The 71272-nt window shown below is 48.8% G+C and overlaps 1 protein-coding gene across 1 annotated transcript; it reads right to left on the reverse strand.

Annotated features, from left to right (window-relative positions):
- Positions 1 to 8708: 8708 nt before the first annotated feature.
- PLPP3 (phospholipid phosphatase 3) lies at positions 8709 to 57561 on the reverse strand. The gene is made up of 6 exons (XM_082484185.1): positions 57273 to 57561; positions 31036 to 31193; positions 25858 to 26141; positions 25031 to 25088; positions 15928 to 16104; positions 8709 to 10588 (listed from the first exon to the last, which is right to left on the reverse strand). Exons 1-6 carry the CDS (start codon positions 57409 to 57411, stop codon positions 10463 to 10465), a joined length of 942 nt encoding a protein of 313 aa, XP_082340311.1. The 5' UTR covers positions 57412 to 57561; the 3' UTR covers positions 8709 to 10462.
- Between the last annotated feature and the right edge of the window lie 13711 nt (positions 57562 to 71272).

Consider the following 71272-nt stretch of genomic DNA (forward strand, 5'->3'; position numbering starts at 1 on the left):
ACGCTCTCTCTGCTGCCACTTATTTTGACTCTGGCCTGAGTTATTTACAGAAGGTGAAGGACGTTTTGCTTGACTTTTATCTAATTATGATGGGCTTATGCAGATTAAGCATTATATGACTTACACTATTTATGGCCGGCATGGCGTGTCGGGAGCAGAGCGTGGGTGCAGCACGCAGGGCTAAGGCTCAGGACGTGGGGCCCTTACATAAAAGCTTATTCAGACCCCTTGCTCCCAGTTAGCACCAGCTCCTGTTAAAATCTGCAGGAGCAGAGCACCGAAATGACCTCGTAGAGCACCAGTGAGATTCACAGAGACCTTCAGGTGCTTGGCAGGTGCCGCACAGCAAACCGCGTGGGAAACCAGAGCTGGGCAACTTGTACCACCGGAGTCGTTTTAATTCCCATCACTTCATTATCATTGCCATCTTAACTCCCAGCATCGCTTTAGGGAGAGGAAACGGGTCGTTACAACAAATATCACCTTCCCTGGAGGTTTTGGCGCAAGGGTGGCTGCATCCTTTCTAGCGTCCGCTAAGCCCTTAGGAGCGATTAAGCTCAGGGTGCCTGTACAGCTCCGGGGGAAGGAGAGAGGTAACCTCTGCCAACGAACCCGACAGCTACGCCAGGAGGACTGAGTTTTACCGAGCTCAGGAGCAAGGCTCCAGGCAACATCTCACAGGCTGGTAGGCAAATGCGCTTGCACAGACGCTGCCTCGGTGAACACGAGCTTGGCTCGCCTCACTTCTCCTTCAACCCCGGCCGGTGGGGTGGCCAGGAGCAAGCCATGCCACTAGGCTGACTTAAAAATAATGAATCTTCTTTTGCTGCTGGTACCATGTCTTGAAGTACTAAAGAGAAGAAAAATATACTTTGAGATCGTAAGTGATGTTGGAGTCAAGGATGCTTCTTTTGTGCTTAATGTCTGCAGCTATGTGGGGCTGCACTGTAGATGGGCAAATAGCCTTGTACAAAAATGTTTAACGTTTCCTAATGGGGATTCTTTGGAATTTCCCATTCCATGAGGAAAAAAAAAAAAAAAGTTAATGTTTTGATTTTCTGTCCTAATTCAGAAGGAAAATACAAGGTAAAATATTGGAATTCCTCAAGGGAAACCCCAAACTCAAAGCTGCTTTAATAAAGTGAGGGATGGCTAGCAGAAACCCCAAACCTTTTTGGTAACTAGAAATACCAGCAGATCGGCTTCCTCTGTATAAGGTTACCTACCTTGGCTGGTCGTGCGGACAGGGGGAAATACCATACAGATGCCCCTTCAGGATACACTTCCCTCCTGCATCCTGACACCCACCCCAGTTTCCTGGAGTACCCAAACCCAACCATGAAAGGTTTGCCATGGCCAGAGAAGGGCGACTGCTTTAGAGCCAAACCCATCTCCGTGCCCCGACCTCACCCCGCTTCTACCCACCTTGGCACCCTACAACTAGTTTTGCCCCTCTGTGTTCTTAAGCTCATTTTCTGTTTAATAAAACCCTTGATTGTCTTGGTTTGTTTTTTTTTTTTTTTCTGCAAATATGTATATATTTTCCCTATAACAAAAACTAAAGCGCAGCAACTGCTGTGACGTGAAGCACCCCAAAAGTTCTCCCCTTCCCCGTTGCAGAGGTGGGTGCAGGGGCAAGCGGAGCTCAATCCATGCAACTTTTTCCCTTCTGTACTTAAGCAAAAATAACTGCTCGTAAATATAACCAAATTGGGAGAGAACGTCCTGAGGCAAACTGGAAGCTCGTTACATGTCCCGTGCTGGAAATGTTTGTGTTAGGTTTCCATTAAAGCACAATGTGTGTTTTGGGAGGTTGGCTACGGGCGGCCTGTTCTCTCCTCAACCCTCTGGCTGCTCGCGGAGGTGCCAGCCTGTCGAAGGCCGGACCGCTATGTACTAATATCTTCTCCCAGAGAGGTCTGGCGGGTGGTTCATTAGCTTAAGCCCTAATCCGCGCTGCCTCGTACTCATTTGTATGGAGACCTGCTCTGCGAGAAAGCTACTTTCCATGCTCTGTCCTCTGAACAGTTAATCCACCTGCTCGGCGCCCAGCCCGGCCCACTTCCGCGGGGAACTGCTCCCTTCATTGCAGGATAAGACACGCACGGCTTAATGCCTCCAGTAAGCTTGCCTTCTTTATTCCAATCTTCCCGCAAGAGCTTAGAAAGGCAATTGCCTTCCCGTCTTCCGTGCCGGTTCAGACAAGGAGCAGGCACGGGGTTATTTGAATATTTCGTCCTTAATAAATAAGACTGAAGATGTAACCCTCTGCGTATCATCCCTCCCCTTACCCCTCCGGCCTATTAGCATAGGGTGGGTGGAAAGTCTTCTGCAGCCTTTTGTTCAGCTCACGCTCGCCGGTGTCTGCGCAGTTATCCCTTATCAACCCGGTGTGCTGCTCTTTGCTTTCAGCAAGGTCAAATCGGCATTCGGCTTTGCTCTGGTTCTACCCGTATGTCAGCTGCAGCGCAAGAATTTAGCATAGAGGTAACTTCCAGTTCCTTTGTCGCTCCTTTGGAAAGCTGAAATGATTATAAATAGTTGTGCTGTGTGAATTTTAAGGTAGGCTATTGGCATGGATTGGCATGGACACGGACATGGATTGTCAATCCATGACAAAACCATCTTTCCAAGACTTCTTAACCCTCCGGCTTCACATCACCCCAAGGAGTCATCTCCAAGACTCTAAGGCTTTTGCCATATGTGCCTTGGCCCATGGTGGCCCAGTTCCCATGCCTAACAGCACCACTCCTGATTTATACCAAGTATAAAGGGAATAAGAAGTGACTTACCCTCCAAGCTCAGAAATGCTGCCCCCCCCCATCACCGCTGCTTGAAGAAACGCGTCTTACACATTGGCACAGAAGTCATTAACGTTCATTTTGAGAAAAGGCCTCTTCTGCAGCTACAGACAACCCCGCGAGAGAGGGTTATCTGTCTTTCAGAAGTACCCTGAGGTCTAGCAGATAAGATGCCTGACTGAAGAAGGCATGAAGGAGGGCCAATGCTATCAAGCCGCCGTTCTCCCGGGGCCTGGAAGGTGAAGGGGTTAAGACCTGATAAGGAATCTCTCCTCTGGGATTAAATCTGACCTACAAGCAGAAGGTGCTCCTATCTGATGGCTTGTACAAAGCAAAATTGGTCCCCAGCTAGTCCCTTCCCCGCTGATTTTGTGTTAACTTGCAGCCTTCCGTCCTTGCAGGGGAAGAAAAAACGTGAGCAAAAAGCGAGCAAGTTTTAAATTTAGAAGCGTTATTTTACGAGCAAATCCCATGAAAAGTTAACCAGGGGATCCAACTACGGGCAAATGGCGTGATTTAACAACAGCGACCTTTTTTTTTTTTTGATAATAAAAGCAAAGGGATAAGGGGCATGGGAACGCAGAAGCAGTTAGTAATGAAAAACAAGGGAAGTATTAACAACACGCTTTTAACAGCCAGACCAACGAGCCAGCGGGATGGCTGGCCAAGGGATGTGGTATATCCCATACAATTTGGCACCTTTACATCGAGCCTGGCTGTCTTTCTAAAGGACACGTGGTACCTCAGTGGTGGGCTACAAGGTTAAACGCGAGAGCTGCTGGATGATTTCTAAGCAAGGGATGGAGCGCCCTGCCGGCCTCGGTGTTGATTCGTCTGTTTACGGTCGGCGCTGGTGACTCTTGGACATGGGTGAGTCGAAAGCGCCATGTCTAAGCGGCCCAGCCTCGCACCGCGTCCATTCGAGGGGACGCTCGGGCTAGCTCTGCCAAAAAGAATTACCTCTCTTGAATTAAGTAGTGTTTTTTCAGCTGCAGTCGTCTCATCGTTTAGAAGCAAAACTTTCATAGGCTTTTTCTAGTTTTTATTATTTTCCCATGGAGAGAAATACTTTGTAAAGAAAAAAATCAAAGCAAACCCCAATTTTTGTTTAAAAAAAAAAAAAATCTTCAATGGGCTTTTTTCCCCCCTCTTTAAGCCTTGGTAGCTATTTCTCCTTTAATTTAAGCAAGGCTTATATCAGTTGAAGTTATACTTGTGCTTACTTGACTTGAGGTAAACAGGACTAATCCTGCTTAAAACTGAACTAAGAATATCTACACAGTTTAATGAAATGGATTAAAATTTTACCTCATATTAAACATTAAGAACTTCTCTTGTTCAGACAAGCCCTGGGAAGCTGGAGCAATGTTATTCATTTGCCTTCAACATCACTAAAATTTCTTTGAAAATAAGCAAATTACGCACTTGTGCAGAAGGCAGGTCCCTTTGAAATAATGGTGCTCACGGGAGAACTGGCTCCTGTCTTCCTTTGGATAAAAAGAGGGTTTCTTTCTGGTTTAGAATTGATTTGATTTTGTTTTGTTTTGTTTTATTTTATTTTATTTTATTGTATGTTATTGTATGTTATTTTATTTTTTATATTTTATTTTATTTCCGAGTTCCTTATTAAAACAGCACAGTTCTTCCTGTTCCATTCACGATGTTTCTTCAGGGGAAAGATCAGCCCAGCGTGAATTAAATGCTCCTTCGTTTAATTTATATCTCAGGCTGACCTCAGCTAACACGCGCTCACACCACACACCTGGAAATGGAGATGTCAAAGTGCGGCTGGAAAGCCAAGCTTCTCACACCCGTTCCTGTACAAACCAAGTGATGGCTTTGTTTCTTTTCATTCATTTTTCAAGTGGGAAAGAGAAGTCACATTATTTGAAGTTTTGGTATAATTTTAATCACTTCAAAGAGCTCAGGAGCAGGCTGAATTCCCCTCAGTTCCCATTTCTCCCACCCGTAGATGTGTGTGTACACATGTTTTGGTGGTTCTCTTTCTCCACTTTCTGCTGACACGTGGAAACGCTAAAAGGTGTTTTTCTTAAATAATGGCCCATTGTTCCTGCTGGTTATGAACCCTTCGCATCAGGCGAGATCAAACCCTGCAGAGTTCATGCCTTTAAACCCCGCAGATGCTGATGCCTTTGCCACCAGCGGTGAATTAGCTGGCAACCTCGCGCTTCACGTGTCCCGAAACAGCGCTGGGAGTCACCTGATGAGAGACGAGATTGGAAAAAAACAAAACAAAACAAAACAAAAAGCCAAGAAGATGGTTATTTTCTGGGTTAAAGACAAAAATTAAATGCTACATGAGGTTGCGCCACTATATATTAAAACAGCGTTGCCTGCGAGCTACCGCCGCGGTGGCAGTCGGCGGCTCTGGAGCAGGGCAGGAACTCGCAGAACGAGACTTTCTAAGGAAACCGGGAGATTTTCCCGGTGACTTCGCTCCCTTCTAGCTACAGATAGGATGGGGCGGGGATTCATCACAACCAGTCCGGTGACTATGACCCAAACACATACATAGGTGTAGTCTGTGCCCCGAGGAAATTAGAACTCAAGACAAGCTAACGCAGGCACTCCCGCGCCGGCTGGTGCCAGTGGGGGTGGCGTGCAAAGGCGATAATTGAAAGTTGTTGGGTTTTGGGGTTTGTTTGTGTGTTGTTTCCCCTCCGCTGAGTCAACAGGAGGTTGTTTTCTACCTCCTGCTTCCTTCGGCGAAGGTGACAGCTTCTGTTCAACCTCGGTGTCGCTTGGTAAGAGAAGCAGTTGGCCGTCGGGGTTGTGTCGGGACCGTCATCCAGCAGCCGGGGGACAAGGGTGGGAAATTCTGGAGGAGACGGGCAGTGGCCCCTGTCTGTGGGCAGTCTGCGGACCGTGTTTACAGAAGCCAGTGATTCACTTCATTCATAAAATCTGAACCTCTGATCTGGTCTCCAGCGGTAAAGGTAAACACGAGGTAGGAATCGCCCGCCTTTTGGGAGGAGAGCAGTGGGTGAAGGTGTGTCAAGAGAAAGGGGAGATGGTGGGGGGCAGAAATGCAGGTGATGTGGGGTGCTGGCTCCAGAAATGGCCGTGCTGCACCCCAACCGTGGACGTGGGCTTGACATCAGCCCTCCAGCGCTGCAGGACCTCAGCCCAAGATGTCCTCCGGCTCCCCGGCTGAATGCTAGTTTCATCTTCACAAACAGCTGGATGAAAACTTCGGACAACCAAAACAAGGCAGGCTCGGAGCACGAGAAGAACAGGTCTCTGCTTGCGGGATGAATCTCCTCCCTCCCCCTCCCTCGATTGAGAACTTCATATCTGAAAATCATTGAGCAGAAGTACAACAGCTTCAGCCTCTGAAGGCTGCCAAGCATTCTTGCTGAGTGAAGCTGTTTTAGGTGCACCGAAACACGGCCGAACCTGGGGCTTGCGTAAACCTTTCTTACCCGGGAACAAAAGACCTGCTCCCATGGCCGTCAGGTGCACGCACGAATCCCTGCCTGTGAAAACACGCTGAACCGGTCTCTGCCCCGGAAAAAAAAAAAAAAAAAAAAAAAAAAAAAAAAGACAGGTTTGACCAGAACGGCCCCTTGTGCAGAAAGGATCTGCCAGCCAGGCCCCAGCATCAAAGGCAGATGCTGCACTGGGTGCTCCGCAGCCTCCGATTAGCATCGGCAGGAGCAGAGCCCAGGTTCTGCAGCACTAAAGGCCACAACTGGCAGCCAGCCTCGGGCTCCAGCAACGCGCCACGTTTGCACGGATGCATCTGAGTTTCTTCGTCCGTCTCCCTTGCTGGGACGGCTGCCGAGAGCCGCAGCGTGCCGGAGCAGCATGCCAACCGGCAGCCTCGAAAGTCTCCCGGCTGCCCAGCATCCCTGCCGGTGCGCGCTTGCGTTGGAGGACCGACATCACAGGGGCGCGAGGCGTAAGCTCCAGCTGCGCACGCGGACGCTGCTCGGGGGCTGCCAGCAGAAGCGGTTGCCTCGGGATCTTGGCTCTCGTACGGGTTTGGGTTTGGGTTTTTTTGTTTTTTTTTTTCTATTTCACCCATTTCTCTTTCACTTCCTTCCCGCCCCGCAGGAAGCGATGGCAACAGCTATGCCCCGTCACCGTTACCGACGGCTTGCGGTACCTACACCTCCGCTCCTTTGGCTTTCACTTCTCTATGGGCTTTCATTGAAACGCTCATTTAATGTCAGTGCTCATTCCTCCTAAACATTTACTCCACGCTCTGCTAACCTGGGAAGGTCTCTGCGCCCCGTGCCACCACGTATCGCCTTCTCCCATCCACGCCACCAGCGATTATCACTCCCTTTTAATTTATTTCCCAAGCAGTCGGCAGGGGTGACCCCGGCAAAGCCGCAGCCCCGTGGGCACAGGCTGCTGTGGGAAGCCGCCCTCAACCCTCCCAACCCGGGGATGGGGATGGGACCGGCCAGCACCGGGAAGGCGGACAGGAAGCGGAGGAGGAAACAACAGCACTAAAACCATCGCTCAGCCAGAAATAGGACTTGGCGCTGCTGATGCTCAACCCCGCACCATAACGTTCAAGCCTGTTGCCTTTCCACAAATTTATCCGTGGCCTTTTCCCCCTCTTCCCCCGCCTGACCCACACATCCTGAGCGAGGTCCCGCGACTCGCCGGCCCCACAGCCGCCAGCTCTGCCCCGGCTCTTATCGCCTCTTGTGCCTTTTCCACTCTTGACGCCTCTCCCAGCCCTCCTCTTTCACCCAGACATCTGTATTCCTGTTTTCTTCCCAGTAGCTGAGCTGGGGGTTAAGATGCAAAGCAAACACTTTTCTCAGCCCCGCACGTGAAGGAGTCTCCAGGTCCAAGCTCCTGCCAGGAACAGGCAGACACGGGTTACTTAGACCCAGGTGGCATTTTTAGGAGGGAAACGGAGGATTCCGAGCCTGTCCTCAGGGCCATTGCCCTGAAGCTGAAGTCTCGCCTCTACAGCACACTCGAACCCCCAAACGCTTTCAAATCACGTGCGGCACCATGAAAACTCCCTTTGCATTCAGGGCAGGTGCGGGTTTACAAAGTTTTTCCACGCGTAATAAAATATTACTACTAATTAGGATAATAATAGCAAGTGCTAGCTGACTTCTGCCTGCTTAATTTCCACCTGCTATTTATTTGCAGTTTGATGTGGTATTCGCTTCCTGTCATGCATTCTTGCAAATTATTTCTGCGCTGCGTTATCTTGCCGATGCGGTTCACCCAAGGAGTGGCCGAAACGCAGCTCTGACCGTGTGTCACCGGCGAGAAGTTCATTTTCTTCTGTAGGAGGAGGAAAAAAATAAGTATAATAATAAAGAAAAAAAAAATAATAAATCAAGGCTGCCTTGTAACCGTGTGCTCTGCACTTGTGCGTACCTGAGCACGTGTTGTTGTGGGCTTTTTTTTTTTTTTTTTCCCCTCTATTCTTTTCCCCTTCCACCCACATCTTCGCAACCCAGCGAGCTGCGAGATTTTGGTTCGGCTGCAAAGTGTCTGTTTTTCATGGGAAAGGTGTTGGTGCAGAGCGCCGTTGTGAGCGCTCCAAGGAAGGGGCTGTCCAGGACACGCGGTGGCCGGGCTGTAACTTTTCACACCATTTTATTTCAGTAATATTTCTTTAAAGCTCATAATATCGCTAAAGAAAAAGGGATGCCCTCGAGAAAAAGGGATTTGCTCAAAGACTGGGCATAGCCAAGAGCAGTTCAGTGCAAACCCACCAGTGTCCCCATCACACCCTCCCCAGCCAGAAGCTGGTGGGACCTTCTCCCACGCCCATCAAAAGTGGCATCGGGTCCCTTTTTACCCAGATGCCCTCACGTATCGTCAAATCCCAAAGGGATTTCCTTCCGGCAGAGGAAGGTCAACCCAAAGGCAGAAGGCAACTCGCAGAGGGATTTTTAGTTGTGTTATGAGCTTTTATTTAAAAAGCACATTTATACAGCAATAATTTCGCAGATACAAACTTCAATTTTGTATTCTACAAAAGTCTTTGAATATTCTTCTCTTTACAAAATGGAACATTACAAAAATACAGACAATTTAATATGATTTTTTTTATACAAATGTCTCTAATTGTAGTTATTTTCATTAAAATATTACTACCACAGAACTACAATATTTTAGTCGACTATAAAAAAATTAATTCAATGCTTTTTTAAGCAGCAAAATGTAAATAACACAGGTCAGGACACAGTTTATAGTCATAGTGGATATATCTAAAATTGTTTCAGAAATAATATTTTACATAGTTAATTTTTAAGGTTTTATACATTATTTATATAATATTTATATATAAAAAAAATCATAGCTTGCTATAGTTGAAATGATAGGACGGATTCTGTAAGAAGGATGTGCAAATGGCCGTTCTGCATGCTTTGCGGGATCCCTTTGCAAACGCGCTCTGTGAAAGGGCTGCAAACCAAGAACCTGTGGTTTCCGGGCAAAAAAAAAAAAAAAAAAAAAAAGTAAAAATAAAAAAAAATAAAAGATAATCACACTCAATATAGGCACGACTGATTTACCACCGGTGTCACCGAGCGGAGCACAGGACCTGGTACCTGCCGTGGCGTGCACCGGGGTGCCCGAGGGGAGGAGGAGGAGGAGGAGGAGGATGGGGATGCACAAACCGACTGACACCCAGGCTGGGACGTGCCGCCCAGCAGCCCGTCCCAAAACTGCAGAATAAAAGTTTCCCCGGGACTCAGCCCCGAGGTCATAGTGCGAACGTGTCTTCGGCAGAGCCGCCGCTACCCACGTGCGAACCGCCAGCTCCTGTGGGCGCACAGAAAATCTGCTGGGATATTTTTTGGGGGGGAGGGTAGGGGAGGGTAAAATGGCCGGGAAGCGGAGGATGCTCTTTTCATGAAGGACCATTTGTGGGGGCTGCGCGGCCCTGGGGGCTCAGGTAGGACGAACCCTCGCCAGGGAGCGAGCGGAGAGGAAGAAGTGTGGCTTCTCTGCGCGGAGGATGGAGTTATTCAGCCTCACCGCGCGTCTCAGGACTGCTCATTAAAGGCGTGTAGTTCGAACAGAGACCCTTCGGAGATCTTTGACTGGGCAAGCTGCTTCTAAACTAAGTCACAGTATGGAATAGAGGAGGCAAAAATAAACTAGTATCAAAAAGAGAAAAAAAAGCAACTCTTACAAACCAATCCCAGATCTTGACACAGTGCTGTTTCTCGTATGTAGTGCTATACAATTTAGTCGTGAGTTGTTTGGTTTTTTTCTCGCAGGCATTGGAAATCTTCATAGTAAAAACCCCTAAGACGCCCAGCTTTCCAAAAATCCCTTAGTGTTCATTAGGCTATGAACAATTTGGCGTTCACTACAACATGAACACTCAAACCAATTGCACATCCAGAACTCCGGCACCTCTCTTTGTTTGTTCGGCTTCTGCATTTTGTTTGTTTGTTTGTTTTTTCCTTTCTCATTGTCGCTTTTGACTTAGTTGACCACCACCCCTTTCATCCAAATGTCGCAAGTTGAAAAGACCACAGAGTAAGACTTTACTGGTCGGGCAAGAAAGTCTCTCCCTACATTCTACTGTCTGATGAGATTTGAGAGCAGCAGGTAGTTGCTGTCAGCAGTCATTTTTTGCAAAAAAAAAAAATTAAAAAAAAAAATTAAAATAAAATACAACACCCATCCAATTTCTCAAAGGTCTACACCATGTTGTGATGGTTATTCCGCTCAATGATGTCCACAGGTGAAAGGATCTCCTTCCGGATGGGTGGTGGAGGCAGGCAAGTCTTTGTCTTGGGCTTGAAGAGATCTGAGACGTAAAACACCTGTAGGAATAAGTGGAAAAGGCAAACTTAGCCACGCTGGGTGATGCTTTGTTCAAAAATTTGATTTACAGAATATATACATAACTTTAATTTGAAAAGATAGCACTTTGGGGACTATTTAATGCCCACCCCTAACACTGATAACTGTGCAATCCCAAGCGCCTGCTACCACCTGTCTGTACAATACAGAAAAAAGGCTCAGACCGCACAAAACACAGCGTAAAAACATTACAGAACAATTTCATCTCTCACTGCGTAATCACCGAGTGCAATACCCAAACCTCTGCTGATCGGGTTGAAAAGTCAGGAAACAGATACGTGGCCCACGCTCCGATAAAATAACAAAGGTCTCCAAAGGGCCGGCCTGACTCATGCTGAGTGGTTTTAGGGATGGAGTTAGCAAGAAGCAATTCATTCGGCCAAACATCAGGTAGGCAATTAAAAGCTTTCAAATCAAAGCTGTGTTAAAAGCTATCAGCAATGAGTCAACGGTGAGTGATGCTCTCCTCTTGCCCCACCAAGGCACCAGTACGGAGCCAGGGTCTGGTCCTGAAGCCAAAGCCTAAGGAGAGGAGGAGCTATTCCTGACTACTTCTTCCTAAATATCCCGTGATGTAACCCCTCTCCCGGATGTGAAAAAGCCAACGCTTGGCAATTTCGGGAGGTAGCAACACAATAAGAAACAAAGCGCTGGGAGGAAACTTCCACATCCTCCCTTGGCAGCCGCTGCACAAAGCTTATCGGTCCTCCAGGACCGGGGCACTTTCTCCCCTGCCAAACCTCAGCCCCGCGCCAGAAGGGAAGAGAGTGAGACAGCACGGATCCTCTGGACGGGGCAAAAAAGGGGTGAGAATTCATCATTTCGTTAGCCGGCACCAAAGCCTCAAACTTTGGTCCTGCTGCCCACTTGCCTCTGCCAGCCCAAAATTTATCGGGTCATCTCAGACATCCTTAAGCGCCAATAATTCGGACCGAGCTGTGGGTTTGCTGAGGCGAAGCCTCAGGAGGAGCCACACGCGGCTGTAGGAATTAGCAGCACGTTTGCATTTTCTCCCACAGTACTCAGACGCAACATTTAAGCAACAAGATAAACCAGGAGGGGGGAGAAAAGAAAAAAAAAAAAAAAAAAAAGAAAGTCCAAGGTGCTCAAAGGAATAATATGAGGTTAGTACCTCCGGGCTGGGTAACACAGGGAGGGAGCAAAGGTTTTCCCCATCTGCATCTCCACATTTTCCAGCTCCCCAGAGCCCTGCGCAGCAGGTCTAGTTGTCCTTGGAAACAACTTTTGCAAGTCCCTACCGGCACAGGCAGATAAGGAGCTGAGCTGAACAGACAGTGAACCTGTTGTAAGCGGCAATTTACTCCTACAATTACAAAGGGGGGTGCAGGAAGCTGAGCTGTTGTTGCTCGGCTTTTATTGCTTCGTGGAAAAGCGGGGAAGGAGCTGACATATAAACCAGCTCTTCCCCCCCCCTCCCTCCCAGCGTACACGTTGGTGTCCGGCTGTCGAGTTGTATAACGGAGCTGATAAAGTTGTTTACAGGGCATCCAAGTGGCAGCGTTTGTGCCTTTGGTTAAATAACAGGATCCAGCTGGACCCGCCGAGGACCGCAAGCCGGAGTCTACGCCTCTTGCTGCAGCATCGCAGTGTAAAAACACCTTGAACTGCTCCGGCAATGGATTTTCTTTTGGGTCGTTAATAGCTGTAAAACTCCCATTCAGCTGTCTCGGTGCGCTTCTGATGCCATCTCGCTCGTTTGCCCGCCTCGGAGAGCTGGATTCAATCAAAGAGATGTCCGATTTCTGCACCAAGATAGCCGTGACAAATCAATTTATGGGAGGAGATTGCCCAGTGCAAGAAGCATATGGGGATTACGCCGAGTCTGGTCCTTATTTTGGAGAGGAATGAGTTATGGTGGAGTGTCATCCTGGGTATTTTAGCTTTTACTGTGCTGCTCGCTGCTTTTCAGGGTTTAATTCAGAGACTGGGTAAGAGGTTTCAGTGCTCTTGAAACTGTATTTCACTTTAACGTGGCTGGAGGTTATATAAACACTTATAGGAATCATGAAACGTGATCTTCGGGGGTTAAAACAGTGTGTTAAATCCTCCTAATGCTTGAACTGTTTAACACAAAAAAGGACTAATAAATGTGCAAAGTTTTTCACTTGGATTAGCTCCATTTCCTGTAGAAGGTGCTCTCCACCCATAAAGAAAACTTGACAGCAGAAGACTGAGCGCGTATTATACAAAGTAAGCCAGTATCTTGTGTTGCCGCTTCACAATTCCTATTCCTTGTCATTGTATTGAAGGAATCCTTGATCACACAGAGGTTCAAACAACTTATCTGAGCCAACCAGAGCCACACCAGGAGCACGTCCTTCCACCGCTTCCCCTTTTCTCTCTCTGTCGGATGAGACATAACCTACACGACGCGTAGCAGGCTGCCTACAAACGCGCATAAAAACTACTGCTATTTAAGAAAACCTCATCGTATTTCATCCTGGATCCAAGTCCGAATGTTTCGTCAGCTGGAAGCGCTTGACACTAATGTCTTCTGCTTGTTATTTCAGGCACTGAAGGACAAATGTGTCTGCTGCAACACAACCTGGATTTAAGCTCTGGCAGCCCTTGGAGATGAAACCCACAGTTGGTTTCGAGTGAAAATTACAGCCTGATAACTATGGTGTTTTAACGGGCTTTGACTACCATCAGAGCGGGCTCTTGAAGGCTTTGCTGGGGGAAGGGTTGCCCCGGGAGCACCCAGAGCAGGTTGGAGGTGATGGGTCTCCAGGTCCCTCCCTCTGCTTCGGAGCATCCCATGCTGGATCCCAGAGCTGGGCAAGGACATAGAATCATAGAATTGCCTAGGTTGGAGGGGACCTTTAAGATCATCGAGTCCACCCATCAACCTAACACTGCCAAAACCACCACGAAACCATGTCTAAAACCATCAGAGAAATTAGTAAAAACTCAGCACTACACCCAGGCCATTTGAGTCTGAGGGACCTAATCAAGAGAGATCCCCAGCACATCCAACTAATGGAACTTTTTAATCTATGACTGGTCTTCAGCGTCATACTGGACAAGGGCAAGTCCTGCCTGACCAACCTAGTAGTTACATGCCAGCAATTGCTCTGATATACCAGTAATTTTAGCAAAAAGGTGCTTAACTCCGCCTTTAATGCAACCTCCAGGGAGTCTCAGGGCAACTCTTCCCCTTGTCCCTTGCTGCCACCTCCCAAAAGGGAGGAAAGTGTGCCAGTCCCTCTTTGGCAACGGCTCACGCCAGCAAAGCCAGGTTTGGGAGAACAAGAACACATTGCTGGTTCTTCTCAAGCTGATGAAACGGGACGAGGATTGCGTTTAAACCCTGACCGAGGCCTAAGCTCGTGCCCAAGATGTCCCCAGCCACCAAGCCATGCCTGCAAAGGGTTTGGAGGTCCCTCCACGAGCCGTCTGGGAAGAGCAGCGCAGGTTGCCCTGGGCTCGCAGGCAAACCCGCGCCCACCCGTGAAACTCCAGGCAGCTGCTTCCTATGTCGGTTTACCTCGACACAGGAAAACCAGCCCGGCACCGCCGCAGCCTCCCCTTCCCAGGACAGCTTCCAGCTGCCGGAGGGGACGGCCAGCCCTGCCGCTCATCCCGGCCGGGAAGCATCCGGACGCCCATCCCGAGCATCCGGAGAGCTATTGTCTTTCTGAAACCGCTGCTGGGATCCAGGGATGGATCGCTTGGTCCCTACTGCCCCTACATATTGCTGTTATCCCACCTCTCAAGCAGATGGAGAGGTAAATACCCCCTTGTAGAACTTCCTGGCGATGTGCACTTGGTGTTCCGGCAAACCCACACGGTACAAATTCGGGCCCCTGGACTGAGACAAGATCCTCCATTGCTCCCAGTATTACCCAGGGCCTTTTCTCCCCAGGTTTCCAGCACTGCCATTCCGGCGCTACAGCTGGCTGCTGGGATAGGAGAAGATTTCCAGGATTTGGAGAAACACCCTTACCATATTTGTAGGAAGGACACCGGACCTGTATCGCTGTTGCTGCGAGCAGGCGTTACAGCACACACACTTCTCTAGTTTCCCCTCCCTAAATCTGCCGGCCCCGCGTGGGACATTGGCATCAGGCAACAGCAAAACCCAACAGCTACTGCTCAGAGAGTTAATAATACTTCAGAAAGACTTCCCGACAATGACATTTTTGTCTTGGCTTTGGAATATTATCAATGAGTGGAAAGTACATAAATAACCTATTTTCCCTCCTTGCAAAATACAACGTTAGCGAACTTAATTCCTTGCCTCCAGGGCTGCTTTGCTTTTAGATCAGAGAAAAAAAAAAAAAAAAAGCTAAAAAACAACCATCCCAAGAAAGTGGTAAACTGTTAAAATCTCGCTTTCAGGAGTTCGGACAGCCACAGGAACGACTATAGCCCCCGGCCCCTTTGTTTCCGCGCGAGGCAGCCGCCCGACCCGACCCGGTGCCCCCCCATCCCGCCTGCTTTAAACATTTACATCTGTCACTTCTAGTTAAAAGGCTGCGCAATCAGGTCACTCTTTGGAAAGCAAAGCTGCATGAGAACAAGCCCAGCAGCCGCAAGAGGAGCGGCCAACGGCTTTTGTTCCCCGTTTTCTCACGCGCCCTTTCGCTACGTTAGAAACCCACCAGCGAAGGAAGGAGTCTGTCTCCCCTCGCCGGGCAGACACCCGCTCCCGCTCCCAGAAGACAGCTTTGGGCTGGATTGTGCGGGGAAAAGCCATGATCCCAACTACCCCAGACTCCCCACTCGGGTCCTGGCGGAAAGCCTTGCTAATGAGCTGGTGCTCGTTACCGAGAGCGGCTGGAGAAGGGAGAGGGGAATACTCTCCCCTCGTTTGAACATCTTTTCAGCGCCCCGAGCTGGCAAAGGGACCCTTTGCTCAGGACCCTCCTGGAGCTCAAAGTGATGGGGTAAAATGTTGTATTTTTTGCTAAATATGCTGTTTTTTCAGTGGAGGACGAGAAGAATTGCTTCACCCCTCCAGCACAGCAGTGCTGCTGCTCGCAGGGAGGGGAGAGTGCCAGTGGGTGCCCCCTCCTTTGCCGGGTACCCATCGTAGTACCCATCATTGGGCTGGTAGGGTGCTCCGCTCCCAAACCGTGGTCCAGCTGCAAATGATGCTGTGACATAGGGGTAGGTGACACCGGTCTGAGCCAGAGCACGCTGCCTCCTGCCACCTCCCCAGCTCTAACGGGGGGGTTACGTGAGCTCGCAGCAGCATGGGTGCCCGCTATTTCCCCCGAGACCCTCCCCACCAGCATCCCTCGCTGCCCTTCCTTGCGCGGTTTGCCATACTCACCACGCAGTAAGCCACCAGGGCTCCCTGTGCAAAGCCTGCCAGCACATCGGTGGGGTGATGCTTGTGGTCCGACACACGGGACAGGCCGGTGTAAAACGCCATCATGATGAGGGTGAACTGGAGGAGGGGACGGAGCAGGCGGGCTCCCTTCCACGTGAATCTGGCCTGCAGATAAAACTGCGGGGATAAGAGAAAAAAAGAAAAACAAAAAAAAAGTTGTGTTAATTTGAGGGAAGCAAAGGAGAAGATGTGCTCAAACTGTGCACACACAGCAGCAACCGCTCTGTTGGGGTGGCTGTGGGGTACCCGCACCTCCATGGCTCAAGGAGGGGGGGGAGTTGTCAAAGAGGAATCATAGAATCATAGAATGGTTTAGGTTGAAAAGGGCCTTGAAGATCATTGAGTTCCAACCCCCCTGCCCTGGGCAGGGACACCTTCCACTAGACCAGGTTGCCCAAAAAACCCTGCCTGTTTTTTTGCTTCGCTTTCCAAGCAGCTGGTGGTGGCTTCGCTAAGAGCAGAAGGGCTGTGTGTGTAGCTGGGGAAAGGCGGGCAGCCCAGGACAGCTAAAACGAGAATCGTAGAATCATAGAATGGTTTAGATTGGAAGGGACCTTAAAGATCATCGAGTTCCAACCCCCCCTGCCCTGGGCAGGGACACCTCCCACCAGCCCAGGTTGCCCAAGGCCACATCCAGCCTGGCCTTGAACACCTCCAGGGATGGGGCCTCAACAACCTCTCTGGGCAACCTGTTCCAGTGCCTCGCCACCCTCACAGTGAAAAACTTCTTCCTAATATTCAATCTGAACCTGCCCTCTTCCAGTTTAAAGCCATTCCCCCTCGTCCTATCGCTACCTGCCCCAGTAAAAAGTCCTTCCCCAGCTCTCCTGTAGGCCCCCTTTAGGTACTGGAAGGCCGCAATAAGATCTTCCCAGAGCCTTCTCTTCTCCAGGCTGAACAGCCCCAACTCTTTCAGACTCTCCTCTTTCGGGAAAGATGCTCTTTGCAAAATTGTGGCCTCCGTCATGCGGAGGGGAGTGGAGCTGGAGGGATTTTTAACCTGTGGAGGGGATGCGAGCAGAAGTGGATGGGTACAGCCCTTCCTCAGTGAGCCAGGGTCAAGAGCTTGGGACACACTACATCCCGGCTCACTCTCCATCCCTGCTTCAGCCGCCAAGTCCATCAAGGTCACACACAACGTCCCATCGCATCGCGTAAGGAAATTCCTCCCTACTGCTATTTAATGCGTACCAGAAGCAAGGTCCCAAACCCGGGGCACACAGAACCCGCGGCATCTCCCAGAGGAAAACCAGGAATCGGCGGCGCATGCCGCACCTTGGGAGCCAGCCCCGAGGATTTCCAGACACGGCCGCAACCGCTGCTGATCTGGATGCAAAATGTGACCCTCTAACATTGCTACCACATTTCCCAGCCCGAGCCCCGGGGTTTGCCCCACGGCATGGCACTGGAAGTCGCTCCTACCCAACGAGGGAAAAGCAAGGTCCTGGTTCAACCCGAAAAGACGAAGCTGACGTGACGTCAAATGGACATTGTCCCTTCTTTGTGACTATCTCGGGCCCGTTTCCGTTTCAGCTGACGGGCACAGCCGGTTCCTGTGGGAACTGGGAAGCCAGGAGGGAAGAGAGGACAGGAAAACGGCCACCCGCTGCCCGCAGATGAGCGGGGCTGGGCGCAGCGCGGGGAGGAAGGCTGCGGGAAGGGAGGGACGCCACGGCAACCCTGGGGCTCGGGGAGGAGAGAGGTATGCGAGGGCTTGAAGAGTATAAAAGCGCCTGGAAAACACCGTGCGGTTCCTGCAGCTCGGACCCACCGTCCGCGGGCTCAGCTGCAGAAGGTATTTTCTGCCTTTTCCTAAACGAAGCGCTGGAAGTCAGACCCAGCTTTCTTCGTGGGATTCTGCAACATCAGAGGGCTGGGAAGGGGTTTAGTACCCATTTACGATCCCTTTTACACACCCAGAGCAGTTTACACTGCCTTGATATAAAAGGGTACGAAGCTCTTGCTGAGTTCCCTGAAACCACTTAATGACACCCTTTACCTATAAAGGCAGAATTAATTGGAAAGCTGATAAGGGGAAACATCGTTTTGGCCAATTTAGTATGTTTGGCTGTTGCATAAACATTATATTTACCCCTTTTTGGAAAGAACACACACTGGGCTCTTAAGAGGAAATGAAATATCGTGTCATTGGAATGGAGCAGATGCTCCAAATTATCCAAATTGTTAGCCAATTAACATGGAAGAGAGTAATATCGAAACAGCTCGGTGCTGGCTAATGCACCCTATGATTCTGGAGAATATATCTGCAAACCAGCCTGAGTCTGGGAACGGAGCCACGTCACCACGGCGCACACCCCACACCATGCAAACTCATGCACGCGATGCTAAGGGACCCGTTATAGCTCTCTAGATCCCCATGGCAAACCCACACTGATGTAGCCCAGCGAATGGACCACTAGGCTGGTCCTCTAGTTTGCCAGGATAATTTCTACACTTGGGAGAAAGAAAAGTCAAAAACCAACGTACCAAAACTAAGAGGTATGTTCTGTCCAGAAAGATTAAAAAAAGAAAAAGAAAAAAAAAAGAAACCAAAAAACCCCACCCCCCCAAAAAACAGCAAAACCACACCACCGATGAGAAGGTGCTTTCCCTGCAGGAAAAATGCAGCTATCACTGAGCTGGAACACTGGAGCTGTAAAATAGCATGACCCCATCCTGCACAGTCAATTGCAGTGATTTAACAGCAGGCACTTCATCCTGCAAGCAAATATCTATGCGGTTCATTAGCAGGGAACTGCATTTTTAGTTTGCAATGCTTAGGCTGGCTGGATTTGCATTGCCATAGTATTTGCGAACCCAGTGATCTGCCACTGAGAATAAACTGTGCAGGCAGGATACCCCTGGGAAGCATTCAGGGAAGGTGGAGACAGAGAGCTGAAGACCCTGAAATCTTTAAATACAACTTCTCAGAGCAGAGACAATGTTCCTCGAAAAAACAGCATTTGTGGACATTGGCGTTTTTAAAGTAAAAAAACAAAAAAAAAAACCCCAAAAAACAAACAAACAAACAAACAACCCCAAACAAAAAAAAACAAACAAACCCAATCCTAAAATATGTTTCTACTGCCATGGTTTAGGGTCAGAATTATTTTCAGGTTCAAGAGCCTCAGCCCAGCCCAGGTGACAGTGCAAAACTCAGGTTCCAGTATGTTGTTGCAGAGCAAAATTATCTCTAGGTATTAAATCTTATAAACTATTACTCTTAGTTCTACCAGGAAGTCTCGAAACCTAATGACTTACTTTAGTTTTGAGGCTCTGTCACATCAAAACCCTTAAGAAAGAAATTTGCTGCTGGATAATCTGACATTTCTCCCTTTTGCACAGCCTTGACATCCCCTCAAATCACTCCATCCCACAAGCTTGGACTAAACAGGTGATCTACAGGTGACGATGCAAAGCATCAATTAAAAATAAGCAATAAGAAGCTAACACTGAGTTTGAACACACAATAAAGCAGACGCTTCTGGGGGTGAAGCGATCAAAAAATAAACTAGCTTGTATATTGACCCACTCCTTCCAAAGCACAGCGGTGAACCGTGTGCCTGATGGACACACTTTAGCCCTGGAAAAGGTGTGCAAACTCAGCTTGGCACCTCACGGGGTGCGCTGGGTGCCACCCAAGTCCCCAGCACCCAACTCACACCCGTACCTGCACATCTCAGTGGAGGAAAACCCACCCGCATAGATTCATCTCAAACACGGCGCTATCAGCGTGAGGATCTCAACCTTTGACTGCTACAATAAAATTCTTGGAAAAGCTGCTCATTAGTTCTCTATTCATAAGGGAAAAAAGGGGATGAAGAAACCCCAAGACGTAACATCACTTTTCATATTCCACAGGCATATTATGAGCATACAGTACACATCAGAGACCGCACTCAAACACCAGGGTGCCGAGATCCCATAAGTACTTTAAAGGTGAGCCTCGGGGTGCTCCAAACTTTGCCTCTGCCCCTCGGTATGAAAGAAAAAACTACTTAACAAGAGAAGGTCAAAAAGCTGAAGGAGGGCGTGGGGGCCGAAAGGATCAGAATTTCCCTAAAACAGCAATTAGTCCTATTACTAAGAAATGGGAAGTTCCTGGCAATTTATCTGAAAACCTGCTTTTGAAGGGTGGTTTTGTTCAGGGTTTTTTTGAAACCTGGGAGCAAATCTGAAGTGCTGCCTGCTAAGGGTGGCCAGATTTGGATGGGAACGTGGGGCTGGATGGAGCTCTTCCTGGGAGGGTATGGAGGAACAAGACCACAACCGGGGTTATTTCCACCACAGACCACCACAGGGCAGCAAAAGTCAGGAGGAGCATCAACAGGGGCAAGGGTGGGTGGAAAGAAGTGGGATCACACAGACGAGGAGTTATTTGGAACTCTCCATCCGCTGTCTCCTGGCAGAGGCTGAGTTACCACAAAGCAGATGGCTTGAAGGACATCACATCGCTCTTCTTCTGCCAGGGGACTTCCACAGTGCTGGTGGGGACAGCCTGTGGCCACACACAACCCCCAACCAAATCCATCAAGGACCTGGCAGAGGACATGGACTAAAAACATCACCTCCAGCCTCTCGGGGCTTTCTGCCACCCAGAAATCCCGTCTTTTTGACACTCTTCCCACCGCAAGCTGAACTCCATCAACCACGTCCCTTAGTCACAGCTAAGGTTTCCTTCTGGGAAACGGCCGGTCTTATTTCCGACTGTCTGACCTGAAGTTACCTCCATCTCCAGCCCCATCTGCAAACACAGTGGTACCCAAAGCGGTATGGGGCCAAAACCCCTCAAACCCAAACTCACCCCGGCATAATCCACTGCTCTGGCTGGGCAAAGGCAGCTGGAGGAAGGGGAACCGCAGAATTCGGCTTTTAGCACCAAGCTGGCCAGAAGACAAGGACAGATGAAGGGCAAAGACCTCCCAGCACCAAAACGATGGGCTCTTTGCCTCTTCCCTGCCTTTACTGAGCATACAGCATCCTCCCGCCCCATGGGGAATAATATCCCCATCAGCTCAGCAGTGGAGTTCACACCTCAGCCCTGGCCTCTGATGTAATTCCAGTTTATTCGCTTGCTTAGGTCACCACTTCACTTGACTCCAAGTCCACAACCACCACGGAGTTTCTTTCACCCGGGCACCTCACCACTCAGCAGTACCAGGGCACTGGGACCTTCTCCACCCTTCAGCAAGAAACCCCAGTGCAAAGCTTCACGCTCACCCAGAGACGGAAAACCAGCAACATCTCTAATTCTTCATATAAATGAGTAGGACACACCGAAACCCAGTCTGGTCTGACATCTTCCATCTCATCCGCCAACACACGTTAAGTAGGCGAGCTGCCCTGTTTTACTCTTCTTTTAGCCAGAATCAGCTAACTTTGCTGAGGGATATTAATTTAGCTTTTTGGATATTAATTTATTTTTTCTGCATCCTCTGTAGTTTTCAGGCAACTTCATGCCATAAAAAAAAATAAATATATATATATATATAAAAAAAAAAAAAGAGAAAATCAGTATTATGGTCTCACGTACTTGAGGGGGGTGGAAAGCCCCCATCGTTCTCTGCAAAGACTCCCCATGTCCCACAAAACAAAACCGAGAGGTGCGGGTCAGGTCCAGAGGGCTGTGTGGAATAAGCTGTTACGTACCTCCTCTTTCCTCAGCCTGCTATAAATATGTATTACGGACCCACTCAGCCAAGGAGCAACAAAGCAAGGAAAATTAAGACAAAGAGGATTACCCAAGCGTAATTTCCCCTTTTAAATTTTTTTATACAAAGGCCTGATGTTAATTGAGTATTGTCGGTGACAAGAAGGCTGCGAGAAACTTAGCCCTGAAGTCTCAGTGTTTAGAACTAAATCCCAGGGGATTTTACCATGTTGCAATTGCCTTTCCCTAGGACTTTTCCCCCAAAGCCCTGCGGGGCTTGGCATCTGTCCGTGTTTTCCTACCGGGAGCCCATGGCCGAACTGCTTCTCCTTGCTGGGTACTGCTGCTGCGCCGGGTGATGGGGAAGCCATGGTCACCCATCCACTGGCCACATCCAGCCCCACGGTGCAGGCGAAGCTCCGTAGGATGCGTGGGAATCCAGGTATCTTTTAATAGACCGACTAAAGCCTTCTGGCACCCGTCTCCATCAGGTGAGGCAAACGTGAAAACTTTATAATTCAGAACGGGCTCCAAGAGTGAAGCCAGGGCACGCCAGGAAAGACGGGAAGTGACTTATCCTTGAAATATGAAGTATTGTTTAATAGGGAATGCACTCAGGACGTGGCCCATCAGCCAAGCCTCCGCAGCACTCGCTCAGCCCCACCAATAACCCCACTCTGCAAAAGCTCCCGGCAAACTCCCGGTACCCAAAGCGTCGGCAGCAACCTGCTGAGGCACAGCCCTCGCTTCCCAGGAACCGAAGAACAACTGGGTTTTGTTTTGATTGAGATGATTCCCTGATTAAATCCATCAAACCCACCTCCTGCAGGTGCTGGCGTGGTGGATGCTGCCACGTTTCTAACCAGGCTTCCGAAAACCCACTCAATCACCAAGCTGGGTGAGAGACCAGGGTTTATTTCGCATTAAATAAAAGCCCTCTGGGTTGTTATAACCTCATTTTTTTTTTTTTTTTAAAACGTTTTAATTATTTGGGGGTATTGCCAGCCTCTCCAACATGACAGATTTTCTGCCTCCCTTTTTCTAAGAGATTTCTCGTTCAGGTCCTGGCAGCGGCCGAGGAGCCGGAGTGACGGAGACCATGGCGCTGTGAGACAAATTAGAATCACAGAATCATTAAGGTTGGAGAAGACCCTTCTGATCATCATTTCCTCACCTCCGATACGCACCACACCACACTGTCTTTTCTCAAGTTGCCTTTTTCTCCCTTCAATTTGTGACCGAACACTTGGCGTGATTTTTTCCCCTGACTTTTTAAAGGCACATGGCAACTGAGCAGCTGGTCAGATGGAGCTGCTACCAACCTTATCCCAATTTTGGGACAGGTTAAAAAATAAAATAAAATCATTCTTAAGAGACTGGGGGTCAAAACCCCTCCATGGAGAGGGATAAGTGAAGCATCCTGTTGTCCCAGACCAGGCAGGGAGAAAGGCAGAGGCTGCCGATAGCTCGAGTGCTCCCATATGGGGATGGGGAAGGGCAGCAAAGAGAGATCAGAGAGAACTTTCTGCTCCAAAGCATTACACAGGAGCTAAACGTCAGTTTTGAAGCCTGCCACGAAGTTAAAAAGAAAATCAGGCAGCAGGCATTAGTGCAAAGTAGTTTTGGGGTCTCCAGTGCACCTCCTACCACTGTCCACCGGCTACCCCCCCCCTGTGCTGCCACAGGCTGTTCCATTTCTCCCTTGCTCCATAACCACTGGCTTTTTAGGAAAACACGGAAAGAACCTGGCGAAGAAAGACGGTCTGCGCGGAAGCAGGGTCAAGCCCCAGCGGCTTTGGTCAGCCACTGCCAAGGTGAGCGGGGTGGGAACACTCGGAGGGGGCAAGCACTTGCCTAACTGGGAACAGCCCCCCCATTTGGTCCCCTGCCCTGAAGGATGGTTGAGGGCACGATCCTGTGAAAAAGGTAAAGCATCGGCTTGGCTTCCAAAAAGGCCCTGGAGGAGCATCTCCCAAGAAAAAAAAAAAAAAAAAAAAAAAAAAAGAACCTGGAAGGACAACCCAAATCTTGCTGAGGATTTGGAAAGAAACCACCACTGACTTAACAGGGACTGGCAGCCCTCGCTGGTTCCGGATGCCAGGCTTTGAAAGCATCTCGGGGCTGACTTATCTGACTACTCGCAGATCTTCTCGGAAATAAATAAATGCCGGTGCGAGTGACGGTTTCCAAACTCAGCTCAGAAAGTTTTGCGATGGCCGTGGTGGTGGAGGGCTGATCCTCCTGTGAAGCATCACTGGGGCGGCTCTGCATTGTAAGGCAGCTGGGAGGAAACGGCCAAAATGTTTGCCGAGAAGAAATCCAAAAGTTTTCCAAGAACAAAAAAATAAGGGGGAAAACGAGGAAAGTAATTTAACACTCTGCCCCCAACAGCTTGGAAAACTTAGTCATTAAATTACAGAAACTGCTCCCGGGGAGGGGGAATCCAGGGATGAAGAGGCAGGAGGGAGCAGTGACAACTTATCTTTTCAGAGGGTAAAGGGGTGGAGAGAAGCACTGCTCATAGATAAATAAAAGCTCATGTTTAAAGTTTCAATCGGTGCCACGCTTCTTTGCTTGCTAGTCTGAGCTTATGGGAACGGGGGGACAGGGGGAGCACAAATTTCGAAAGGAATCTGAAACCTTGCTCCCGATTTATTTTTTTCTTTTAAATTAATAATTAAAAAAAAAATAAATTAATAATTAAAAAAAAATAGCAAATCACTATCCAGACCCCCCCAAAAGCCTGGGTGCAGGTCCAGCCCCCCCCGGGAGGGGGGTGGGGGGGAGAGCGGGCAGCGTGCCTCCCGCAGCCCCGGCAGGAAGCACCTTGGCAGCCGCCCCGGCCCCAGCCCCGGCGCAGGAAGGGTAGAGCCATTTCTCACCGACAAAGAAAAACAAGTCCCAGCCCTCCGCACCGGATCCCGGCGGGCAGAGGCTGCTCCACCTGCTCCGCCGGCACATTTGGGAACCAGCCTTCATCCCTCCCTGCCCCCTCCCCGGACAGAGCCGCGACGGCGCATCTTCCCTCTCCATCGATGCAACCTTTTGGCTCACCCCAAAACTCTCCCCAATGGAAACCACAACGCGGGGTGAACAAAATTGCTCGGGTCGTCCACAGATTTAGTAGGATTGAGATTTAATCGCAGCCCTGGCTCTATCCCAAAGCTGCACAGCTCAGCTATCACCCCCGGAGTCTCCATCCTCTCAGCCCCTGAAGTGTTATTTGGGGTCTTTTCACCACCGGGTTGTTGAGGCTCTTTTTGTGTTTTCCAACTGACCCTCTAACTCCCACACTCATCATGCCGTTACTGCTACCGAATGCGGGCGAGCGCCTCGGGAAAGGGGGACAGGGGATAAATCAGCTCAATCTTAAGCAAGGCTGAGGTTACTTACCACCAAATACAGCATGGTGTAGAGGGAGAAGGACGCGTGCCCGGAGAAGAAGGATTTCCTGCAAAACAAAGCAGGTGCTAAGAACCAGCCGCTATAATCTTCGGTAGTATAATTGTACATGAAATATGGCGACTTGCCTGCTGCTACCATGAAGGTGCGAAAGCAGAGGGACCCACCACTCCCAATCTTTCGGGTTATAAAACCCCCCCATTATCCGCCCCGCTCGCCCGGGAGGCAGAAAGCGAACGGATGGGCAGGATGCTCGCATTGTTCGTCCCTTCCTGGTCTACTCGTGGGACAGCAGTTATTTCCAGGATAGCCCGATAACTCATCGTCTCGCCTCAAATATCCAGGAAACCGTTAAGAAATAAGAAGCGAGCTACTTCTCCGGTCGCTTAACTGCGGCATGTGAAACGCACCCCTGGAAATGGCAAAATTGAGCATCTGATGGATTTGATAGAGCTCGAAGGGGAGGCGCTGGCAGCCCTGCCTGCGTGGAGACTTCTTGGAGGGGAAGCCCTCTGCTCCGGCCGCGTGGGACAGCTCGAGCCGCTCACCATGAGCTCAGCTTTAGGGTGGATTCCCACGTTGAGCAACCACTCAGGGAAACAACAGCGTAGGAGGTAAAGAGAAAGGAAAAGAAATATTCAGCCAAGTCCCGCAATTCCCAAGGGAAACTGCCCGTCGCTGGCAGACGGAGTTACAGCCTGCGCAGAGAAAGTAGCGTTTGAATCATCTATTGCTGGCAGAGAAACCCCGAGACGTATTTGGCGTGAGACACCGTTTGGGTGGTGGCAACCCATCGCTTTGACACCACGGGCTCTCACCTGGCTTCCTGGACCTTGCTGTCGCTTCCCCGGCAGGTGTAGTTTTGGATGTAAACTCCCTTCGCGCAGTTGATGGTGGAGAAATCCAAATCGCAAACTTCCAGGAAATGCGGCCGCAAGCGCCCGACGGACACTTTGGCAATGTCTGTGAAAGACTGGCTGATGGCGCAGCCGAAAACGAAGCAGCCCACCTGCTTGTAGAGAGCAGCCACGTAGGGGTTCTGGATAAAGGAGTGCGACTTCTCCTTCAGGTAGTGGATGCGGTAGAGCTCTCCCGTTATAATCTGCGGGGGAAAGGCAATGGAGAGGTTAGAGAGCGAGAAAGATGCTGCGCAAGACCAATGATGGGTGGCAAATGCAGGGGTGAGAGAGCTCTTCGTGCTCCGAGCATCTCAAACCGGGAATCTGCTTCCGCAGCGAGGAAGGCAAAGTCCACAGCCCAGCACCTCTCCATCCTCCTCCTCTTCCCTCTCAGGAAGAGATCGCACTGCTCGAAATGTTGTTTATGGAAAAAAAAAAAAAAAAAAGCCATCGACAATAAGAAAGAAGAAAAGCTGGATTTTGGTTTAGCGCTTTGTCGTATCTTTACGGAGCGTAATAGTGCCCCAAATCTATACTGGCATAGTAAAAAAAAAAAAAAAAAAATAAAAATAACATAAACCAGATAAAGAATTAGTGTGTGTTTGGAAAGGAGAAGCCAGATCCACTACCCTCTTATCAAACTGATTTTGGAAGAAAACAAATGAACGACCTGCTTATCTGCCTCTCTGCAAACCACGAACACACAGGAACACTCAGAAAGCCCCAAACTTTTCAGATTTTGGCCCCAAATTCGCCACCGCCAGACCCAATCCAAGCTGCTCAAAGCCTCTGTAAAGGCCAGCTATTTCTGGGCATTTCAAGGGGTCTCGCCATTGCGTGGCAGCAAGTTATGTATTCCTTGTGACGGGGGTGTTGGGCTTTGACAATATCACCATAAATCACCGTCAGGGAGCGCAGAACTCGGCTTCTCATAATCCCGACTCTTAAAAGGCGGGTTAATGAAAATCAGGCCGTGAAATGAAGTCCAAATGTCTCACCTCTCCCAAAGAGGCAAAGGCTTAAATTGTTCTCCGTCACGTTACACACCTAGGTTTTGAGCTGCAGATTTACAGCTTTAGGATTTCATTCATTACTTTAAATGTTTTTATACCCGAGTAATAAATCGAGGCGGGTTTTTTTTGTTGGGGTTGGTTGGTTTGGGTTTTTTTTGGTTGGTTTTTTTTTTTTTTTTTTCCTCCAGCCGCCCCCTCATCCCTGCCCCTCTCTAGTCACAAGAGCCGCGATATGTAAAATTAACTGTCAGGAAAAATGCCTTCATGTTAATCCCTTTCTGGAGCAGCCAGCAATATTCCTCCCGGCGTGGCAGCCTGCCAGAGGCATGCAGGAGAGGAGGCTCCCCTGCCTACCTTTTTTAAAAGCTTGGCACAACCTTTGGAAACTAATAAACTGGAAAAGTATGGCAATTAGACTAAGAGGAGATGAAGCTGTATCATTGTTTGAACTCACTCGTACCACGGCTTGAAAAAACAAAGGTTGACCTAAGGCAGCTGAAATTGCAGCTTTATCAAAGAGAGATACAGCTACAATAATAAAAAATAAAGGCCAAACGCTCTACCGTGCGCAGAAGTACTTGGGGTGGCCGTTCTGCCATCCGGGGTTTACGTGTCACCGCTGAGATTTACTCTTGCAAATCTGGTGGTGACCGAGAGTTGTCTGGGGAGCTGCAGCTAACTGGCTCCAGCATGGTTTTAATCCTCTCAGACTCCAAAGACCATGGTTTATCTCCATTTGGGACCGCCTTCCGGCACAAGCTGGCAGCCAGGAAATCTACTGGCATGAGAACCGCTGAGGGAGGTTGGAGCATCTCCTGCTCCTCCGGCAGGAGGCAACTCCAGGGTGTTCCAGATAAACATGGATGGTCCTGCACGAGGCCACGGCCACCAGCTGCAGCCTCTGAAAGCCTAAATTTGAAACGAGGGGAGCCACAAGGCTCAAAACCCACGGCTTTTGCAGAAGGGAGACAGGCTGGAGGAAGGATGCCATCTGATACCGGCGGATGGGCCATTACTCCAAACTCACAAACAAATGCGTGTAAACCCAAGGCTCTTGGCCTGGGAAAGGCGTGTGACCATTTTAAACAGGGACCAACAAAAGTCTGGGGATTAATATTTTTCTCTCACCGTTGGTGGTCTGGGTAATTGCACACATGTAGCAGATTGTAAATTGGAGACTTCATTCCCTCGCTAACAGGCTGCTGGGCAGCCATGAACCCTCCCCGCTTAGTCAAGGCCATGGCTCAACCTTAATGAGAAGCTAAAAATTGGGTAAAGTTGGTTTTTTGGCAGTGCCGTCCCAGATAAAGCAGGACGGTGGAAAACTAATGCAGCACAGATGTGCACGAACTGAAAGGACATCCTGAAAAAAAAAAAAACAAAACCAAACCAAACCCAAAACAAAACAGCAAGTCTTAAAAGATATTGAGCTCTTCTTATGCCATGCACTTCTGGCGAGCCATCGGCGTGGGACATATGCCATACCTATACGATGGCCACAGCTCCTGGGGCACTGTCACACACATTTAAGAAAGACGGTCACTAGAGAGAAGCCACTATCAAACTTTTCTGTCTGTGAATGCCTTTTGCAGACATTTGCTTGTCGTGCCCATTTTATCGTTATCATAAGGTATCGCCAGCAATCCAATTAGCCTGTAATTACTTTTAGAGCTTTTCTAATCACTTATGTCTCTGGTGTAACATTCTCTGTGTCTAATCACATCGAAGCCTATCACCTTCAACTGTAAAACAACCAGGAATCCAGCCACGTAACTCAGATCATCTAGGAAATTAAATTTTTTTTTAGGTATTTTTCACAGGCTTTCGAGAGCTGTTGGGTGTGGGGACATGGGGCACCACAGCAGCAGTACCCAAATGAGGTTCGGGAAGAGGAAAATGTCACCTTCCTCTGGCCATCCCAGGGACCATCAACGTGCTTCTGTGCCCATGATGAGCAAATTAACCATCTTCCAGCAGGAAGAGCAGTCAGGAGAGATGCGAGAGCGCACAGCCCGGGGGCAAGAGCCTCTCCAGGGTCATCGGCACGGAAATTTGCCTAAAGTCAGTAAATATATAGGTATTAAAACCAAACGCATATCCTCTCACACCCCGATTGAAGCAAAAGGCTTCATCTCTGCTGTTTACTTAACGAGCACTCCGGGTGTCCTCAAGCCATTTAAAACATGACCCGGACCTTTTACCCCGGGCTAGATTGCCCAAGACACCACGTAAAGCGAGGGCGTGAAATTTTGGCCGCGCCATCCAAGACGCCAGCTCCCTGGAAGTCCTCATAAGCGCCGTCCTGCCTTCCGAAGGCAAACATTGTGAGCGAGAGGAGCGGAGTCAGTGCTTTGTGGATTTGGAAGGAATTCCTATTATGCTACAGTAATTCTGGTATCTGGGTTACATCTGAAAAAAGAAAAGGAGGTCAGGCTGACTTGAATTTTCCATGCGTGCTGCCATAGCAAAGAAATCTGTTGCTTCAATTCCTCGTTAGCTATTTGTATCACTCAACAGCAAATAACCGAGCTTTTGAATTTACCTTATTAAGTTACATTTGTTGTGGGCACAGCGAAACCAGGGCAGAAACATCTAATTCTTTGGGGATTTTCTTTCTCTTTTAATTGACCTGCTGTTTCGTGGTAGAAAGCTGATGGATCACATAGGCAGCTGATTATGTTTCCAGTTTCTGCTCCAACTCCTGTATTTGCCACCGCCTCATTACTGATCAGAAGCGCACTCCGCATGGAGCCGGCGTGCCGATAGCTCAGGCAATAATGCGAAAATGAGAGGCTTTTTCATTTCGCTTTTATGGCTTTTCCACACTCGGGGGTTATTCACCTGCAGGGTAAAATTCTGCCGTGTTTATAGAATTGGGGGTCTGGCACCTTTCAGGCTTGTTTTGAGGAAGGAGGGGGTATAGGAAGAAGGCAGTTTTGGGGACCTACTTTGCTAAGTGAGCGTATGTGGTCAGGAAACGATGGAGAGATCGGGAAACGACGGAGATATTCACAGCACGAAGCAGCAAGACTGAGGATGGGGTATTACCAAAGCAGGCACCGTGCCACGCTAAAATACCTATTGGCCGTGACATTGCTCCTACGAGGAAAGATGAAAGCCAAGAGGGGAACAAGCGCTCCTGACCTCTCCATCTCCATCCCTCCCAGATGAAGGACCAAGAGGAAGGCAGCATCTCTGGGAAAGCACCTGAACTGTGCTGGCAGCAGGTAAGAAGGAAAATGTAGGTACTTTTCAGAGGGGAATTTAATCTTCAGCTGGAAGTGCTTAACCAACAGCCAGGAGAAGCTCATGCCTTCTGCCCCAGCACCAGATATGTGCTGGCATAAGGAGGCTCAGCTCCATGGGCTGAATTCAGCTTTTTGGCTGACATATAAAGCTCTTACCGTGCAATCGTTTCCTAGCACCGCTCTAGGAAAGCTGGCAGCAAAAAGAGAAATGAGGAGGTCATTGGGAAAGTGGTGCATTAGCTACTTTTTGCAGTGAGAACTCTGGGAAAACACTCCCCGTGGAAGGTTTTAATTGTCTTGTTAATATGGCTGTAATATACAATCTCTTAAAAATCTAATACTAGCCTGTGAAACTTTTCCAGGCACTGGTTAGCTGAAAAGATGTATCCTTTCTTTTTTTTTTTTTTTTTTTTTTTTAACGTTATAAAATAGGCAAATACCAAGAGTTATTTGAATAAGGGCAAACCATGCCAAGTCCTTATTGACACTCAAGTCTTTTTGCTTCTACCCTGAACTCATACCGGAGGGTGAAAAAGCTCTTGTGGTGCTCAGAGACTTGCCCAAACAGCTTTGGGCCTGTTTATGGGCTTCAAGAGTAATCTCATTCCTCCCATTACAAGCTTTCATTTGCAAATGTTTACTGCTCCATGCTCACGCGGAAGCCAGATAATCACAGAGGAGATGTGCGCGCCTCCGTCGATAGAATGGACACACCAGCAAGACCGCGTTAAAACCCCAACGCCGACGGGACGTCGGTGCCATCAGCTAAAGAGGTGACAAAAAGCCGTCGGGGATGCCCAAGGGACAGGAGAGGAGTTTTTGGAGGTGGTACTTACGGCGAGGATGGCGATGAGGATGCCCGCAGCACACAGCACTGCGTCATTGATCGTCTCCATCGTCTTCAGCGGGTACCTGATGCTGTCATCGTCGCAGTAGAAGCCCCGCTGGTAGGGCTGGATTGTGCTGGTTTCAATGATGAGGAAGGGCAACCCGGCTAGGAAGAAGGGGAGACAATAACCAAACCCATCAGCAACACAGGCAAATACAAAATGAAAAAAAAAAAAAAAAAAAAAGACCCAACTAGAAAACCCCTTGCAAACCACGCAGCACTGTTCCTCAACGCTTTTCTTTTCATATTGCTATCTTTCCAAAGGGAATAGCATTGGGATTTGTTTTTCCAAGTTGCTCTTGCGGGAAAAAAGCATCTCCTCTGTTATGGTTATCAGATGTCTGCACCGCCTGGTTTCAGTTAAGCCTTGTGCGTTGCAAATATTAACTTACAGGAACGGACCCCGAAAGCAATCCCTCTGCAAAAAGCCATGAAAACGAATCTGGCACTTTTCTCCGGGGAGGGCCCGATGCTCTGCCGAGCGCCCCGTGGCAGGGCAGCCCGGAGCTCTGCAAACAAACACTGAAGGATCAAGTGTCAGCACAGCTTCTCCTGCCTGGGCAGCCCAGCTACACTCCAGCCCCATCACTTTTATGCCTTTGAAGCCTTCCTCGCCTCCCTCCTCTCTGTATTTATAGGGTATATGTATGTTTGTACCTACTGATGCCACAAGGCTACATGCTCTGAGCAGCTGCGGGACACCCATCCTTGACCCATCCGTGCAAGGGGAAGCGGAGCACGCGCCCGACCAGCCCGTCCGCGAGAGCTGCTGAACTCCCATCAGAGCCTGTTGCACCTTCAGTCACGTTAAAGCCATGTCAAATCTGGGTTTAAGCGCTGTTTGTGAACCCCTTGAGCGAGAGAGCTGCGTCTGCACAGCTCGGCTGGACCTTTGCACCAAGCATGGAGCAGACGTGCTCAAAACCACCGGGTGATGGCTTAGGACACACTATGGAGGAGACACCTCGAAATCGCTGCACGTGTGTAACTCCGTATTCTTCTAAGCATTTCAGAGAAATAAAGTGTTGCCTCAAACCTGGAAGGAGAGCCCCGGGGTATTTTCCAGCCACAATGTTACCTTGGGCAGGACACCCTCCTTCCCTTTGCTTCAGTTTCCCCATCCATCTTTGCTCTTAAGCCCATCATGGAGAAGAACAGCACATCCCCACCAAAACCAAGGCCCCAGCAGTTCCCTGAAACCCACGTTCAGAGTAAATCACAAACCGCAAGGTACAGGAAACCCTCCTCCCACTTGCAGAGCGAAACCCAGGTGAGGCAAAAACAAACGCACGGCGGTTCAGGCTGTCCCTGGGCCAAGACAAAAGGTCTCACACCCAGATCCTCCAGAAAGCACAAAGGAATATTTGTCGACCACTAACTTGCTTAAGTATCTGTGGGTTTGTTTACACAGCAAGACGTCTAAGACGTCAGAGGGTTTCTCCTTCTAAAATTAAAAAATAAAATAAAATAAAAAATAATGAAGTGCCGTCGGGTTGGACCAAAATTTGTCCACAGTACGCTTTTAGTGATCACAGTCTGCTAGATGTGATTAGCAAAGGTACCATCCAGGGAGTTAAAAAGTGTCATCAAAATAATGATGACGTGAAGCATCTCCACGTGAACCACTTTCTCTATTTCACTTTGCGCAATCCATTTTGGCTCCTTTTCCTACATCTTAAGAGATTTGCCTAATCCAGCATTACCGGCTGGTGTTTGCTAGTCTTAAGAAATAGGAAAATCTCCATCATCTGTGAGCAGGGACAACCACACACAGACCTGAAGCCTCTCAGGTACCCAAGAATGACCAGGGCCACTGCTCAGGACCCTTCGCAGATCCTCTCTAAAAACCACAGAAACGGGTTAATTGCAAATGCTGGGCCCCGCGGTGCTTGGCAGGGCAGGATGGTTTCCACCACACGTGAGAACCAGCGCAGAAAGGTTTCAGAACCGCCTGCCCAGCTCAGATTCGGTAAATAAAAATCGGACATCTCGTGTGAATCCAGTTGATCTCCGTTCCACTATTTAACCATTTTGATGCCTAGCCAGCTTGGCCCCGAAACGTGCCTCTGATGCCAGCAATCTGATATTAATAGACCACTTAAGGATTTTTTTTTTTTTTTTTTTTTTTTTTTTTTAAGTTTCCCAATGAAAAATTGCAGGAGAAGAGCTAACGTCGCTCGGCGCGATCCAATTTCACATGCACTTGAAGCAGCGGCGTAACAGTTGAACTCGGGGAGTAGACATGCCACGGTTACGTGGCTTATTGTTATTTCTCCAGTTCCTCTTGTTAATAGCTTTCACATGACAGGTCTGTAAAACACATGTTCCCACAGACAATAAAATACATCTGAAAGCTAAAACTGGCTTTAAAAAAAGGAAAAAAAAAAAAAAAAAAAGACAGACAATAGTGTTCCTATATATTATGTGAACCCAGGAATAATAAAGATTTGTTTTCCCTTCATTCATTGAACAGCATGGGGTAGTATTTCCGCGCTTCAATTATACGTACGCTCGCCACAGCTATAATAAGAGCATAACTGACCTATATGGTATACATTTTCTTAAAGTGCGCATAGGCATAGTTTGCAAAATCCAATGGTTTTGTTTTCTCTCCTACAAACTTGTGGTTTAGCGGGATATTGCCAATCAAGTCTTGACATTTTTCCAGCAAAACAGTAACCTCAGATTCCCTTTTTTCCCCTCCCCTTTCTCCCCCACCCCACCCCCCCCTTTTTTTTTTTTTTTTTAAGCATGAGAAACATAAACATACTCTCCCTAGCTGAACGGATATTACTTAGAAGACATAACATGCCTTTGATTTTCGAGGGCTGGGCAAGAGGCTGCTCTTTCAGCTGCAATTACCCAAGGAAGAGAAGACCCCAGCCCACAGCAAACGGTAAATCGTGCTCAAGACGGTTCTTCTTCCACAAGGTTATTTCTTAGAGGACGGGTTCTCTAAGTGACTAGGTCACCACCCACAATTTTTTTGGCAAGGGGGTTCCAGCACGGAGCAGCCTGTCGCAACGCCAAAAGGCAGCCAGAGAATGGGTTTTGCAGAAAAACGCTACGGAGGGAAGTCTGGAAGAAGACACAAAATTAAATGTGGAGGGAGATGCCTTTGAGATCCCTCTGCAAAACGCCACAGAGACATTATTCACACTAGGAGATCTGCCGGCGACAAAGGTATCCAGGAGTGGGGCTACAGCCCCGGCGCCCTTGGAAATGGAAGGCAAGCAGAGTGGAGGTTGTACCACGAAGATGGTACATCTGGCCTCATCACCTCTTCTGCCCCAGTCCACCTCTCCAATTACAGCAGTTTAATAGGAAATTCCGGTTACGCATCCCTGGCTGCAGTGATTTGCATCTACAAATTCAACAGCTGAACCCCGTAAAGGTGATAAGTTTTCCACCTCCACCACTTCCCATCCTTACCCACGGTACAAAACCGGTGAGAATACAACAGATATGTTTCAGAAAGTCACGAATGGTGACTTGCATTGACGCGAGCAATAGACCTACACAGCAGGCAAAAAATTACAGTGATCTGGGGGGTGGTCACTCTTTCCCAAAAATGGTCCTATTTGGCCATTTTGTCTGCGGCTACGCCCCACCTACGTGTACAGACCTATAGCAAAATCTTAACAAACACTGTAGAAGGACCTCACGTCCTCCTTCATACTGGTATCTCCATGCTGAGAAATTACACGGCAGCCTGTGGACCATACCCTAAGGCACAGAGGCAACCCTGGCACATCCATATGAGACTGCGCAACCAGAGAAGCGCTGTTAGCCCCATCTCGCAGAGAGAGGAAACTAAAGCACAGAACATGCTTATTCCCATGCAAAAAAAAAAGGTAAATGGAGCTGAGATTATCTTCTGAATTGTAACATCCTCCACAAGGTGAAGGAAAGGGTTTTTTTCCTTTTATAAAGGGGATTTTTTTTTTGCTTTAATAACAGAAGAAGGAAATCCCAACCACATGCTTTTATCTAATTATGCTAGAGGAGATCAAACAGGGCTCCGAACCATGAGCATAACAGAAAGCTCTTGGGGACTGATCCTGCCCCATCCAAACAGGGTCGGCCCCGGTCGGAGCGGCACGGCGCAGGTGTGGACGCTAACGAATTGTGCGAGGCACGGCGGGACGTCGTGGGGTTGGACACTGAAAAATGATGTTGCTTTTGTTGGGAGGAAGTCCAAGTGACTCGGTGACCTCTAACCACTGGTGTCCTATGCTAAGATATCTCAGCACAGGGTTTAAATTTATTTGTCTTTCCATTTAATAAAGCCAATCAAGTTTGGGAATCTAGCACCAAGGTAAAAATATTCCTTTCCTTGGTTAGCACCTTTATTAAGAGGCAATTAATAGGCAATAATCCTGGGAAGGCTGGCAGCACGAAAGCTAAAACCCCACCACCACCAAGGCTGAACAAAAACCCTTGCAAAGCCCTCCTGTACTCTCTGACCAGTTTGAAATGCGCATAAAATCAAAGGCAGAAGGAAAAAAAAAAAAAGAAAAAAAAAAAAAAAAAAAAAAAAAGGGCTCTGTGTTGGGTACAGCGCTTTGAATCTCCTGGTCTTTGAAAAGGTAACGCTTGTGCAGATTTAATGGGGGGAAAAAAAAAAAAAAAAAGATTTTTAAACAGGGGATAAGCTTTCGTTGGCCACCCATTGGAAAAGCCACGGAAGGAGAGGAAGCTAAGAGGTATTTCAGCAGTGACCCACCCATGCAGCTCTCATCTTCCCAGCCCAACCTTCACCTTTGCACTAAATTAAACACCCTCTCGGTCTTTGCTTTTTCTTTTCTTTTTTTTTTTTTTCTTTTTTTTTTAATGTTTGGTTTTGATGGAGGTTGGGTTGTTTTTTTTTTTTTTTTTTCTCCACTAAATCCTTCTTCTTTCAACCCTGCAGGTCAGTGGGATGTTGCTGGCTATCTCAACAAAGCAATGGTAATTTCTAACAAGCGCTCTGTGATGTGTTTGGCTGCCAATGTCCAGGCCCTGGGCGTGTTTTAAAGGTTTCGGTAGATTAGACATCTATCTAAATAAGTGAAAAAGGTCATAAAATAATTTGGCAGGGCTGAGCAGGGCATCTAATTCCTCATTCAAGACACGCTCTGTAAATATTTGGGTACCTACAAGCGGTGGGCCTTCTATTTGAAGTACTTAGTGGCTGATCTTGGGTACATATAAACCTTTTTTGGTTTACAACATTAGTACATGTTTTAAAATGCATAAAAACTAGATTAGCCTACAGTAGCCTTTTATTGGGGCTTTAAAAGTGGGCTTCCCAACTTTTAGAGAAGAATTGCAGCACTGCGGATCAGTCTTGGCAGCTGCTGCAAGACTGAGCAACTCTTGAAGCCAGTTGACATCATCTGTGCGTGTATATACATATACACGCATAGATAAAACTTAATAACACAAAGAACAGAAGTATTTCCATATTTCCATCCTATCAGGCACATGCTGACAATCACAATAGGGCCCGATTCTGCACCAACACCAACAAAAATAGGTGGGGGAAGGAGGGGTAGAAACTCGGTCAACCAAAAAATAGTCTCAAGGGACCTGATCCACAACCCAGCGGTAGCCAAACCCATTACGTTAGGATTTTCAAGGTCTTGAAAAAGTCAGCGATATGCCTCCTTCCCAATGGTTTTTGCCTGAATCTGGATACTCGATGCCCATATGTCGCAACATCTAGTCGAACATCAGAAATACAGAGTACCTTCGACTCTGCGTTTTATTACTTGCTCAGTCTTAATTGTTCTTCACCTTGGTTCCAGCAGTCCAGAAGACTGCTCTGTGCATCTGCCTGTATTTTGGAAACACAGCTAATACCTGTGTTTGCAAAACACATTCCCATTCAAGTCTATTACAGTTCCACTACTCTCAGCTACACAGACACATAAGGATAGAGAATTCTGTAAACACACAAACAAACCCTAGACTTTACTGTAGAACAGGTACCTGCTTTAGAGTCCTAAAGAACCTAGAAACAAGGATCAGCGTATATTGCATTTCTCCAATTTGACCCGTTTGGAAAAGTTCTAGGACAAAAATGGGCTGATTTCCACAAAATCCAAGGCATCAGTTAATTTTCTACTTGCTGTAGGTTCTTCCACGTAACTCGCACTAACCTTTGTGCCTACCTACGTCAGTCTGTCTGGTGTCCTTTCTATCAAGAGGACGACATTTTAGTCCACTTCATTATTATTAATTGAATTTCAGCCAAACCATAGGAACTTCAACATAAACCTCACCATTTTTAGATCAACCAGCTTCTACGGAGTCCAGGAGTGAGCAAGGACAGGCTCATTTTGACCTAGATGGTGGTATTTTCTGGGTTCTTACTTTTGGGGGTTTTTTGTTTGCTTTGTTTTTGTTTTTTTAAGAACTGGTTATTCAGGAACGCTGGGCAAAATGCCTTCTCATGCCTGCTAGCGCGATAGCAAACCAGAAGAAAGCCAAGAATATTCATTTTCTACATGGACAACCCTATAACATTGACGACCCCAAGCTGCAGCGGTATTTGAGAAGTGCCTCTAAAAGGAACCTGTAAAAGGCAGCGGGAATGACAGATACCTCTACCTGCTGCCCAAACCCATCACCCAGAGACATACCCATCCTTTGCAGTAAATCCAGCCCTGTGTAGCCTGGCACACACCTACCGACCCAACCATCCTGAGACAATATTATAGAAAATCTCTCGGTCACAGATACTTTAAACTGAATGTCTAATTATTCTCATGGATTCGAAATTCCTCTGGATTCGAAACCTTGGTAGAAACGCTTCCTCAAGCGGATGGAGCACAATGTGCCAGCCCTGCGCTCCAAGAGCTCCAGATGAACGGGAGTGCTGCCATTGGTTTTGCTGGGAGAAACACCGCTCTTTTAGAGAGTACCTGTTACCTATTTCCAGAGGTAAACCCCACGTACAAAGGAAGAAAGAGAAGGGATTTCTAAGAAGTGTTTTATGTTGTTCCTCCTGGGAGTTTGGCATGAGCTGATGAAAAAGAGCTTTATATTAAAGTGCCCATATATTTTTAATACCTAAAAAAAATGCATTGACAAGAGCAAAAGGTCTTATCCAAGCCACGATACCTACATGCATATAAAATCCTGCATTTGTGGGGTAAAACAGATTTAAGCCAGACTAGCCAACCAGAAAAAGTTAGAGAGGGCAAATATAAAAAAGACATTATCAACGGGAACCCTGAGCCAACTCCAGTCAAACATGAGGGAAACAAAGCCATAATTTGACATTGTCTAGAGCAAGGAATAAAACGCAACACGCTGTGAAAACCCCAACGCGTCAGGATCTTTTGAGGCACCTCTATACATCCAAGTGCTTTGGAAGATCTCACAGGTACGACGAGCCTGACCTAGGATGACCCCGGCCTGAATAGAGGGAGGAAAAAAAAAAAAATTAAATATGCGTCTGAACTCTGCAAATGGATCGTGTGAAAAATACACTGTGGTGACTATTATGTTTTCAATTACAAACGAAGCGAACACGGTTTATTCTGCCGGTCAGCGGGGTTTGGAACAAGCCCTGCCTCGCCACGGCTCCTCCGGGCTCTGCCTTCGAGGAAGGGCTCAGACCACTGCGCGGCCCCGGCAACACCAATGCTGCAGAAAAGGGCCCTGAGACCCCATTTCTTTGGGGGAAATCTAGAACCTTTCTTCCAAACTGATGTAAGAAGGAGCAGAATTGCTGCTCCCCTTCCTTCCCGTCTTCTCACTGGCACACAATGGCTGTGGGAACCCTCATATTTCCCCCTGTAATAACAAAGCTGCTCCACTCCATCAACCTCTACACAAGAGGAAAGATTTGTGGGCTGTAGCTGTTATTTTAATATATAAAATATCAAGCAGAGACCCCTTATCTCAGCTTACTGCCCCCAAACACCACCACGTACAAGCCCTGGCCCTCCTCTTTGCGCAGCCAGGAGGAAATCTAAGACGACCGAGTGGAAATACAAAACTGCAGCCAGTGCGATGTAGTCAACAATATTCTCTTGATTATTTTCCCCCTCTACTCCGCTTAGGTGAGACCCCACCTGGAGTACTGCCTCCAGCTTTGGAGTCCTCAGCATAAGAAGGACATGGACCTGTTGGAGCAGGTCCAGAGGAGGGCCACAAAGATGGTCAGAGGGCTGAAGCACCTCTCCCATGAGGACAGGCTGAGAGAGTTGGGGTTGTTCAGCCTGGAGAAGAGAAGGCTCCGGGGAGACCTTAGAGCCCCTTCCAGCACCTAAAAGGGGCCTACAGGAAAGCTGGGGAGAGACTTTTTAGAAGGGCATATAGTGACAGGATGAAGGGTTATGGCTTCAAACGGGAAGAAAGTAGATTTAGATTAGATGTCAGGAAGAAATATTTTACAATGAGGGTGGTGAGCCCCTGGCCCAGGTTGCCCAGAGAAGCTGTGGCTGCCCCATCCCTGGAGGCGTTCAAGGCCAGGTTGGACGGGGCTTTGAGCAACCTGGGCTGGTGGGAGGTGTCCCTGTCCATGGCAGTGGGGATGGATCTAGATGATCTCCAAGGTCCTTTCCAACCTAAGCCATTCTATGATTCTTAAATCAACGAAGTCACAAAGCTTTTGAAGCAAATTAAAGCCAGTTCACCTGGTCAACACCAGGTCCCTTTAAAAAAAAAAAAAAAAGAAAAGCATCTGTTGAACTTCCCAAGCTTCCTTTCCCCCTTCCCAGAGCATCCTGGCCAGGCACTGCAGCCGTAATTAAGCACGTTTTTGGGAGCAACTGCCCCTGTGCAGGAGGCGGCAAAGCCTGTGTCCGCGGCACCGAAGCCCTCCGCGAGCAGCTTTCTGACCCAGTTCTGTCAATGTACCTATTGTACATGCAAAATCCTTCTTCGGATTTGAAGCAGCAGCCACCTGCACAAATAAGGCCGGGTTATAACTCTGTAACCGAATACAAGCACTGAAAGCTTAAAAAGTTTGTAGTCCAAAAGGCACTTCTGACCTCTTCCTTAAAAGTTCACTAATCACTTTTAATTCATAATTTATTTCCTCTTAATATACTTGCTTTATATAATACCCTCCTTTTCCCCCCCACCTCCCTCTCCTCTTTTCTTTTTTTTCTGGAAGTTCCCCAGGAGAAAATGGTATTACACAACTCCCTTGATTAACTGGAAATGAAACTTTTCCCCCCTCGGTAGTCGAGATTCGGTAGAGTTTCCAGGATATAATGCACGGTACGCAGTGCTGAAAGGCAAAAAAAAAAAAAAAAAAAACCCAAAAAAAACCAACCCAACCCTGAGCATAGGTGGAAACGATCCAAAGGCCCTTCAAGCGATGGGGGTTTGATCTCGGTGGTCCCTAGAGCAGAGCTCAGCGAGGCTTTGCCTATTCACCCGTGGGTTAAAAAGCTGTAATATTCTCTCTTTTCTCCCTCCTCTGCGTTTTGACTGCAGTTACTGCACAGAGCGGCACCCTAATGGATAGCAATGCATAATATAACTGAGATGGCGATGGTAGGCAGGTGACATTAAAATAAATGAAGAAATAAAAAAAATCATGCTCCTAGTTAAAATAGCTTTGTATTCAGGGAGGGGAAACTTTGCAGGGGAAGGCGGAGGTGCAACGGCTGCTGCCTCGGCCATGCTGCCCGCCGAAATTCGACTTACTTTGGTGGAAAGCAGCTGGGAATGGGATATTTTGGTGGCAATCCATCACCCGCAGTGACAGAGGTGCCCACCCTAACGCTGCTCACAAGGACTTACCTACCCTGACCCAACTGCACCCGGACGAGACCCTTTGAATTATTTGGGTCCTGCCGAAAGTTAAATGGAGACGTTTTTTGGCACAGCATGGTTCCGCGCTGCACACCATCTCAGACTTCTGGGTGCTTTATATCTCCCCGAGAAACCGCGTATTCCGCGAATCCAGGTGACGCGGCAGCGTCACAGCGACACCTAAAACTTCACCACCCTCTTCTGCGAGCACAGGGGCCGGCCACCGCGGGCACGTCCACCTCGTCACACCCGCTGTCACAACAGCCCCTTTCCCACGCACAGCCCAAACCTCCCCGCCACGGCTGCGTTTTGCAGCCAGGTGACATTTCATGGCCCTTTTTCCTTAGGGGACGGTATAAATCGGGTCAGATCCAAACGGCACAGGCAACGGCCAAGCCGCTATTCACGCCGACTCGAGGGACGCAACGTGTACCGCGCTTTTTAAAACAAACAAAAAAAAAAAGGATAACTCCCGATTTCCCCTTCCAGACCCCTGTAACAATGCTGTGCCCTGCTGTCAAGGAACGTGTGAATAAATTGGGGGGAAAAAAAAAAAAAAAGGTTAAAGAAGCCCAAGGGAATAGCAGTCCCTTTCTCTTTATTGCAGTTAATTTTGACAAAGGCTCTTCTGTTTCCTCCAACACTCCCCCCCCCCCACTTTTTTTTTTTTTTTTTTGGAAGGGCTTCGTGCCAAGTTGCATTATTCCTCTTCACCATGGTACTGCCACGAAACCCGCCTGGTATGTTCGCCTGAAAAACGCAGGTTTTCATGGAAATTGTTTTTATCTCAACAACAACTCCCTTTGTCACCTCAGAGGAGAGGGGCTCGGGCTCAAATCCAATCCCGGCAACAAAGCATCCACAGAAGAGCACCACAAACTTCCAAATCCAGCATCACAAAAAAAAAAACAACAAAAAAACAACTTGCCCTCCAACAGGGCAGAAACCCTCCAAAAACCCCTTTACCACCTCCATCGTTGCACCGCAGACCCATGCGACACGCCACAACCCCCTTTGCGCTCCGTTTTAAACACTTTAAAGCTTGGGAAAAAAACCCGTACCATCAAGTAGAGTTGTTTTGAAAGATTTTTTTAAATGGAAATAGTTTCTTTTCTTGCAGTCCATCGTGGCAACCGGAGCCCGCTGGCTCCGGTCAGCAAGGCGGGAGCTCAGCAGCTCGTCGGGGGTGTCCTCTATTTCCAGCCTATTTACTGCTCTGTTGAGAAAGGCGCCTATAGATGCTCTAGTTCTCCGATGGGAGTTTGGAGAGACTCAGTTATTCAACAAACCGACCCTTTCTAAACCCTGTCAAAGGAGTGATTTGATGCCTTTCAGTGCTTACTATACAAAACGCTGAAAGACCAGCGAACTTCAAAAGCCGCAGAAGCGGAGCTGGAGTTTGGCAGGAGTTCATTAGCTGCCTGTGTCCTTCTGTGTGTGGCTTGTAATTACATGCAGACCTGATGCCAAATCCTCATCTACCGAGGGGTACCAATTAACATGCTGCTGGATGATTCACAGGTAGCTAATGTTGAGATTTATACAACCGGCGTGCCAAATATCCCATGCTTTATTGTTATTATTTTTTTTTTTAAGCTGGCCTTTTTTCCTTTTTTTTTTTTTTTTTTTTTTTTTGACTTATTGTACAAGTAAGGTTTTGGCAGCAAAACCAGGATTGTCCAGCCTGTTCCCAGGCCACACACTGGTGGGCCTGATCCTGCCGTCACTGTGCATCAGCATCCCTCACAGTGCATGGGCCAAGGACTTGCAAGTTGAACCATTTGCTTTATACAAAGGGAAAATACAGTATACTTATCTGCTCCAAGGAGGAAAAACTCTAAAACTGAGATACAATTTGCACTCCATACCTGCCTTTGCTGCCGCTTGCACCCTCTTACTCCTACAGGCAGTAAAACAGTAACAGCAGGAGCTTTAACAGCAGCTGGAAAAGCTGAGAAAGCAGGTACCTAAACACGATAATTCACATTTGGGGGAGGGGGGGGAACGTATACGAATTGTATCTTCTGCAGGAAAATATAGGAGTTATTGGACCCTCAGGCAAAAAAAAAAAAAAAAAAAAAAAAAGGAAAAAAAAAAGCCCTTCTTCTCTTACTTGGTATTTGCATCCCTTTGCAGCCAGCTGGCTCCCAATGCAGCTCTTGGCAATTAAAACCTTGGGAAATCAAACACAACGGCACGGAAGCAAACCTTTTGTTTTCCTGCTTCTTCATTCTTGTCTTGTGTTTGATCCCCAAACAGATTTCTCAAGCTAAGGGGAAACCACGGGCCCGGTGGAGCATCTTGGCACAGACTCGGAGTAGATCTCCAAACGTGCTGGTTTGCCACCACTGCTGGTTTTCCCATGAAGAGCGGGAGACCCAGCCCTCATTTCCTTCTTCTGCTTCATTTTCTACTTTCCAAAAGCCAAGGCAAGTCCACTGAACCTCTCCCAGCCACCACCAGTCTGCAGCACCTCGGTGGTCTCCTGTCCCCAGAGCGGTGAGATGGGCATAACTTCAGATTTACTGGAGGTTTGATGTTCCTGGGCAGAAATGAGACTGTAAACAGGGGGAGCAAGAGGGAATTTATAGAGATGGTCAGCCCTGATGTAACACTGCTCCCAAAGGTACCAGCCACAGGACAACTACACACTTAAAAATCATGGGTTTGGGTCCACTATGGATATACATATAACACCCAGAGACCCTCACTAGCAATAATTTGATGGCTTTTGCTCTTCTTTCTTTACCTTTGTCATACAGCTTTTCCCAACAGCCAATTTCTACGTGAATTTTTCCAACAGTTGTTCAGCACACAGACACCCATGTCTCCCACTCTCCCCTCTAAGCATCCCCATTTCCATAGAATTTCCCCTCTCCATAGGAGAAGGGGTTCCTCCATCCCACTTCTTGCTCCCGTACCATTGCAAAACACCTTCAGCCCTGGGGGATAACTCAACGCCAGAAGGGCTGTGAGCACAACCCAATGCTCTGCACCGCTTTATCCTTCTAATAAACCTTTCACTGTGTTTGACACGATACAGGTCTTGTCCAGCCATGAAAGCTTTCTTGCTTATCAGGAGAATTTTTAATCAAGCAGAAGGGAAAACATGGCCTGACATTTTATTGCTTCCTTGCGCTTTGCTTTTAGATGTTTCAGTTTCTTCCAATTTGTACTCTTGCTAATCTCTTTAACCAGTGGAAAGCCTCAAGTCTTTCATGCCCAGCCGCTTCCCCCAGATCATTTGCAGGGAGAGAAGCGTGGGGGCAGCAGGAGAGGGGGGCTCACGGTGGGGTGGGAGAAGAAGGCACCAGGCACCAAGGTCTCGCACTCAGGGCAGGTTCTGGGACATGGTTTTGTCCTGGCCACAATTGCAAAACAACAAACAACGTCTGTGGGGAAGGGTCATAAGAAGTTCAGCTTTCCTCTATTAAAACCATCTGGTGCCTATAAAAAAGAAAACCCAACTGGTTGGTTGGGATGGTTGGTAGCACCTCCTCCCTGCTCGGTGCTTCCTGGCACTTCGAGAGCGTGGTGGCACTCGGAGGTGCCACTGCGAGGGACGGGGCTGCCGTGGGAACAGGGAACCCGGCAGACGCACATCCCGCTTCACATTCCCTCCTGCTATGAAGAAGATGCTCCAGCATCCACCTCATTTCACTTCTCCTTATCTGAGTCCAATTCTTCTTTAGGACGTGCCTGTCCGCCCGGCACCCTGTCCGCCCGGCGTGAGCCTGTGAGCAGGCTGTGCTTTCTGACCAAAATAAAGTGCCCCTGCAAGGCCAGCTTGGGATCCAGCAAAGGGTTTCTCCAGGTCGGAGACACCGACGGGTCCCCCTCCAGCACCGAACAGCGAGAGGCATTGCCAAACCTGCAGGGGAGGTGGGGATGGGAACCTTTATTAAAAAAAAAAAAAAAAAGAAAGAAAGAAAAAAAAAAAAAAAAGAAAAAAGCCTAAACCTCCCCTTTGTTTCCAACAGAAATAAAAGGAGAAGAAAAAAAAAAAAAAAAGAAAAAGAAAAGAGAGGAGCCCTTGCAGCCAGTTCCCCAGCCTGTAACACAAAACCGCGCTGTGCTGGGAAACCTTACACCGCGCGGCATCCAGCTCATGTACTCCTGCTCCGCTCGCCGCCTCCCGGATGCTTCCCCAAGCCCAAACTGCCCTTGAGAGAAGCCAAGCCTCAGCCTCTGCTGAAAAGCCTCTTTGTTTGGATTCCCTTTCCAAATCAGCGTATCCTGAGATTGAACTCCCTCCCACCCCTCTGCAGGGCTTTTTAATGTTCAGATGCTTTGGCAGCGGCCAGATTCGCCAGCAGGTTTGCGGTCCTGTAATAGCGTTCAAACCCTCGGTGCTGGGGCACGTACAGTGCTAGGAACTTTCTTCACGTTAAAGAAGAGAGGAGGGGAAAAATAAACAAAAAAAAAAAAAAAAAAGAAAAAAAAAGAAAAAGAAAGTATTGCAGAATTACTTCAAACGATCCTTTAATCGTGAATTTCGACCAGAGGAGCTAAGTTCTCCTTAATTAAACAATAGCTTTAATCAGCCTTCAGTAGCCTACATTAAGGCACACCAGTGAGCTGGAGAGACACTTTTTCCACCCCCCACCTCTTTTAAACTGGAATATTTGGAAGAAAACTAGACAAGGCATCACCGCTCCTCAGAGAAACCCAGGCTCGGGGTCTGCTCCGTCCATGCACCACCAAGAGGCTTCGACTCCAACTGCTGCCATGAGCTTTCCATGCGACTTCCAAGTCCATCACTCATTGCACACAGAAAATAAATGCGTTTTCCTGCAGCCCCCAATCTGTCTGCGGGCTCAGGGGGACAAGAGTGCTACATCCACACCGCCCCTGGCATGCAGCAGGGTCCCCCGTTTCCCTCGGGGTTTGCAAGCCCCCCAAAATCCCGCAATCCCACGAAGGGCAGGAGATGCGGTACTCCCACGGCAGGACCTCTGCTCTAGCACAGACCCACCCGCGACCCACAAATAGCACCACGGCAATAATTTAAGTGACCACTCGAAGCAAAACCCGGCAGACCTTGCAGCAAGGGATGATAACGGGAACGTCAGCCCCACACCTTGCCCCGACACCAAAGGAAAAAAAAAAAAAAAAGAAATCAACCCTCTTCTCCAAAACCAGCCTCGGGCCCAGGACTTAAAGCAATTTCATTGGGGAAAAGTTGTTTTTCCACTAGCAGTTAGCTTTTTAATCGACCTCAGCGTTATATCTTTCTCTGTGAAAGCAAAACGCTGAGCATTTAAGCAGGTGGATTTTCAGACTGTGGACCCCATCCCGCGTTCGTAAAGCAACACCCACTTTTGCAGACAACTTCAGCGACAGGAAAAGCAAAGTCCCTTTATGCTATATCCACAATCCAGACGCGTCCCAAACTCCATCGTCCCGCTCGCCTGGCTCTTTTTAACACGCTGCATCCCTAAATTCTGCAGCAGCTCTTAGAGCTTTAGGCACCGGAAAACTTCGTTGTGCCCATGCACGCAGCGATTTATCAAAACAAGCTTTCTCTAAAAGGCTATTTGACTTTTCCGCGGGTTTTGCGTTTGACAAAGGCTCATGCCAGCTCAGTCAGAAAAAATAAATGCCACAAAACTTCTCCTTTAAGGAAAAAAAAAAAAAAAAAAAACACCACCAAAAAAACAACACAAAACAAAAACACAACAAAAACCCAACCAACCACCCAACCCTCACAGCCCAATGCTTTAGAAATGCTTCCACATGCTAATCAGCCTCCTATTCAGCTCCAGACTGAATAGGACTCCAACAATGACAAAGAAATACGCTGAACCTATTCCACATTTCATCCCCTTCACTCAAAATGTTGCTGTTACCTTGGTTTTCAGCCGCTTTTGTGGGCGCCGCAGCAGAATGACAGCCGCATGCTAAAGCCGCGGGGATGGTCAAGAAAGGAGGAGCGTTAGATGGAAAAAAAAATATCCATCTTGGATTGGGGGAGGTGGGGGGAAGAATTTGGAATTACTTGATGAGATAGTCACTGATGATGCAAGCTTTGATAAGAAAAAAAGAAAAAAAAAACAGCAAAAAACCTAAGGCCTCTACTGAAAACATAGCCTTTTTTGGTCAGGAGGAATTTTTTTTTCTTAGCTTGGCAAGTATGAGTAGGCTAAAGCCCCCTCCAGGCCCTTCCTTTGAAAATGAGCCATTTGTGTTACATATTATCAACCAGCAGACATCTCAGCGCACCTTTCCCCCACCACCACCCTCCCCACATCCTTAACCAGAAAAATTTCAGCTCTTATTTTGGGAACCGATGAGCCAATTCCTGCTGCAAAGGGTGATCTGAGGTCATTTCCCTTTTCTGTAGAACACAGCAGCATGGGAACGGAGCCACCCGGGGAAGCTTTCACAGGAATCGAGGTGGGAAGCTCCGGGACAGGTGCACACATGTCCTAAGGACATGCTGTGGCCCGAGCCCTGGGAGAGGCAGACTTCTCCTCCATGGTTGCACGTCGCTGGGGATCCGATTTCAAAAGGTACCTCGGGAGGCTGGTGATGGCCTGGCAGGACTGGCAGAAGCACTGAAGTTTGCAGCTTCACTGAAATTGTCAGGAATCGGAGGTACTTCAGTAGCTCCGAAAGCCCCACTGGGCACATCTGTACTGGAAACGCTGCCTTCAAAGTGTGCCCTCACTGGGCGCCAGCTCCCTGCCCACACATGGAGGTGATGATCCTCCATGCTCTGTCTCCTTAGATTAGGCATTCCCAGAGGCACAAACGTCTCCTGCGACATGCCTGGGCAGGACCAGGGGCAGCAGGGCTCAGATCCTGCCACAGGACTCCTCCGGGGCTTCGGCTGGGCTGTAACCCAGGAATGGAGGGGAGAAGCAGCTCCCCAAAAAGGAAGGGCCATCAGATCGGTGATCAAAGAGCAGCTTCAGAAACCTGCTACCACCAAACTGATTCACAGCTATCAACTTCAAAGGAGTTTTGCTGCCTGCCATCAGCTTACCGTCCATCCAAAATTACCCCGCGAGCATCACTCAGAACATAAACGTGCCCGGTGTCCACTGACCAGACCTGCTTACCAGCATTTTGCCAGGCTATTTTCGACTCTCCCTAAAACTACTGCTTTAAAGAGCGGTGGGCTTTGCAGAAAAGCCTTGAAAGCCCACAAAATGTTTGGGGTGAGGGGACCGGTTGCCACGGCCGCTGTGCTGCTACAAAGACCAGAGCAAACACCTCGGTGTCAACATCGGTGGGAACGATAACCGGGGCTGGGCCGGCCGCTCGCTCCGGCCAGCCTCAAGCTGAGCCTTTTCAGCCAGGCTTAAAGAAAGGTCCACCACACCACCCCAAAACGGAGGTCATCAATAATCTGCTGAGAAGACAAGGAAGCCCAGACCCCACTTGGCACATTGGTTTTCGAATTCAGCGGTTGGACCTTTTGAGGCACACGATGATGCCTCAGCTTTGCATAAGCACATGCTGAATTAACAGCGACGCAATTAATACCTGCGTGTAGCGCCTGTCTCCAGGACATGTATGATCAGACGCAGGGGCACTGCTGTGAAAGCTTTCAAAAACTGCTGTCATTCTTGCTAATTTACAGTAAAACCAGGTGAATAATTACAGGATGCCATGCAGTTTGTCCCTTGCGCAGCAGCAGGCTACGACCCTGACACTGCTGGGAGAAGCGAGCTCTCAGCGGAAGCATCATTTGTTTCAAGAGGGATGGCTGCCCAAAACCACTAACTAGTAACTTTCACTTTTTTCTGTTTAACCCCGTGGAAGGAAGAACCGCGCTGTTCTCAGCTCCTCCAAACGGCAAAGCTGAAGCGGCTCCAAGAGGTACAGCCTGTTGCCTGCAAACTCCCAAAGCAGTGAAGGACACCTCCATGCCACAGCTACCTGCAGTGATCAGCACAAGGTCTGGGTTAGCCCAGAAACACCAATCTGGCCTCAATTTGCTGTGTTTCTCAGGCACTGTAGGCTAAGCCCACTGGTATGTTTTATCAGAAAGGCTAGACGTATCTCCCAAGCTTCTCCACGCTATGGTCAACACAGCTTTCACGCCTTTTTGCGCAAGAAATGAAAAATTATGGGAAAGTACTAGAAGATTATGACCACTCTCCACTGATTCAGTGTCACCAGCATTGTCAGACCAACTGCAGCTTCATTTGGGCTTTGGCTGGCAGCCCCAGCCGAGCCCTGTGGTTCCTGACTGAGAGCACCATATGCTCAGATAAGACAAGCTTACATATGGGTGCGACCTACAGGCAATGCTAGAACAAGAACACACGGCATAAAGAGCACAGGCATTTTCAGAGGATCAGAAGCTCTGGAGTTAAATTACACGTTCTGCTTATAAAGTTTACTTGATGCGGAGAGTCGGTTTTCAACCCTCTGTCTTCAAAACATCCAACGCATGTGAAAAACAAGCCCACTTACGTGACCAGCTTGAAAGGACAGAGTTTATAGGAATTTCTGGTACTTAGAAACCCACCACGAGAAAACAAATTTTCAAACTTGTTAATACATTGTCTTGGTAACAAATTTATGCTTAAGGCAAGTTTTCCAATAGTTTGCACCAAAAGCTCTATGAAGACACTTCAAATTCCCCTTTTTTAGTGACGTTCTGCCTCCCCAGGTCTAATTTGTGGAGCAGCTTCTGCTGATCACAATCCCACCGTTACAGCTAGGCCATCGCGTGCAGCTCAAAGGCAAGAAGGGATTCTCAAGCATAACTTCCCAACAGCTGCTCCAACACAACCCCATATACAGACACACGATCTGTGCTAAGGATTCTTCCACCTGCTAAAATCATGGAGCAGGTAGTGCTTCTCCAAGGCAGACATCATGGGAGACGGCAAAACGGGGATAGATGGGGTAGCTTTGAAAAGGAATATGAATGCCTTTCTGAGAAAGGGGCCAAGCTGATCCACGAGGACCTGGCAATGCACGATCGCAGCCCAGAGGGCCAACCGTATCCTGAGCTGCATCAGAAGTGTGGCCAGCAGGTCAAGAGAGGTGATTCTTCCCTTCTACTCTGCTCTAGTGAGACCCCACCTGGAGTACTGCATCCAGCTCTGGGGCCTCCAACATAGGAAAGACATGGACCCATTGGAGCAGGTCCAGAGGAGGGCCACAAAGATCATCCAAGAGCTGGAGCACCTCTCCTATGAGAAAAGGCTGAGAGAGTTGGGGTTGTTCAACCTGGAGAAGAGAAGGCTCCAGGGAGACCTTATTGCGGCCCTCCAGTACCTAAAGGAGGTCTACAGGAAAGATGGGGAGAGACTTTTTACAAGGGCATGTAGCGATAGGATGAGGGGGAATGGCTTCAAACTGGAAGAAAGCAGATTTAGATTAGATATTAAAAAGAAATATTTTACAATGAGGGTGGTGAGACACTGGAACAGGTTACCCAGAGAAGCTGTGGCTGCCCCATCCCTGGAGGTGTTCAAGGCCAGGCTGGATGAGTCTGGTGGGAGAAGTCTCTGCCCATGGCAGGGGGGGTTGAAACTAGGTGATCTTCAAGGTCCCTTCCAACCCAAACCATTCTACGATTCTACATGACAGAGAGGGCAGCCTCTTCCCAGCTTTTGGTGAGACCCTCTCCAGTTAAGGTATCTCCAAAGACCGACCGAAGGCTGGGCAGGCAGGACCCCCACACGGCAGTGCCATGTTAGCACAGGGGGGAAGCACAGAGGGCCACTTCAGCCTCTGCTGTGCCAGGGGTCCCACAGCTCTGCCACACCAGCCAGTGGAGGGAGACGGGGAGAATAATCATCATTAAGTGTATTCAGAAAACTGACATCAGACTTTAACATTACAGAATAAATAATAGATTATTTTCATTTACACCTTTTTATTCACTTGATTCTCATTTTCAAGCCTTTTTTTTTTTTTTTTTTTAAATGAAACCTCACCTATCAGAAGAAAAAACAGCCAATCCAACACAACTGCAGAAGCCAGGGTCCTGAGACAGAACAAAAAGAAATAATAAAAAAAAAAATAATAATATGACAGCACTCGTACTAAAGCCCCAGCTGGCATCCTGCTGCGCAGGAGGGAAAGCCACATCCGGGGAGAGGGTTTCCCTGCGGTTCCTCCTCCCGGGATGCAGCCCCCCAGGGATGCACGGGGCTGGGGGAAGCCGCCGTTCTCAGCGCAGGCTGTGTGGATGCCGGGATAGGAGGGTTTGAAGGCTGCTGCCTTTCCCCACGCTGCCTTCAACAGGCATGCCCTTGTTCCAGGCGCAGGCAGACTGGGCGACCACAACGGTCCCTTCTGGATTACCAGGGATGAAGCGGGAGCATTGTATGAATGAAACGTCAGAGGATGGAGTCTGCTCCGCCAGAGCGAGCTACGGAGCTTTCCCCCTCCCCTACACCACCACCACCACTTTTAAGTCATTTCAGACAGAGATGGAGGCGTGCAAACATCCTTCCTATCTCAGATGCAGGCACCAAAGAGGAGCCCTGGTTTGCAAGACCATGCCCGTGCAGCGCGGGTTCCCCAACTGTGGTATGCAAACCATCTTGGGGCGGTACACGGAGGCACACGCATCTGGAGGATATACCATCAGCCTGTATCTAGACAAACAAAGTCAGACCAGAACAGCCTAAGAAAGGCATGCATATTAAATTGAGATTTAAAGGGTATAAAAATAATCCGTTTGATCTAGGAGTGATGTTTATATTATTTTCCATGCTCACTACAAACAGACAATTAAAAAAAAAAAAAGTGTCATCTGCTGTAATTGTGATCCCATCTCCTGCCTGTCTCAGCAGCAGGTACACAGGATTCAAAGCACTTCTGGCCATGAAGCAGTTGCACGTAATTCTGCTTTCCTGGAGACACATCTTCAGGCTGGCCAAATTCCACCAACTCAGGAAAGCCGGCAGATTTATACCCCCGAGGACTCAGTCTGCCATAGGTACAGCATTTCCTTGTTCTACAATTAACACCTCAAGTATAATTGTCACTAATAGCCTGCTCTTGATAGGTTTTTTTGGTTTTCATAAAGCCAATGCAAAAAAAAAGAAAAAGTACTTTAAACACCTCCAAAATATTTCTCTCTTGTCTTTTCTTCCAGTCATCTTTGGCTCCTTTGGTCTTTCAAGAGAGGGGCAAAACTAAGGACGGGCGTCATGCTTTGATGCTGACTGTTGGTTTAAAAAGAAGTTTTTCAAGGCTCAAAAAAGCTCCTTTACTCACAAGCTATGGTGGGGTACAACTGCACAACCCCACGCCAAGATGTCACCTCTGCAAACCTGCCTTTGCCAAAACGCTTCCAGACCAGCCACCCCTGAGGCCGACCCTGCTGCCTCGCAGGGAGCTGGCTGCCGCCAAGGGATCCTACAGGTATTAAAATAAGCGATAAATAAACATTAAGGACCAAACCCCATCTAGGGATGCTCAAAACACGATGATGACTCTCCACCCACGCAGCTTCTGGCGTGTGGTATGGACTTGGTCCTCCCCAGCACAGAGAGGACACGGCACGGAGAAGACAAGGCCAAGGCATTGGGACTGCCCAGCTGGTTTAGTACAGCCGGATCGCGGTGTCCTTTGCCAAAAATAAAAAAACGGTCGGCTCAGCAGTTTCTTCAGGACTGTGTAGAAAGATGTTACCTACACGACAAGTGAGCCCTGCACGGCAGGGTAGTCTTAAAAGTAAAAATAATTAAAAAAGAAAAAAAAAAAAAAAACAACAAACAACCCCAACCCAAACAAAGCAAAGTTGCTTAGCTCATCAAATTCAGCTTTACAGCATCCAAATAACTCTAACCTCATCCCTCATCTTTAATTCCTCCCACTCCTTACACTTAAATGACAATCCCAGGCCTGCTTGTGTCAGTTTTCGTGACGGAGCGACAGGGCCCCTGGCAGAACTCAAACCCTTTTTGCTTCTGAACACTGGAAGACGACAGTTTTCTACACAGAAGAGGCAAGTTAAGAGTAATCTAAACTGTTAGCCCAAATTATAAGATTATATCCCCACTTACATAAACATGTCAAGGTCCTGCTAGTGTAAATATTTACTTTGAAAGTTCATTTTAGCATCAGGCTGGCTACAGAAGAGGAGATGCCGAATTTGTGAGAAAGCTGAAGAGATATTAAGGTCGCAAGAGGCCTATCCATCTGTTGCTTCCAAACCTCCCAAAGGCAGTAAAACTTACATTGCGCAGATTAGCTGGGATTGACAGAAGGGAGAAAACGAAATTAGAGACAGAAAATAAGAAGGGCAATAAATTATGTGCAGTTTACATCTCACCAGCCTGAAACACGTGTTCCCACAAACCCGATTTCCCCGAGCCTAGGAAGCAGGTAGGCCAGATGAAAATCCCTCTATTTTATAGCCCGAGCGGAACTTTTTGGACGCTGTTCTACCTGCACAAGCTGCACAAACAGAAGCTACCGAAGACCCTCCACTGCCCTATGGGACTTGCTGACGCAGCCTTCCCCTCTGCCGAGATTAAACGCTCGACTTAGCGCCCATCAGCAAAGCGCAGGTGGCTGCTCAGAGTTTGCTGAACCCGGGGAGTCCCTGCCAAGGGAAAAACCAGCAGGTCTGAGAGGAGTAAGTTTAACCCTAGATGCTACATCTATGGGGCCAGTCTCCAAAATATCCCACCTCCAGGGTCAGGGCAGGAGGCTTGTCCCCACCCGGCCTGTAAGTCCTGCAGAAAGGTGGTGTCTAGTTGAAGAAGCTCCATGTAGTGCTGTGTCTGGGCACCAAAACCCCATGGCGCTGAGGAAAGCTGCCTCATGAGACCTAACCCAGCCAAGGTCACACCAGTCTCCCCCATCCACCCCAATAACAGCTCCATGCTCCCGGCAGGAGGTGCAAGGAACTCCTGGCAAAGGGATGGGGTTGCAACTGGGCTATGCATGATCAGATGAAGGTGGAGCGAGGTCCTCCCATCACACCTCTTATTTTGCTGCTCCCCACAGCTCTGCAATGCAAAACCACCGACCGGCTTAGTGGGGGAAACTTCAGGCCCCCCCAGCTGAGCTCCTCAATCACATTTTCAGATGTGTCACAGTGACCAGCGAGACAGGGATGGGGCAATGAGGACTCTTCCACACCAGCAACCTTGCCTGCAGCCCTAACAATTTCAGGAAGCATCTTCTAATTCTCTAAACAGAGCCCTCCGGAGAGGAGGAAGCAGATGGAGAAAGTTATTTTCCCCCCTCGGATGACCTGATTTAATAAATGCACACTCAGTTATTTTCTGCCTCTTTTACCAAGTTAAGCGCCAACATGAAATTTCTGGGAAGTTCAGAGTGTCGATGATGAAACCTCTTGTTCATGCAAGAAACCAGGGATTTGTCAGTGCCAAGTGCACTCATTAGAGGTGTGGGGTATTCCAAAATATTCAGCTCCCTGCCAACCCAACACAAGCTGGAAATGCAGGAGAAATGGGGGGTCTGGTTCGGGAGATCTTCATCCGACCTACTCCGCCTGCAACAAACTTCTGCCAATGGTTCAACAACTTTGCTCCCCAGGATCCCCAAGGAATGAAGATACAAATCTTCCCCTTATGCATTTACTGTCAAGATAACCATTGTACTTAACGATGAAAGACAAAGTGGATCTTTCTAACGACTCACGCCAAATCAAAGTTGGAGGAAGCTCCCGATAGCTCTGCTTTACTTATTCTGACTTTCTTAGATGTTTATGATAATTGTCTTCTGGCTAATTTGTTTAAATTTGTATGTAAACAAAGAAGGGTTTATACACATCTACCACCTCACAGAGAGCTGACAGGTGTCACTTCTGAAAGACATTTCAGCCATAGTTTATTCTTTTCATTCCCCTATCCCCCCTAGAAAACCGATTCAGGTCAGAACGACGGCAGTAGCTGCAGCAGAAGTCAAGGCAGTGTCACAGACCTCTCCAAATCAAATGACTGGTTTTAATATTTCCTAAAGTGGTCCTCAAATGAGAAAAAGCTTTCTGTTTCCCTGCTACTCTGAATGTCTTTGGGCGGCCGCTCAAGAGGCGTAACTCAGTTTAACTGCACCGGAGGCCACTGGCTGTGTGCCTCCGTGCACCAGCAGAAGACCTCTCCTGAGTACCTCCACCTTGAAACCCAATTCTGCTTCTCATTATCTTACATAGGAGTTTTTTGGGTTTTTTTACTGAATGTGTAAATACCCATCAACTTGTATCTGTCCAACTTTGTCTTACAGGTTTCAGCTAGAGCACCTTTTTTTCACCTTCAACATGTCTTTTCTGACAAGGTCAGGAAGGAAGAAAATTGGGAATCAAGTGTTTGGAAACAATAAGCTTCTATAAGTCTTATATATCTTCTTTAGGTCTTCCCTAGCAAAAGGCAGAGAGAAGAGCAAGCCAGGGCAGCTGGCTTTCACAGCAACTCATGGCCAGTCATCCACCAGCAGGTCCGATACTACTGGTCTGGGTGTATATGAAAAGCCCATCCCCAAACACACATCATGGGCTCCCCATCACGTAATCACCTCCCTTACCACGTCCCACCCATGCTCTTCACCTGCCGCTGATCAGCCAAATCTACACTTTCCTTCAGCTGTTGAATTCATGCTCTTACTTTTAAATGCTCCTCATACTTAAAAAAAAAAAAAAAACAAAACCAAAAAAAAACAACCCACACACCAAAAAAAATTCCCAACAAAACAACAAACTCTGGTGTTTACTTTCTGATTTCCACCTGTAGTAAATGTGAAACAAAGCAACAATCACAGTTTTTGCTGTATCACATTATTCCCCACTAACAATACCTTGCAGTGATGCTTGATAAGTTCTGTTTACCCAAACTATCACAAGTAGAATAACACATGTCAACTAACTGCTTTTGCAGTTAGGGCCCTTAAGTCTACAGAAGGGGAAGAAAAACCCTTTACCCATTGAAATAGCACTTACTCATGCCAGGAATGCCTCAAGTTAAGAAAACTTGCGTAAATAAAAGTTTAAAACTTCTGACTCCTAGGAGCTGCTTTACTAGGAATCCAACCCTTCTCTTTAAATAAGTGAGGTAAGTCAAGCTAGTTATGCTTCTACTTATATTAGTTTCATATATGGCATATCAAGTATTCTTATTTTTTCCAGATACCAGAAGATGAAGCTTTCTGCACTGGCCTCTATTCTTGTGGGAATATGAAGAGAAAACCATGCCTCTCCTCTTAATGTATTAGTGCCTCGTAATATACACCAGATGATCAATAAACTACATAAAAATTAAATCAAACTGACAGTCTTTAAAAAAAAAAAAAAGGGCTCTAAGCAGAAACAATTGTTTTAAAGACTGTGGTGTCTGGAGTATTAAACTCACGTGCTGTCGTGTTATTAATCTCTTTGTTGGAAGCCAGTTGATTTCCCCTGCCTGTGTCTGTCAATTAAATATTCAGCATCGCTGCCATAAACGAACGGTTGATGTTTTGGCATGCAAACCCCTTTTTGAGACAGCCTGTTGACAGTTTCCTTACATGCCATAGCATTTTCCAAAAGCGGGCCACCAAACCCAGACCCCTGCCACTGCCTCCGAGATGCCGGAGAGCACTTCAAAGCCAGCTTTGAAATAAAATAAAATAAAAATTAAAAAAAAAAAAAAAAGTTTTAGCGAGATGCGAGCTCTGGGTGCAAGAAGGGGAGAGGGGAGCGAGGCAGAACCGCTGGGAAATGCGATATCCGAGCGACACAAAGTAACTAAACAGGCAAGAGTTTCTTTTTTTTTTTTTTCCTTTCTTTCTTTTTTTTTTTTTTTTTTGCCATTATTAACACAAATCGAGGTACAGCCCAGCTGCGCGGCGCGTTGCAGCCGTAGAGCACTACCTCCACCTGGAGCTGGTCCCGGACCCTACCGGGGTGCCACCGGGGTGCGGGGACCAGCCCGGGGGACACCCCCGGACGGCGGGAGGGGGGGGGCGCATCCCCGAGCCCACAGTGCCCCCTGCGTGCGACGGGGCTGCTCCCCCCCCCCCGCCCCCCCCATACCCCCCCCCCTCCGCCGGCTCAGCGCATGGCAGCGCGGTGAAACCATAAATAAATAAAATATCGTTATTATTATTAAGTAAATCGGGGCGGCCGGGGGGGGAGGGGGGGTGCTGTGCCTACTTGTCCGGGCGGAGAGACGGCTGCCCCACTTTCCCCACCGCCACCACCACCACCACCACCACCACCACCACCAGCACCAGCACCGGTGTGACCCCGGTGGGGACGCGCTGCCCGGCGGCCCCGCTGCTGCCCTCTCCCCGGGCTCGGCTCGGCTCTGCTCGGCCCCGGCTCCGCTTTTGTTTGGGAAGCGGCGGGGCCGAGCTCTGCCCGCCCTCCGCCAAACTTTCCCAAAGCGGGAGCCCGGAGGAGGAGGGGGTTGCGGTAGGGGGGGGGGGGGGGGGTGTCGGGGATTTGGGGGGGGGATCGCGGAGCGGAGGGAAGGGGCGCGGAGCCCCGCGGCTGCTCACCCATGACGAGGCAGAGGAAGTCGAGGCAGATGAGCAGCGCTTTCTTGCTGCTGCTCTTGGCCGGGTTGTTGTTCAGCGCCGGGCTGCCCCCATTCTTGCTCTCCGGCGGGATCGCCTTGTCGTACTTGTAGCTCTGCATTATCGGGGGCGAACGCCCGAGCCGAGCCGTGCCGAGCCGAGCCGGGCCGGGCTGTGCCGAGCCGGGCAGAGCCGGAGCCGGAGCCGGAGCCGAGCCGCCGGGCACACACGCGGTGCGCCGGGGAGGTGCTGCCCGCCCCGCCGGAGCCGCTCCCGGCCTCTCCCGGTGGGGCGCGGGAGGAGAAACGCGGGCGGGTCTTCCCCACCAACCCCCCCCCCCCAAAAAAAAAAAATAATAACAAAAAAAAAAAAAAAATAAAACCAGGCAAAACAAGCACAAAACCACCAGCAAAGGAAGGGCGGGAGGGAAGGGGGGAGCGAGGGAGAAGTTTTGCGGGTGTCCCAAGGCGGTGGAAAAGTCCTGGAGGAAAAGCCGGGGGGTGGGCTAAAAATATTAAAAAAAAAAAAAATATATATATATATGAAGATCTCAGTACGCGAGGGGGGGGGAAAGGTGCGGAGCGAGGAGCCGGGCGATGCTGAGTCGCGGGGGCAGGTGGGCTCGGCGGTGCTCCGCGCTCTGCTCCGCGCTTTGCTCCGCTCCGCTCCGCTCCGCGCTGCGCTGCGCTGGGGGCTCCCGCCGCGCCCGCCCCGGCCGCTCTGGGAGCCACCGGCTTGTTTCTGCACTTTTATTTCGCGAGGTCCTTTCCACCCCTTAGGAAAAAAAAAAAAAAAAAAAAAAAAAAAAAAAAAAGAAGGGGGGGGGGAATCAGTCACTTCGCCTCGGATGGGATATCCAAGTAAGCACAGCCCCTTTCCTGCATCTGACATTTTACATAGATAATTAACTCCACATTTTTTTCCTGAGGGAAGTTAAAAAAAAAAAAAAAAAAAAAAGAGTCAGGAACTAAAAGTTTTCTCGCAGACCAGAAGGAGGGAGCCTCTAGCGTTCACAACCCGAAGAGAGGAGTGCGGCGGGAGAGGGAGGGAGGGAGGGGGGGAAGGAAAACAACCGGCCCATCCAAGGCTGGAGGACTCCCGAAAGGTGGTAACGGTGTGAAGGAGAGCAAACTAGTAATAAATGACTTTAAACATTTTTCTCCTAGTTTTTATTCCTGCCCTCCAGCTCTGCTCCATGTGCTGAGACAGACACTTTGCGAGGGGATGCGGTGTGTGTGGTACCCACAGCTCCCAGTGCTTGGCAGACCCCAACGGGGCCACCGAGGCAGGGCCAGATCCTGCCCTGCCTGCTCAGGGTTTGGCCGTGCCACCCACTGGGTACCACCACCAAGCCATAGCACCTTCACCCTCCTGCACCAGCAACGCCACCTTCCTAAAATGAGTGTTCTGAGTTGGGTGGGGGATTATTATGTTGGGCAATCGCCCCTTTGGTCTAATTAAAAATCACCAAGGAATTAAACAAAAGGTTTCCTAGGAACTCAGGCTGGCGGGATGGTGATGCTAGCAGCTCTGAGCAGGGCGGCTGGGGGTGCGGGTGGTGGGAAGAGTGTGTGTTACCCAAGGAAACTGCTCAGGACAGCATCTAACCACTTTTCTTCTTTTATTTTTTTGGTCTTATATCTGACCTCAGCCTTCCATCTGTGTGCTGGCAAACCACCGCCGGGCCAAGTCCTGTGCCGAGGCACATATCCTGCCCCGTCCCTGATGTTTCCCTGCCTGCAGAGGCAGACAGGCAGGGAGGGCAGGCAGGGAGGGCAGGCAGGACACCCACCCCCACCCCCCTACCCCCTCCCCCAGCAAGGACATGCTTCCCTGCTGCTTTTCGTGGAGCTGAAGACTACAACCGGAGCACGAGAGATTGTGCCTCAGCAAGGGCAGGTTTTCCAGGAATCTGTTTAGACACATACCTGGGCATATTGGGGCCAGCCTGGGAGGAAGAAAGCAAAGTGGCTGTTTTCATATTTTACTTTTGTGTGTACGGTGTAAAAAGAAAGGGGAAAACAGACCTTGGACTGTGGAGAATTGGAGAATTTCCTCTAATTCTTTTATTATGTCTCAGTGACGTGCACTCAGGTGCCACGTCCCACCTTACTTTCGAGGAGATGGGTCTCTTTTGCACTGCATCGCCACAAGGCAGCGAGCACAAACCCATCAGTTTTGACCCAATATGGTACCCCACGGTGACGGTCACCCACCCGGGAGGCCAAGCTGCCTCTGGAGGACACATCTCAAGGTCTCTCTCTCTTTCCCCTGACCGTGGCAGAGGTGTGGGTGCCTAATTTAGGCTCCTCGGATGCCTGGAGCGAGCGGAAAGAATCCTCACGTGGGAATTCCCCCCCAGTCGAGGGGGCCAGCCCCGAGCCAGCTGCGGGCATGCTGCCCAGCCCAGCTCACCCCTCCGTTGCGGGGCCGAGCATCCACCCTTCATCCACCCTGCCCTGCACCCCGCAGAGCCTGGCCCTTGCGAGACGAGCCCACGGCTTTGGGCAGCTGGCTTCAGCCTCCCTACATCCCCAAATCTGCTGATTGCAAACGATCCTCGTTCAAATTCCCTGGGTTAAATTCAATTTTGAGTTTAAAGCGAGGAAAGGAAAGAAAAAAAAAACAAAAGCAAAAAAAAAAAGACCTGTCATTGTAACAGCAAACAAACAAACAAAAAAAAAGAGCGTTTCTTCTACTTAAAGGGAAATTGAAATTATAGTTTTATATTTGCATTTACAAGACCCTTCAGGCTACTAATCTTTTCATTTTCATAACAAAAAGATTGTACTGTTAATTGATGCAAACCACGGGGGCACAAATAAGTCTGAATCTTGGACAATTTCTTAAGGGAGCAGCCACTACAATTGCCCAGTTCACACTTGACAATGGGTAAGTCAGCAGCACCAAAAAGCAGCTTCTGTGCCTTTGTCAAAAATATGCAAGAGATTCATTGGTAATAATTAATTGTTTATTCATAAATGCAGTTATTGAATACCATGCAACAGCTGTCCTTTTAGGGTTCAGCTTTTCCTTTCGGTCAGACTCCAAATTCCCACTTATGGACCGAGGTTTTTCTTTCTATAGACTAACTGAACCAATGGAGTTTACGTTACCAGTGAGTTTTGCTCCGCATTTTTGGAGACCGACCGATCCCACAACATTTTTACCACCTTCCCATCTCAGCTGGACCAGACCCCTGGTGAACAAGGAATGCAGCACCGATATAATCCCTGGGAAGATAAAACTTTTGCTTGTTCTTGCCCAGATTTAAACCCTATCTGGCATATTTCAGAGCCCAACAATATTAAAACAGGAATTGCGTTTTATTCCACCTTGTCATTTTAAAAGAATAAGCTCTTTAAGACTACTCCCAGAGTGGGAAAAGGGGATGGAACTGGATGCTGCCCCTCGCACCTTTCTATCTGTGGGACGTGGCTACAGGGAAACCTGCTCATTACATTGCAATCACTTAAAATTGAAGCAGCTCTTCCTCATCCAGCGTGACCAGGCATCATGACCCGGGCCAAAGGGTATCACTTCTGCCAAAAAAAAAAAAAAAAAAAAAAAAAAAAGTAAAATAGTTCCTGCTTTTACTTTTCCTCTATCGTCCGTAGAAGAGTGTGTCCGAGGAGGACAGTAATGTCTGGTTTGGGGAAAGAGGAGTCTTTCGAGAGCTCGTATTTCCAGCTGGTACACTGGGTGGGCTTGGGGAGAGAGAAGGGAAGGGAGGCAGCTCCCCTTCCTGCTCTGAGGCTCATGGAAGTTGTTTATCCCGCACGTTATTTAATGTAAAATAACTATTTGTTGGAGCGGGGAGCAGGTCTGTAGCTTGCCCTTACACTCCCGCTTATCCCATCCCGCTCCCCTTTGCCCGGCACAACTTTAATTAGGCCCTACGACGTGTTTCATTAGTCCGGCATTACCGCTGGGGCGCGGCGACAGCCCGGCCAGCAGCACTGCCCTTCCTCGGCACCGACCCCCCGCTCCCGGGGAAGCCCCTCGGCCACGCGGGATGCGGCCACGGCACCCCGGGCCGCTCCGCTCCCAAGAGCAGAGAACCTCTCCCACTCTTCCTGATGCGCTGCAGACACGGACGAGGTTGCAGAGCGGTTCGATGTCTATAAAGTGTGCGTGGCTGCACACTCGTTTCACCGCACAGCCCGGCACCAAACCACCGCTGCTCCCTCACACCTACGGCGGGGGTTCTGTATAGGAACGACTTTTCCATCATGGGGAGGGTTTGGCAGCGGCTCTTCTGGAGAGGGGACAGGCAGCGGGGAAGGACCAGGCCCTGCCTATTGTATTTCTTGGAGCTGTTAATGACCATGTTCACAACAATCCTAAAATAAGAAAGTGAGCTGTGCTCAGTCCGCCGATTGTTATCCGCACGTTATCTGAGATTGTTCCCCACCGAACGGGGAAATCGGAGCAAAGTTACGTGCTGCGCATCAGGTGGCCTAAACTGGAGTCACAAGGCCAAAATACCGGTAAACTGCTGGGAAGTCCAAAGCTGAACCTCCACTACCCTCTTCCCGCCTATTTTTAGCACCATCAGCTGCTGCTGGAGAAAACGCGGCGAGAGGGGCTGCGGGTCACAGGAGAGAGCCGGGGGCATCGCCAAGCCCACCCCACGGCAGGAGGAGGGGAAGGGCAGGAGAGCTGCCGTGGCCCCCGTCTGCTTTCGCACGCTGGCCACCTTCACCGGCGCCGGGATGTCCAACCTGCGCAACCTTTGCTGCCCCGTTAAGAAATGTTTGCTAAGGCTGGACTTAGACCTGTCGCTGCAGAGAGAGGCAAATAAAAGTGAAATCCAAAAGGGCACCCAATTCTGCCCTCTCCAATGCCACTGGGAAGAATCAAGCCTTATAAATCTTTGGGTCATATAAAAAAAATGAGCTGATAAATGTCACCCTGATACAGCGTTCGCTGATGTTCAGGAAACCGGGTACCCAGATTGATGCAGGCCGGGAGGGTCATCCCTCGAGCACGTGCCTCGCTGACCCACGGGGTAGGAAGCGCTGTGGTCACAGACCCGTTCCTGACATCCCAAATGACTCGGGGTCAGAGGCACTCGATTTGCCAACAACCTCCAAGTCCAGTCTGTTTTGAAACCAGCTTCTGTACTACTGCCAAGTTTCACAATCCTGGTGTTTCTCCTTAATTTAATTTAGTTCCCCTAAATCTCGCTGGCTCCTGACATGATTAGAGGATTCCACTTCGCATTATTACAAAGAGGGGAAAAAAAAAAAAGAAATTATAAATTTCAAATGGCGTGATCACGACAAAAAACTTGAAAGTGTGACCTCCAAATCTCCTCTGAAAGATCAAAATGCACAAGCTGTAGAAAAGGACGCCTTTTGATTTAATCTGCAGGTATTCTGAAACCCAAATCCCGCGATTTGAAGGAGCCTGATTTATGATTTGGGGGCACTGGGGACTGGTAACACCTCGTGCGTAGTCTTAGTTGTGCCTCTGTCTTCAGTCTGCCGTCCCTGTCCTCAAAAAAGAGAATAACAGCACCATCTACTGCCCTTCCTTGGCATTTACTTGGAAAAACCAAACCCTTCAGCTCCATCAAAGCAGCTCCAGCAGGTCGTGGCTACGGGTTCCCACTGCCTTGGTTACACAGCCCAGTATTGATGGAGAAACTGGAGCAAAATGGGACTGCAAAAGTCAAAAGCATCATCTTAGTTACAAATGGCGTGCGTTAATTGTTAGAAATTCCGGCCCTGAATAATACACCGCCCCAACTGGTGGCATTAAAAAGGATTTCAATAGACCAGTATTTTCATACAGTTCCCTCAAATCCTTCCATGTGTTTATTAGCAGAGCCTTAAAGGGCTGTGTGTACAATTCACAATTTCTACCGGGCAGGCATTTTCACCGTCAACAACAGTTAATGAAGGAGGTGGTACATCGCCGCTCGTTTCAAACCTGGTGAAACCTGGGTCTGTGCTCTGCGCTGGCGAGCTCCCAGAAGTTTGTTTGAAAGTCAAGAATGTGCCATGGTTTAATTACGCTTCTAGGTCAGGGTCTAAATGAAAGCCCCGTTATAAACAGCAGTCTCAGAGGAAAGGTCCACACTCGAGTTTTTAGCCCCGAATTGATTACCGGTTAACTCGGGGTAGTTAACACGTTTGTAATGTCTGGGTTGGACACTTCCCAGATGTTTGTTGCAGGATACAAACATTTGCGGTTTATAATGTAAACAGGTCCACCTACATTTTTTCAACCTGGATTGATTTTGCAAACGATCTCAATAACCTGGTTGAAAGTGCTCAGCATCCAAATGAAAAGTGAAAGGAAAAAAAAAAAAAAGAGAAAAAAAAAATCTTTTTCCACGTCTAGACCAAACCATTTTATGGGCCACCCGATAGCTTTTGGCATCACCTTCAAAGTGTGAAGCCCCTAACGATGGGTGACGATGGGGCAGGTGCCTAGCTGGCCACCGGCACCGTGGGGCAGCGGGAAAGGCGATGCTGAGCCGAGGAGCAGCCTGGAAGGCGGCGTGCAACGGGCTTGCATCTTCTGAACACGAGCCAAGACGCTGCTCCCATGGGTTGGTACTGGAAGGGTCTGGGCGCGTAAGTGGTGGAAGCAGGGAGAGGCTTTGGAAAGGCAACTTAAGCAAAATACATACGGAGCACCGGTGGGGCTTGTCAAGAGATGAAGCAGCGCGAGAAGGAAGTGGAGCACGTGGCCCCACGTGTGGGGGTCCCTCTCTCAATCCTGTCTTGCACAACTGTACGACATGGAAATGGAGATGGGCCAGGGAAGAGCTCCAACATCCCTCTCCCTGCCGCCGCACGTGAGATGTGGGGATCAGGCCGTGTATTTGTATACAATGCACAAGTCCCCGGGCTTATCTGCTCTCAAGTCTCTATCCCGATAATTCATTGTCAGCGATCCTGAAGTATTTAAGTGCGTTTGCAAGGGCCAAGCTGGACTCTCCCCAAATATTTGCTTCAGCACACAAGTTGGGTTTGCTGCAACCCCGGCCATCCCTCCGTGCCATGCAATGCCCAGGGGGTCACAGAGGGGCTGCACAGCCCCGTTCTGCCACGGAGGAGCGTTCCTTCACCTGCACCGAAACGACAAAGGAACGCAACAAAAATGGGGAGAAAAGAGGTTTTCCAGGCATAACGTCGCAGCGCTGTGGCCTGGGTTGTACCGCAAGGTGACGAAATTTAGACGGTGATGCTGCAGCAACCCCTCGAGTGGCCCAGCAGCAGAAGGGGGCTGCAGGACCTCGACGTCCCCATGGGCTGCGAGTTCTGCACTGAGCCTTCAAGGGGCACAGCACACACAGAGGAATCTCACCAACAGCCTCCAAAGTCTGCTCTTTGCTCCCATTTCTCTTATCTAGCACTCCACTGGAGTATGGATTTACATAATACCTACCTAATATCGTAATGTTCCTATTGCATCGAGAGGATCTCGATACTCTTTTCTTTGAAAGTCTTGCCAAAAACGATCGAGCTCCTGACAACAGAAGATGGATTTATAGCTCTGAGGAGGATTTTTTTTTTTTCTCCCTTGTTTGTCTTCTGACTACTTTCACACGGGCTGTTTGACACTGTGGTAAGAGCCAGGCCCAAAAACTCAGGAGTGGTGGGATCCACGGTTTGGTTTAGTAGCCCATTGCAAAACTGCAGCACTTAAATTACTGACTCGGTACGAACCATTTGCTTCACACCCTCTGCCTAGCTACAATATTTTCCCAAATTATCTTGCAATACAGCCTTTTAATAGCCAGAAGGGGTCAAACCAGGCCCACTCCCATTTGTCAAACACAAATTTCCAGTTAAATGCCTTTTGTTTTTTCCCCCTTAACTGCACAGCCCTCCCTTCCCGCTTCACTTTTCTGTGCCAGTTCAATCTTGCTTGGGACATGGGATTTCAAAAGGCTGAAGAAATGTCTATAAAGAAGAAAAGCCAGTGAAAGAAACAATGCTCAAGTTATGATATTGGCCTTAACACAGCTCAAATGACTTTCCAAATGCACGCGAGCTGCCTTGCAGGCTACAGCATCAAACCACTAGAAGGATGCTATTTTCTCTGTAAAGCCACACAGATTCACAGCAATATATACCTAGCTTCTCTTTTGCTTTATTTCGAAAGGGCTAAAAAAAAAATTATTTGCTTTTATATGAGTGTTTGGGCATAAATTCCTCTTCTAGCCAAAGGCAGACAAATTAAAATGAGAAGTAAATGACCCATTTTATTCTAAATAGTGATAATGATCAAATCTTGGAACAAACAATTGCGTTAGTGGTTGCTCTTTCCACCTTCTTATCGTGCCTTTATAGAAGACGTGCTGTAGCTGAAGACAAAGTATTGGGCTCCGTACAGCAGAGGATGAAGTTAGGTGGCTTAAGCTACCCAGAGCCTCAGACTATGGCATTAATGGTCTCTTCTGATCTTCAAAATCTGCAAATTTGCTCTGAACCAGGGATTACGAAATAGAAATCCCTTTAAAATTGCCAGTAAATGTCAGGAAATACACTTTAAACACACAAAGACACAGGTTCACTGACAGCTGTTGCACAATAGATCACAAATAGCTCATGTGCTCCGTCACGGGCTTCTTTATCTCCTTTATCCGGTACTGCCAACCCCAAATAGCAAATATCACAATCCTTCTGTTTCAAAACACCGAGATTGTTTTGAAATACTGAGATTCAAAAATGAAAGAAAAAGACCCTGCAAAGTGAGGCATTTTGAGTTCTCAAATGCATCTCCTATGCATTCTCCAAACGCAGCTCCTATGCTGGAGCCCCCAACATAGGAAAGACATGGACCTGTTGAAGCAGGTCCAGAGGAGGGCCACAAAGATCATCCGAGAGCTGGAGCACCTCTCCTGGGAGGACAGGCTGAGACAGTTGGGGCTGTTCAGCCTGGAGAAGAGAAGGCTCCAGGGAGACCTTATTGCGGCCCTCCAGTATCTAAAGGGGGCCTACAGGAGAGCTGGGGAGGGACTTTTCACAAGGGCATGTAGTGATAGGATGAGGGGGAATGGCTTCAAACTGGAAGAAAGTAGATTTAGATTAGATATTAGAAAGAAATTTTTCATTGTGAGGGTGGTGAGACAGTGGCCCAGGTTGCCCAGAGAAGTTGTGGAAGCTCCATCCCTGGAGGTGTTCAAGGCCAGGTTGGATGGGGCTTGGAGCAACCTGGTCTGGTGGGAGATGTCCCTGCCCATGGCAGGGGAGGTGGAACTCTATGATCTCCAAGGTCCCTTCCAATCTAAACCATTCTATGATTCTACGATTCTTGTTTTAGCTGTCCTGGGCTGCCCGCCTTTCCCCAGCTACACATGCAGCCCTTCTGCTCTTAGCGAAGCCACCACCAGCTGCTTGGAAAGCGAAGCAAAAAACCAACCATGAGGTGACTTTTGGGGTACCAAACCTGACATCAAAAGCACAAATAACACAAATCTGACGAGGCACCCTTTTCCTTTGGTTTTGTTTCATCTCCTTTTCAGAGATGGCTGCCCGGGTGGCTCTGCGACTGCATGGGCACAAGCACCCAATAATCGGCCCAAAAAATACCCGTAGATCGCGATGTGCATTAAGGAACCCAGCCCCGATTCTACTCCTTCCTATGGGACTTCAATGAAATGGTACTGAGTATGTTATTTTCCTATTTTTTGACCCATTCTTCATCACATTTTCCATACTGAGGTAGCACCTTGCAGTTGGAAGTTGAGAAGCTGCTGCCCTCTGGCTCACACACCCTACCTGAAGGCAAGAGGTGGAAGAGACCAAAACAGAAAAAAACAGAAGTGCAAATGAGCTCAGTACGTAAACTCACATGAAAAATAATTCCATAAAAGGGGAATCTTGCTTCCTAAAATAGCTTGGCACCAGGCTGTAACAAGAGACCCTTTTGCTGATGCCAGCCGAGGAGAGCGAGCACAACATGACCGCCTGCCCTTACAAGAACTCAGCCTGGACAACGCAGAGGTCTCTCTGCTGTCACTGTCTGCTCAATACCATTGATTTAAAAAAAATAAAATAAAATAAAAAGCGCAATAAACGGCACCTCGCTTTAAAAGTTTTACGGTCCATAGAAATTAAACCTGGCCAGTCTAAAAGGCTATTATTACTGTGCCTTCTTGTGCAGATACGATCTCAAGGAAAATACACATCTAGGTCTAATAATAATAAATAATAAAGCTATTCATACAGCCTGCTGCTTACACGATGGCAATTTCCCCGTAATTGCAGGTAAAAGAAACGGGCACACAAACAGCAGTCTGTAGTAACTCTGGGCTACCCAGGGCTTGGGTTGAAGCTATTTCTTGTAGGTACATATACTTTTGGGAAGAAAACTATTTTCAAACTCCAACTGAACCTCAATAAAGCCCTCCTGCGTCCCTGCTTGAAGCTGTCGCCACACCAGAAAAACACAAGAGAGAAAAGAAAAAAAAAAAAATTAAAAAAAAAAAAAAAGTGTAAGCACAAAGGTGTTTCAGAGGGAAAATGGTTTCTGGGTGGTGATGAGTCCCAGCCCGTGTCGGTGCCAGACCTCCAGGCAGTGAAGCAACTGCTGAACCCCGACAGCTCCTTCCCCGCCTGTCACGCGAATCGCAAGACAAATTTACACCCAGGAGTGAATGCCTGTGATTAAGCAAGCAGGGAAATCGAGCGCCTGCCCCCATCCTTTCTCCCTCGCAGGGCTGTGGGGGCGGCGAGGCAGGGTGCTGCAGATACTCGCTCTCTGATAAGGTCAGGGCAGCTCCTGCCTGCTGCCGCGGTCTGCCTGGCTGCTGCCTGCGCAGGCAGGGCAGCGGGGCAGTGCCGGAGGGGGTGATGCAGCCCTGAGACCCCTCCGCTCATCTAGAGAGAACGCGAAAAGGCTCAGGAGAGAGTCACCTCCAACACGCACCGGGACCTCCAACTCAGTATCCTCCTAACCAGGGACAGGGCACATGCAAACGACACCCGTAATTGCACAGCGCTCATTAAGTTTTTAAACTCAAGGTCACCTGCCGCGTGCAAACAAGGCAGGGAGGGAGTGTGGTGTCCTTCCCATGGCTCCTGCAGCCGCAGGCAAGCCGCCCACGGCCACTTACTCATTTTGGCATCCCGTCTGGCTCCTCGCACCTTTGCCTGCACCTCTGGGCCGTACACATCAGCGCCTTCGAACCCCAGGTTGGGTGCTGGCTCCGGGCCCCACGTACCAAACCGGAGCTGAGCCATGGGGACAAGCGCGGCTGCCTCTCCCGAGGAGCTTGTTCATTGTCGCTGTTTGTTTGAGAGGTGATTAAAGCAACTATCTTGATGCCCACGCTGGGGGGCTAATCCTGCCTGGAGCTGAAGTTGAACGCTCCACCCCAGGAGGGCACAGACATGGGACAGGGAGAGATGCTGAACACTCCCCCTCTTCATCCCACGCCAGCAGAAAGACACCTTCAAGGAAAAGAGAAGGAAAAATCACCCGAGCGAGAGCCATCTCTTGTGGTGCTTCTAACTTTCTTCCGAAGCCCATTAATGTCCTAGGGACAACTTGGCTTATTTAGAAAACAAGGTGGATGAAGCAAAAGTAATTCCCTCATTAGGAAATGTTTTCCAACTCAGAGCAGCCGCGTTTCCAGTCAGCTGTAGCTGTCCCCAGGCTGCACACCTTAGGGGACACCAAGGGATGGCGCATGGACAGACGGCAGCATATGCGGTGTGCTGCCCATCCAAGCACCCAGGAGGCTGGCAGCATTCGGGGGAAAAAGAGGATGTGGGCGAACGCAGCCACGCAGGCTTTAATGCACCTCGACTTGTGTGCTACGCCTTTGCTCTTCATCCCCTTGCGTTATTGTCCTGCTCCTGTGGCCCAGCGCTCGGCTGAGATGGTGGAGCAGACCTTGGAGTGAGCTGTACCCCAACGGGATGGAAGCAGGAGCTGGAAAAAGCCCACCTCCTTGGCCCTTTGGGTTTTTCCCCCATCCAGATGAGATCTTCTTTTCTGGATCCAGCTGCAATTACCGTTTCAGAGCCCAGGACTGCATTTGTGGGCCCAAATTCCCCCCTTGGATGCCATCTAGTGCTCAATGCTGAGAGCGGAGGAGTCTCGCAGGTGCCGGGAGCTGTTGGGTAGGGAGATATCCCCTGTTCCTCTTCCAGGGGCTGCAGCCACCTTTCTGGCTTTAAGCTGCTTGCTCACACCAGGCTGTATTTCCCAAGACCTCACTGAAAAATCACCTGTGATTTGGGTCGATAAAGCTTCTTCCAACCATTTCCTTCTCTACCTCTTTTTTTTTTTTTTTTTCTGTCTCTATAATATTGTATAATTTCAGGAATAAGCAAAGATACAACAGCACAGACTCAGGAGGTGGGACTCCTTCAGAGGATAACATCTGCTGGAGCCACCTAAAATCTTTTTCCACTCAGCGGCAAGAAAATGTTTCCTTGAAATGCTTTATAAGAGAGGGCTGCCACAGGGTGGGAAGTGCCTATTTCTCTTCATTTGACTGTAAAGCGAACCAAAATGGCACATAAGGATACAGCCACCTCTTCAGTGGGCAGCATGGATCCCATGCAGGGCTGTCCTCCTGCTTTTGAAGGAAAGCTTGGGTAGATTTTCAGGAGCCAACACAGTGAATTCAAACATAAGAACTTTCTTCATGGATTACACGAGGTGCAGGGTGGGTAGAGGGAAAACGGGCAGAAAATAGCCTGGCATTTAAGAAATACAGAAATACGACTTGCAACCAGAAAATAAGGAAAGCAGAAGGAAAAATAACCCTGAAGTTTCACATGCATTGCAACTTCTTTCAATCAACCTCTTTGTATTCTTCTCACCGGAAGCTAGTTTTACTTGTTTCTACTATTTTTACTCTTTTCTTGTTATATGTCCTCATACAAACAGAGCTTAGAGCATCAGCACAGCCTGCAGCCACTCATACCCATGCACCCCGGCCCCACCGCTGGGCACCCACTGAATGCCGCACCCCTCGTCTCCTCTCACACCCCGTGGAGATGGTTTTGGTCTCTGGGAGATGAACCGCCCGACTGAAGGGTTGGGGCTTGTCCCAGCGCCAGGGTACGGGGCTGAGGATCCTCAGTCAAACGCTGAGATTCATGCATCCTGAGGAAGACGGCAATGTATTTCACCCAAACGCCAGAGCTACCACTTTGTCCGCTCCCCCGTGCTGCTGGTCATGATTTTACTGCATGACATCTAGGGAATGGCCATCCCACAGGTAAGCACAGCTCATGCTAGCCCGTAAAGTCTTTCCGCCTCCCAGCCTCACTCCTCAGAAGTTTCATGAGGCTCACCCAGGCTGGAAACCTCTCTCCTCCTCCGCACCCCCTTCCCAGAGCCCAGGGACACACACCCCACTTGCCCCCAGTGCATCGCAGCCCCGCGGCTCCCAAGAGCTAGCTCAGGTCTGCCTCACCAAGCCCAGGTCTCACCTCTGCACTGCAATGTAGATATATCCTCAGGGCACGTCTATTCACCAGGCGCAGGCTGCTCCGCTCCTGCTGGGAGCTGGCAGGGTGCAAGTCAGGTCTGGTTTGGAAGCTGTGGAGCCGAATTTGCCTGGGCGCCACGCCACGCCGAAGCGGCTCTACAGCACGCATCCAGCTTGGGGCAAAAGTGCTGGAGTCTGTGCAGACCTGCTCCTCCAAAGCCTCCTGCTCTGGCTCCCAGTTCCCCATCACCACCTCTCTCCCGGAGCAGTGCTGCGCTCCCATGCACAGCTAATCCTGCTTTCCTCTGCCCCCGCTGGCATCCCCCCCTCCCAAAGGTGGCACATCCCTGCTCTTGCTGCAACAAGGCCATCAGGAGCGTTGCAACTCGGTACCCTTGGAGTAATGCACGGCTCCTGCTGGAGTCTTGCTCCCATTTCAGAGGCACTGGGAGGGAGACGGCTGTGGGAGAGGCTAAAATGATTCACTTGCAGGCTCGCTTGCTGTTTTATTAATTCCTCTTTTTCATCTGCCATTTCAAATGGTGTGATTTTGAGATCAAAGCCCTTC

The sequence above is a fragment of the Vanellus vanellus genome, assembly GCF_965231255.1.
Source record: "Vanellus vanellus genome assembly, chromosome: 5".
NCBI lineage: Eukaryota > Metazoa > Chordata > Aves > Charadriiformes > Charadriidae > Vanellus > Vanellus vanellus.

Coding starts and splice junctions, on each gene's coding strand:
- PLPP3 (XM_082484185.1), bottom strand. CDS start 57,411: ATGCAGAGCTACAAGTACGACAAGGCGATCCCGCCGGAGAGCAAGAAT. Junction 31,194..57,272: donor CTTCCTCTGCCTCGTCATGG/GTGAGCAGCCGC, acceptor CCTTCTTCCTAG/CCGGGTTGCCCTTCCTCATC. Junction 16,105..25,030: donor ACACCATGCTGTATTTGGTG/GTAAGTAACCTC, acceptor TTATCCCCGCAG/TTTTATCTGCAGGCCAGATT.